Raw genomic sequence first — 71,688 nt, 5'->3', positions numbered from 1 at the left:
TAGCATGATGATGATGATACCATGATGATGATCAAGTGCTTGGACTTGGAAAGAAGAAAGAGAAAAATAAAAAGCTCAAGGCAAAGGTATAAACCATAGGAGCTATTTTGTTTTGGTGATCAAGACACTTAGAGAGTGTGATCACATTTAGGATTGATAGCCATACTATTAAGAGGGGTGAAACTCATATCGGAATGCGGATATCAAAGTGCCACTAGATGCTCTAACTCATTGCATATGCATTTAGGATCTAGTGGAGTGCTAACACCCTTGAAAATGTTTGTGAAAATACGCTAACACATGTGCACAAGGTGATACACTTGGTGGTTGGCACATTTGAGCAATGGTGAAGAAGATAGAGCTGAAAGGGAGTTAATCACGCTGGTTACAGAGTGACCGGACGCGTCCGGTATGGTGACCGGACATGTCCGGTATTTGGCGATGAACTCTGCGACCGGACACGTTTGGTCGCCACACCGGACGCGTCCGGTATAAATCAGAAAACATAGAGTTCGGTAGAGTAGTCGATCGGACGCTGGCAGCATCCGGTCTGGTGTGATCGGACGCGTCCGATCAAGCATGGATACTTATTGTACTCCACCGAATGCTGCGGCTCAACGTCCAGTCATTTGTGATTCAGCGTCCGATTTGAGCATCTGGTCGTCGGCAGATTGGGTAGCAACGACTATGTTGGTTTGAACTAGACACGTGGTAGTCTAGGGGCAACCGGACACATCCGGTATGCCGACCGAACGCGTCTGATATTCATGACCGGAGCGTTCGGTGCTGCGTCCGGTCAGTTAGACTGCAGCGTCTGGTCAGCCCACGTTATGCCCAGTGAAGGGGTATAATGACTCTATTTCATGGGGGCGTCTATTTAAGCCCCATGGCTGGTTGAAGCTCACACCTTTGGCTATTTTCCATTGACATAGCAACTTTGTGAGCTTAGCCAAAGCCCTCTCACTCATCTCCATCATTGATTCATCATCTTTGTGAGATTGGGAGTGAATCCAAGTGCATTGCTTGAGTGTTTGCATCTAGAGGCACTTGGTGTTCGTGTTTCGCTACGGATTTCGCTTGTTACTCTTGGTGGTTGCCGCCACCTAGACGGCTTGGAGTAGCGAGGATCATTGAGCGGGTGGTGATTGTCTCTAGCTCCGATCGTGGTGATTGTGAGGGGTTCTTGACCTTTCCCCGGCGGAGAGCCAAAAGGTACTCTAGTGGATTGCTCGTGGCTTGTGTGATCCTCATCTTGTATTGGTTATGCGGCACCCTATTGAGGGTTTGGCGTGTGAACCTCCAAGTGAGTAAATTACCACAACAAGGACTAGCTTGCCAGCAAGCAAGTGAACCTCGGTAAAAAATCATTGTGTTCATCATTGATTCCGAGGTGATTGGTCTTTATTGTTATTCATCCTTGTGATTGATTGATTTTTTCATCTACACGGTGGTATAACCTTCTTGATCACTCTCTTTACTTTACCGCAAACTAGTTGACAAGCTCTTTAGTGTAGCTAGTTGTGAGAGCTTGCTCGCTTTGTTGGTGTGGCTCTTTAGTTAACCTTTGAGAGCACACTAACATAGGGTAGTGTCATAGCTCTTGTGTGAATCGACACTATCTAAACTAGAATTATGGTAGGTGGCTTGCATTTTGAGTAGGCTAGCGCAATACTTGCTTCGCCTCATAATTGTCTAACTATTTTATTAAGTGTTGTTGCAAAAATTTTATTAGGCTATTCACCCCCCCCCCTCTAGCCATTAGGACCTTTCAAGTAGTATCAGAGCCGAGGTAACCGTTATTTGAGGCTTAACAACCTTTGGTGTTAAAATGGCTCAAATCAACAACACCAAGAAGCCACCTTAATTTGATGGCATAAATTATCCATATTGAAAGTCAAAGATAACCACACATATTAAGTCAATCAATAGAAGAGTGTGGAAGGTGGTAGAAACCAAAATTGAGATTGAAGATCTAGAGAATCCCACCATGGTCGAAGAAGTGCTTCTCCAAAACAATAATATTGCTCTAAGTGCCATTCATGATGCAATTGATGAAAGAACATTTGAGCACATCAAGAACATTGAGATGGCACATGAAGCTTGAAAGAAGTTGAAAGAATCATTTGAGGGCACTCAAGCTGTAAATGGTGCTAAGGCTTACATCGTCAAAGAAAAGTTTGCAAGCTTCAAGATGAAGGAGGATGAGAGTGTGCCGAAGATGTTCCATAGGCTTCAAGTCTTATCAATGATCTCAAAGCACTTAGAGAAGAGGTGAAGGACAAGGACTTCTCCCACAAGTTCTTAAAGTGCTTATCTTCAAGATTTGGTACATTGGTCATCATTCTAGTGACTAGCGGTTTGGATACCATGACACCAAACCAAGTATTGGGGGATATAATGACCGATGATACTTATAGAGATGATGATGAGAAGGAAGAAAAGAAGGAGAAGAAAGATGACAAGAAGAAGAGCATGGCATTCAAAGCCACATCATCCAAGGGCAAAGCTAAGCAAGAAACATCAAGTGAAGAAGATGAATCTTGGGATAATGATGATGATGAGAAGATGGCTCTATTTGTCAAGAGATTTGGCAAGTTCATGGTGAAGAAGGGCTACCATGCTAGAAGAAAAAATTCTTCATCCAAGAACAAAGAAGAGTCAAGAAGGTGCTTCAAGTGTGGAAGCAAAGATCATCTTATTGCTCAATGCCCATACAATAGCGATAATGATGATGACAACAAGAAGAACAAGGAGAAGAACACGAAGGAAAAGAAAGAGAAGAAGGACAAGATGACATTCAAGAAGAAGGGTGGTTCATATGTAGTCACTTGGGATAGTGATGCTTCCTCAAGTGATGATGATGATGATGATAGTGATGATAACAAGACCACCAAGAAGAAGGTTCTTGCAAGCATTGCTATCAATGAGAAGCCTTCTCTCTTCGAATCTTCATCATGCTTTATGGCTAAGGCTACTAAGGTATAATCTTATGATGATGAAAGTGATGAAGAACATGTTGATGATAATGAATATGAAAATGATAGTGATAGTAATGATGATGAATCTACTAAGGATGAATTATTTGACATGCTAGAAGATGCTAAAGAATACTTTGACATTAAGAGAAGGGAATGCAAGAGCTTGAATACGGAGGTAAAAGCCCTTAAGCAAGCCCTTGATGAGCTCAAAGAAACTCATGAGAAGATAGAGGAAGCCCATGAGAAGCTTGGCAAAGCTCACAAAAAGCTTGAAAAAGCTCATTCTTCTTCGCTTAATGAGCAAAATAAAAAGAAGCATATGGAAACTTGCAATGTAGGTTTAACTTGTGATATAATTGATGAATCACTATCTATGCCTATCATAGTTGCTCCTACTAACTCTTCTTGTAGTACTTCCACCTCCACCTCATCTAGTAGTGATGGTCTCACTTGTGATGCCTCACTAGTGGTTGAGAATGAGAACCTCAAGAAGGAGGTCAATAAGCTCACTCACACCTTAGCTAAGGCATATGGTGGTGAGGACCTGATGAGGACATGACCTCTATATATGACCATGCTTGGAGAACCATATGGAGACCAAGGAGATCAACAAGGGTGTCCTAAGTAAGGAGGAGGTCCGAGGCTAATTTGGTTTGAGTCCCCGAGGTGGAGGCCCAAAGCAACTCAAGTTCAAGTCTATCTTGGGTTCCAGGACCAGTCTGCCTTAAACTGGTCACCCAAGACATATCCAGACTCTGTTTTTTATGATCCACATATGGATGGAAAGCTAATTGGATAAGGAAGCCAACCCAATTGGTTTCACATCAAAAGACCTTCATAATCAATAGGAATCATCGAAACAAGTCAGCATCTAGAATCTGTCAGGGTGCTGCAACACCGTCTTTTGGTTCATTGGACCATGTATCGTGTTTGGGCCCATTAGGGGACGCGTACAGGGGGGTGACGCCCAAGACTCTATAAATAGTAGCCGTTGCTCTCCTTAGGGTTTGGGTTTTATTTAGTTCTTGATTTCCTCGTAAAACAGACATCGTTTTGCTGTAACTATCGCCGTAAGGCCGCTTGCTGTGAACCAGTGCCCTAGTTCTTGATCTTGTTCGCCTGTGGCGATTAGTCCTTTCGAATAAAGACTTGAACTCTATACATATGACCATGCTTGGAGAACCATATGGAGACCAAGGAGATCAGCGAGGGTGTCCTAAGCAAGAAGGAGGTCCGAGGCTAATTGGGTTCGAGTCCCCGAGGTGGAGGCCCAAAGCAACTCAAGTTCGAGTCTGTCTCGGGTTCCAGGACCAGTCTGCCTTAAACTGGTCATCCAGGACGCATTCGAACTCTGTTTTCGATGATCTACATATGGATGGAAAGATAATTAGATAAGGAAGCCAACCCAATTGGTTTTACATCAAAAGACCTTCGAAATCAACGGGAATCATCGAAACAAGTCAGCATCCAGAATCTATCAGGGTGCTGCGACACCGTCTTTTGGTCCGTTGGACCGTGTATCGTGTTTGGGCCCATTAGGGGGCGCGTCCAGGGGGGTGATGCCCAAGACTCTATAAATAGTAGCCGTTGCTCTCCTTAGGGTTTGGATTTTGTTTAGTTCTTGATTTCCTCATGAAACAGACGTCGTTTTGCTGCAACTGTCGCCGCCAAGGCCGCTTGCTGTGAACTAGGGCCCTAGTTCTTGATCTTGTTCGCCTGTGGCGATTAGTCCTTTCGAATAAAGACTTGAACTCTTTCTTAATTTCATAAGCCTCATATTTATTTGTAATTTCATATTGTGTTCATCCCATTCTTGCTTATGTTCTCGATTCGCTTGTAGGAAAGCCTTCTCGGCGAGGTCAATCGCGTTCACGTGGTTGATAACCAACGGAGCAGTGGTGTAACGGTTGTGGGGGTCCAAATCAATCTTGGTTCGAAGCCTAGATCATGAATGTCGAGTCTCCACCAATCGACACTATCATACCTTTCGGAAGATCAGGTCTAGTCTACATCAAGTGGTATCAGAGACCTTGTTGTCCGTTAGGTATAACTTTGTTTTTCCCTTTAGATTGTTACTATTTTTGCATTGCCTATAGTCCACAAAAAGCCAAAAAAAATATACATCATCACATATTCTCTAGTCCTATAGCCCCACTATGCCTTTGCAATTTTTTTAATTTTAGTTTGCTTTATTGAACTGTCGTCCCTCGCCGCGTCTTAGTGTTCGTTGTGTTCTAATATTGTTCTTGGTCTAGTGTCAAGTCTTGTTTCCTAGTGTGGCTTGCATCAAATTGATCTCTAGTTTTTCTTTGGATCTAAAATAGTCACGGAGTGGGTTGCGTGATTGAGTTTATTTTGTCTAGCAATTTCTTCTACGGCTTCCTCGGTTAAGTATTTTTCTTCCACGGTGGAAATATCTAAAGTCTAATCTCTTATGTGCGGCACTTTTGTGAGATAAAAAAACATAAAACAAAGAAAAAGGCAAAGAGGTGCAAAAACCAAAAGAAGGAAAAAACTGCACCTAAAAAGAGAGAAAAAATAAAGAAGGAAAGAAAAAGAAAGTGAAAAAAAATTCAGAAGTGCTTGCATCCTTTTGAGTCCTTGTGCTGAGTTGTATAGTATTGCTTGCTTGAACTAGGTTCAAGATGAGTTTAGGCCAGCGACATAGACTAGCTTGGGACTACTTTTCAATCTTACAATTTCTAAATTAAATTATTGCTATTCCTTGCTACTATATTGTGCCTGTCCAAGCTCCACTTTCTTCTAAACAAGTACATGTTCGCCTTGCAACTGTTACACTCAAGCTATAACGGTATCACAGTCACCGACCGATTGCACCGCCTGTTGCTTTGGTAAGAACACTTGTAAGACCATGGTAAGACGCTTGAGAGTTGAGTGCCTTGTTTTTTTCTTGTCCACAACCTAAGTAGTTGATAGGGATAATACTTTTATATTGTCTTTTGCTGTCTTCTAACAATGACAGATTGTTCGTATCCACCGACTTATAATGGTATAGGTGCTGATGAGTACATGGAGTGGGAAATTGCCATCGATAACATATTTGCTACTCGCTTTATGTATCCAAGGAGGAAGGTAAAAAATACAGTTAGTATTTTGTGACATTCTGCTTTATCTTGGTGGGAGTCTTTAGATCCTTCTAATAAGCCTCAAACTTGGAATGATATGAAACTTCTTATACGAGAAACCTTTGTTAATCCACCTCCTGTTTTGACTTCATATGATGAGGTGCACCATTTAGAGGAAGAGTCTGTTGTTATTCCTCCTGTTATGCCTAACCTTTTGCAGGACAATGTAGAAAAGAGCGAGGATGACGTGACAGAAAATGAGAAGCTCACAGCCTCATGTGAAAATTTAGAACCATCAACTTTTACCCCTGTTGAACATGAGAGCAAAGGTAATGCCCATGATGCTAAACTCACAGCAGGTGAGAGTTCTCTTGATGTGCTGAATTTTTCCACCAATCATGCTATGATAGAGCAAATTTTAGTGGAGCATTTGTTTGATTTACCTTTGTCACAAGATGATTTGCTTGATGTTTCTTGTGATGAAGATGACTTGCATGATGATATTTATGTTATACCCATGCAATCATTGAAGAATGATCACGCTATATGTGTACTGAAAATGAGCACTTATGCTAAAAATAGACTTGTTATTCATAATGCTAGTGAAGTTGATGAGCTAAAATTGTTGTCTTCTTTAAATACTTTGGGTTACATTGAATTTGATGTTCCGTGTAATCTTAGTTCTTTAGAGGAGAAACTTTATGCATATGCTGATTTGCCATGGTTCTCTAGACATACATATCATGTTTTTGGTAAATATAACAACCAAGGAAAATATTTGATACAACGAGTTTACATTTGTACAAATCCAAATTCTCCTTTAGTTGTGCAAATTAATGATCAACTAGAGGACAGTAAAATCAACATTGTTGTTATACCATATTCCTCTAGTTTTGCTTTTCGAACACAAGTGGAATTCAAAGAAAGGGAGCATATATTTTTTGTTAGTACTAATCTTTTGCAGGATAGTATTGGCAAAGATCATGTGTATTTCAATCGAGCAGACTACATATCTATAGGACAAGACATGCTACAAACCTGGACATGTGGTCATATTCTTTCTCACAACATTGTCCATTCCCATTATTTTGGAAACCTCGTTTGTCCTTATGTTGTGCAGGATAGACTTCAAACAAAATCGACGCCGAGGATGGCTTTTCATCAAGAAAGGGAGGATGATGAGGATATGACCTCTATACATATGACCATGCTTGGAGAACCATATGGAGACCAAAGAGATCAGCAAGGGTGTCCTAAGCAAGAAGGAGGTCCGAGGCTAATTCGGTTCGAGTCCCCGAGGTGGAGGCCCAAAGCAACTCAAGTTCGAGTCTGTCTCGGGTTTCAGGACCAGTCTACCTTAAACTGGTCACCCAAGATGCATCCGGACTCCGTTTTTGATGATCCACATATTGATGGAAAGCTAATTAGATAAGGAAGCCAACCCAATTGGTTTTACATCAAAAGACCTTAGGAATCAATAGAAATCATCGAAACAAGTTAGCATCTAGAATCTATCAGGGTGCTGCGACACCGTCTTTTGGTCTATTGGACCGTGTATCGTGTTTGGGCCCATTAGGGGGCGCGTCCAGGGGGTGACGCCCAAGACTCTATAAATAGCAGCCGTTGCTCTCCTTAGGGTTTAGGTTTTATTTAGTTCTTGATTTCCTTGTGAAACAGACATCGTTTTGCTGCAATTGTCGCCGTCAAGGCCACTTGATGTGAACTAGGGCCCCAGTTCTTGATCTTGTTCGCCTATGGTGATTAGTCCTTTTGAATAAAGACTTGAACTCTTTCTTGATTTCATAAGCCTCATATTTATTTGCAATTTCAGATTGCGTTCATCCCGTTCTTGCTTGTGTTCTTGATTCGCTTGCAGGAAAGCCTTTTCGGCGAGGCCAATCGCGTTCGCGTGGTTGATAACCAATGGAGAAGTGGTGTAATTGTTGTGGGGGTCCGAATCAATCTTGGTTCGAAGCCTAGATCATGAACGTCGAGTCTCCACCAATCGATGCTATCATACCTTTCAGAAGATCGGGCCTAGTCTACATCAGGACCGCTTGCTTATGTGCTTAGGTAGTCAAAGAGCTTCTCTCTATAAAGAGGGATTGGGCTATACCCCCAAGAAAGGCAAGGCGGCATTTGCTCCTCACAAGACTAGTTTTGTGAAGAACAATGGTCGATTTTGCACTAGTTGCAAGCAAGTGGGTTACAAAGAGCAAGAATGCAAAAACAAGAGCAAAAATGCTAATGTATCCTCCATTAAGATTGATTCATGCTATATACTTACTAAGGATACAAATGGTGTGAAGGCTAAGTTCATTGGTAAAGCATGGATGGGCTCAAACAAGAAAGCCATTTGGATTCCAAAGAGCTTAGTGACTAACCTTTAAGGACCCAAGCAAGTTTGGGTACCTAAAAAGAATTGATCTTCTTTTGTAGGTCAATTACAAAGCCAGAGGAACGCATTAGGTTCTTGATAGTGGGTGCACATGACCGGTGATGCAAGAATGTTCAACTCAATCAACACCAATGGCAATGATGGTTATGATAATATCACATTTGGTGACAATGGCAAAGGCAAGGTCAAAGGGCTTGGTAAGATTATAATATCCAATGACATGAGCATATCAAATGTGTTGCTATTAGAAAGCTTGAACTTCAATTTGCTATCCGTGGCTTAATTGTGTGATCTTGGATTCAAATGCATATTTGGGGTAGATGATGTAGAGATCATAAGTGTAGATGGCTCTAACTTGATCTTCAAAGGCTTTAGATATGAGAATCTATACTTGGTTGATTTCAATGCTAGTGAAGCTAGATTATCTACATGCTTGTTTACTAAGTCTAGCATGGGTTGGTTATGGCATAGAAGACTTAGTCATGTTGGAATAAAACAATTGAATAGATTGATTAAGCATGACTTGGTTAGAGGCTTGAAAGATGTTGTGTTTGAAAAGGATAAGCTTTATAGCTCTTGTCAAGCTGGCAAGTAAGTTGGAAACACCCATCCTAAGAAAAGCATGATGAGCACTAGTAAAGCATTTGAGTTATTGCACATGGATTTGTTCGGGCCAACACAATACACTAGTATCAGTGGAAACAAATATGGCTTTATGATAGTGGATGACTACACTAGATACACATGGGTATTCTTTCTAGTGGACAAAAGTGATGTATTTGCAACATTTAAATCATTTGTCAAAGGCATTCACAATGAGTTTGAAACAACCATCAAGAGAGTTAGAAGTGACAATGGTAGTGAGTTCAAGAACACAAGAATTGATGAGTTGTGTGATGAATTTGGAATTAGACATCAATTCTCGGCCAAGTACACACCCCAATCAAATGGCCTTGTTGAGAGAAAGAATAGAACACTCATTGATATGGCAAGGTCTATGCTTAGTGAGTACAATGTGAGTCAATCTTTTTGGGCTAAAGCTATCAACACGGCTTGCTATTGAGCAACCGCCTCTATTGTCACCCATTAAAAGAGAAGACACCATATGAGCTCTTGAATGGTAGAAGTCCAACATTGCATATTTTTGGGTCTTTGGTTGCAAATGCTATATCTTAAAGAAAGGCACTAGATTGGGCAAGTTTGACAAGAAATGTGATGAAGAATTTCTACTTGGTTATTCCACTATAAGCAAAGCATATAGAGTTTGGAATTTAGATAGTGGTACTCTTGAGGAAGTTCATGATATTGAATTTAATGAAACCAAGGGTTCACAAGTAGAGAATGAGAACTTGGAAGATATTAGAGGCATTCAACTTTCAAATGCCATGAAGAACATGGATATTGGTGAATTGAGGCCTAGATAAGTGAATAATAATGAAGATGATCAAGTGTAAGTGCTCTCCAACTCAAATATGCAAGATGATACAAATCAAATTAGTACAAGTGGATCTCATGACAATGAACAAGATCAAGTGGCTAGTACATCATCTCAACCCAATGATCAAGCAAGTGTAAGCAATCAAGTACCAATCCTCCAACCAACCAATGTTGCAAGAGATCATCCATTGGACACTATCATTGGTGATATTTCTAGAGGTGTACAAACAAGATCAAGATTGGCATTATTTTGTGAGCACTTCTCATTTGTATCATCCATTGAACCAAAGAAGATAGAAGAAGCATTGAAGGATGTTGATTGGGTAAATGCTATGTATGAAGAGTTGAATAACTTCACAAAAAATCAAGTATGGGAGATGGTGGAAAGACCAAAGGGATACAATGTGATTGGAACTAAATGGGTCTTTAGAAACAAGCAAGATCAAGATGGGATAGTAGTAAGGAACAAAGCAAGATTGGTAGCATAAGGCTATACTCAAGTTGAAGGTCTTGACTTTGGAGAAGCATATGCCCCAGTTGCTAGATTGGAAGCAATTAGAATCTTGCTAGCCTATGCTTGTGCCCACAACATTAAGCTCTATCAAATGGATGTTAAGAGTGTATTTCTCAATGGCTACATCAATAAAGAAGTATATGTTGAGCAACCTCCCGGTTTTGAAGATGATAAGAAGCCCAACCATATGTACAAGTTGAAAAAGGTATTGTATGGCTTGAAGCAAGCACCTAGAGCACGGTATGAGAGATTGAGGAATTTCCTACTCTCTAAAGGATTCATAATGGGCAAAGTTGACACCACTCTTTTCATCAAGAAGATTGGAAAAGATCTATTCGTATTGCAAATCTATGTTGATGACATCATATTTGGATCAACAAATCAAGAATTTTGTGATGAGTTTTGAAAGATGATGGCTAATGAGTTTGAGATGTCCATGATTGGAGAATTGAGTTACTTCCTTGGTCTTCAAATCAAGCAATTAAAGAATGGTACATTTATGTGTCAAGGCAAGTACATCAAGGACATGATCAAGAAGTTTGGCATGATTGATTGCAAAGTCATTAGCACACCAATGGGAAAAAATGGCAACTTGGATAGTGATGCAAGTGACAATATGGTGGATCAAAAATTATATCGGTCTATGATTGGAAGCCTACTCTATGTGACCGCATCAAGGCCGGATGTCATGTTTAGTGTATGCATGTGTGCAAGATTTTAAGCCTCACCAAGAGAAAGTCATTTGAAGGCTACAAAGAGGATATTGAGGTACTTGAAGCATACACCAAATGTTAGTTTGTGGTATCCCAAAGGAGCAAAGTTTGAGCTAGTTGGTTACTCCGACTCGGATTATGCGGGATGCAAGGTTGAAAGGAAGAGCACCTCGGGCACATGTCAATTGTTGGGAAGATCACTTGTTTCATGGTCATCAAAGAAGCAAAATAGTGTTGCATTATCAACCACCGAAGCCGAATACATATCCGCCGGTAGTTGTTGTGCACAAATACTTTGGATAAAGGCCACTTTGAGTGACTTTGGAATCAAGTTCAAGAAAGTGCCATTGCTATGTGACAATGAGAGTGCAATCAAGTTAACCAATAATCCGGTTCAACATGCAAGAACAAAGCACATTGATGTCCGCCACCATTTCATAAGAGATCACCAACAAAAACGGGACATTTGCATTGAGAGTGTAGGCACCGAAGATCAACTTGCCGACATATTCATCAAGCCATTGGATGAGAAAAGGTTTTGCAAGCTAAGGAATGAGTTGAACATATTGGATTTCTCAAATATGTGTTGATGCACGCCCACTCATATGACATGCCTCTCCTTCGAGTAATCTAAGGTAAAAGTTGATTGGCATGACATACATCTTTGCTAAGGACACGATTAGTGCATCTAGTCACATTTTCAATTTTATTAGGACCTTTCAAGTGGTTCTATTTTATTAGGCTCATTCATGAAAATCCAATGAATTTGATGTTTATATGATATCATTATTGCTTCTATGCTTGATTTGATCTAGTGATAGCATATGACATGTTTGTGGGCTTGTAAACCTAGTGTTTAATCTAGAAAATGAACTCTAAGTGTTTAACTCAACATGGTACAAGATAACCCTCATTTGGAGGTGTGAAGAAGCTTGTCCTTGGATCAAACCGAGTTAAATATCTTTGGCATATATTCTAGTTTGAACCAAATTCGGAACTTTGATCCTCATCCCATTGATTGACATTGATAATCTCGACCCTACAAGTAATACTATCTATATTTTGAACCTTTGTGGTCATTGATGATAAAGGGGGAGAGAAACAAAGATAGGTAGTAAAGATAATGAAAAAGGGGGAGAAATATCATAAAGGGATAGATATGACAAAGGAAAGGGATCAACTAAAATTTTGAGCACACAAGTAGGGGGAGCAAGCTCATGAACTTGTTTGGTGCATTTGAATGTGCATTTCATATGTTTGCTTGCATGGGACAAGTTTTAAAATTTAATATCTATGCTTATGTGGTGTATGTTAGTTGTCGGTTTGAATGATGAAATGAAAACTAGCATGCATAGGATATCTAGTGATTTCACTTCCAAATATTTCTAAAGTGGTATTAAGCTAACCATGGTGCTAAGGATGGTATATTGGTGCACTCCGATTGGTATCACGCTTCAAAGGTCCATTTTTTATACCTTAGCATCATATGGTAGACATTGACTCCTATATTTCCTATCTAAGCATATGTGTAAGTTACAATCCAAACTCTTAGCACATATGTAGGGGGAGCAATTGCTACCATTTGGGGTTCATAAAACTTGTCCATATCCTTTTACACATGGTAAATATGCTTGGGCAAGCAACATGGATTAAATCGAATTTCAATTCATATCTTTGTATAAGGGTTGTCATCAATTACCAAAAAGGGGGAAATTGAAAGCTCTAGTTTGGTTTTGGTGAATTAATGAAACCCTAAGTGCTAACCTAGTTTATCAAGTGATCATGAGATAGGTAGCACACTCCAAGTTGCGAAGCAAACAAAGATCATAGCATGATGATGATCAAGTGCTTGGACTTGAAAAGAACAAAGAGAAAAACAAAAAGCTCAAGGCAAATGTATAAACCATAGGAGCTATTTTGTTTTGGTGATCAAGACACTTAGAGAGTGTGATCACATTTAGGATTGATAGTCGTACTATTAAGAGGGGTGAAACTCGTATCGGAATTCAGTTATCAAAGTGCCACTAGATGCTCTAACTCATTGCATATGCATTTAGGATCTAGTGGAGTGCTAACACCCTTGAAAATGTTTGTGAAAATACGCTAACACATGTGCACAAGGTGATACACTTGGTGGTTGGCACATTTGAGCAAGGGTAAAGAAGATAGAGCTAAAAGGGAGTTAATCGCGCTGGTTACAGTGACCGGACGCGTCTGGTATGGTGACCGGACACGTCCGGTATTTGGCGATGAACTCTGCGACCGAACGTGTCCGGTCGCCACACCGGAGAATCAGAAAACACAGAGTTTGGTAGAGCAGTTGATCGGACGCTGGCAGCGTCCGGTCCGGTGTGACCGGACGCGTCCGGTCGAGCGTGGATGCTTACTGTACTCCACCGGATGCTGCGGCTCAGTGTCTGGTCATTTGTGATTCAGCGTCTAGTTTGAGCGTCCGGTCGTCGGCAGATTGGGTAGCAATGACTATGTTGGTTTGAACTAGACATGTGGCAGTCTGGGGGCTATCGGACATGTCCGGTATGCTGACTGGACGTGTTGGGTATTCACGACCGGAGCGTCCGGTGCTGCGTCCGGTCAGTTGGACTGTAGCGTTCGGTCAGCCCGCATTATGCCCAGTGAAGGGGTATAACGGCTCTATTTCGTGGGGGCGTCTATTTAAACCCCATGGCCGGTTGAAGCTCACACCTTTGGCCATTTTCATTGACATAGCAACCTTGTGAGCTTAGCCAAAGCCCTCCCACTCATCTCCATCATTGATTCATCATCTTTGTGAGATTGGGAGTGAATCCAAGTGCATTGCTTGAGTGTTTGCATCTAGAGGCACTTGGTGTTCATGTTTCGCTGCGGATTTTGCTTGTTACTCTTGGTGGTTGCCGCCACCTAGACGGCTTGGAGCAGCGAGGATCGTTGAGCGGAGGGTGGTGATTGTCTCCGGCTCCGATCGTGGTGATTGTGAGGGGTTCTTGACCTTTCACTGGCGGAGAGCCAAAAGGTACTCTAGTGGATTGCTTGTAGCTTGTGTGATCCTCATCTTATATTGGTTGTGTGGCACCCTATTGAGGGTTTGGCGTGTGAAGACAATTAGTGCGTGAACCTCCAAGTGAGTGAATCACCACAACGAGGACTAGCTTGTCGGCAAACAAGTGAACCTCGGTAAAAAATCATTGTGTTCATCATTGATTCCGAGGTGATTGGTCTTCATTGTTATTCATCCTTGTGATTGATTGGTTCTTTCATCTATATGACGGTATAACATTCTTGATCACTCTCTTTACTTTACCACAAACTAGTTGACAAGCTCTTTAGTGTAGCTAGTTGTGAGAGCTTGCTTGGTTGGTTGGTGTGGCTCTTTAGTTAACCTTTGAGAGCACACTAACATAGGGTAGTGTCATAGCTCTTGTGTGAATCGACACTATCTAAACTAGAATTGTAGTAGGTGGCTTGCATTTTGAGTAGGCTAGCGCAACACTTGCTTTGCCTCATAATTGTCTAACTATTTTATTAAGTGTTGTTGTAGAAATTTTATTAGGCTATTCACCCCTCCCTCTAGCCATTAGGACCTTTCACCATTGCAGTGGGAAGAGCTTATGACGCGTGCCACAGAAGCTGGGTTGGATAAAAAAGGGGTATCTCGATGGATGTTTCAACCAGGTGGAATTCTGCCTACCTAGTGCTGAGAGATGCCTTGTACTATAAGGATGCATTTATTAGGCTGAAGTCTTCAAATCGCCGTAGGTATGCCAAGATTTCTCCATCTTCTACTGAATGGGACAATGCATTGACAATTTTTGGTTGCTTGAAGAAATTTTATTATCTCACTGAAATTCTATCTAGCACTTCATATCCTACTGCAAACTTATTTTATAGAGGTTTCTGTGATATAAAGCTCTTGCTTGACGACTGGGGCTATGGTGGAGATGCTACAATTAGAGATATGGCAATTGCCATGAATGACAAATTTGACAAATATTGGCAGCAGTCCAACATTGCTCTAGCTGTAGCCTGTTTTCTTGATCCTAGGTATAAGAAAATGCTAATAGAGTACTACATGAAGTTCTATGGTGATCATTATCAAGTTGAACTTGATGAGTTTGTTACTGCGGTAAAGAAACTATACAACTTTTATGTTAATTCTGCTCCTGCATCATCAAAGAAAAATAGTAAAGGGGTTGCACCTGGACCTAGTAACACAACTGATATATTAATGGGAAATGTAGACCATGACCTAGAAGAATTCTTATATGATGCAAGTGAACCTGCTATGGTTGAGTCAAATGAGTTGGAGAGGTATATTGCAGAACCACTTCTGAAAATTGTTGGTGAGTTTGACATCTTAGCATGGTGGAAAAACAAGAGAGAACAATATCCTATCCTTTCACAAATTGTTCGGGATGTAATGGCCATACAGGTATCAACAGTAGCATCCGAGTCTGCTTTTAGTGCTGCTGGTCGTGTTGTTGATCCCTATCGTAGTCGTCTTGATCCTGAGATGATACATTCATTAATTTGCACAAAGGATTGGATTACTGTAGCAAGAAAAGGTGCTCATTTTATCTGTTTTTTTAGTTATACACACTTATAATTGCAGTAGAATAATGCATTGGTTATTTTCCTTTCTCATTTTTTGTTCAGATTCTAAAATGGTTGGATCAATTGTGAGTGATCTTGAGGTTGAGGCTTTGGCTAATGTTGTGGCTAAACTGAAAATTGAGGTATGTTTATTGACTGCTTGCTCTGAAATATGCGTTGCTACATCTAATTTGAATTCACTTTGCAAACTTGTATGAAAAGGACAAGGAGGGGGATGAGGACAATGAGGAAGCAAAAGACATGGAAAGTGATCTTGACCTCATGGATGATGCTGATGAGCTGTAGATGTTTTGTTATCTGTTAGTGTTAATTGCTTGTTCTAGACTTGTATTTGTGTGTCAAGCTGTCAGCTATTGTGTTAATACTTAAGACCAAGGATCATGCACTTGTTAATTATTATATGCGCTTGAACTTGATCATGCACTTGGTAATTGTTATGTGCTTGGGTCATGCACTTGTTAATTGTTATGGACTCTACGGTATTCCGTATTAAATTTTCGTATACCCACCGTGTTCGACATAATTATGCTCGAATTGGTTTGTTTTCGATATTCCATAAGTTTATGTTCGTTTTCGTGTCCGACTTTACCGTTTTCGCTTTCGTTTTCGTATTCAAATGTAAATGTAGAAAACGGTTGAGGGGTTTTTCGGCCGTTTTCGACCGTTTTCATCCCTAGTCCCACCATGGTGTGCAGTGGGCTACAATAATGTTTCTGTGTATGTAACTACAGCAAGCATTTTTCTTTTCTTTTGACAATGGCAGACCTACAGGCAATTGATAGGATGATTTAGTATATTTTGATGGAACAGTAAAAATCAAAATATGGGAATTAATCTTGGATTCGATTTGGTACCCTATATACTGAAATATATATGTATTATTGATCCAAACAATGACGAATGGAAAATGAACATGATGTATCATACCCCTGAGGACTTGAATAGTTGAATGCCTCTGCTGGGCCTGCCGGCCTGGGCAGCTGGGTGTAAGGAACCACGGGCCCGGCGCCACGGCCGCCGGCTGGCGTGGTGACGCAGCGAGCATGGAGTAGCGCTGTTGCCGACAGGAAGATGACAGAGAGATCCACATCTGCTCGGGCGCTCGGCCACCCGCCGGAGCAGGTTCGTGCTTCGTGGCAGCGAACAGCGAGCGCAGGGGGAGGAGCAGCCGCAACATGTACACGTGCACGAAACACGCGCGCGAGGCCATGGCCGAGACCCCGATGAACCGACCGACGCAGCACGGAGAGAAGGGAGAAGGTGGTGTCATTGTTGCAGACGAAGATCCATCACACTTCGATGCCATGTTTCCATCTGCTCAACGAAGCGACGATATAAATACTATCAGTGACACCTCGGTTCCTTGGCAGTTCATGATGATCTGCATCAATTGCCGAGTAAAAATTTACTTGGTGGGAGTTTTTCGTTCTCTCTTTATTTCTTGAAGACCTTTAGTAGTACGTAGCAATTTAGTGACTTGATGCGGCTTACGGGATGACGTGGCTTCATGAAATTGTAGAAAAATATGATAGTGGGGTTCTCCTATACAGTAGATGGGCTACAATATCATCATTTTAATATGCTGGAAGTTGTGGAAAGAAACTCAAAGGATTTTCGAGCACAAAATGACTCTAAATCATCAAATCTTACATAAGATCAAAGAGGAGGCAGCACTTTGAAGATTGACAGGAGCAAAACATTTATCTACGCTCATACATAGCTCTTAACCCATCTACGCTCGGCCTCTCTTCTTTCATGACATCATATACAGTTTCTTAAATCTTGTACGGCGCCTATTTAGGCTTACTTTTTTTAATACGACTGATTTCGTTTCGAAAAAAGACATTAATCTGTTTGATAGAAGAGCTAATTATTAGCTAGTTAAAAATTAGCTAATATTAAACCTAGTGCATCCAAATAGAAAGATTAATAGGCGAACTAATATTTCAGCCAGTTTATAAAATAGCGCGCTATGATCTTTAGCGACTAGTTTTTCTAGAGGCTACAAAAGCTACGGTGAGCTAAACCCATTTAGCATATGAGAAAAAACATGTTAAACATTAGAGAATTTTACATATATATATAAACTTAAAAGATGAACTAGATATTATAAATACCAACTAATAATTAATAACTTATAGTCTCACGAATACATCAGTTCATACACAATACATATATATCACAAACACGTCAGTTCATACACGTTTATCTTTAATCAATTGGTTCAGTAACCTTGTTTTTTTCTTAGGAGATGTTTGGTTTCACGGACTAAATTTTAGTCCATGTCATATCGGACGTTCGGAAGCTAATTAGGAGGACTAAACATGAGTTAATTATAAAACTAATTACACAGATGGAGACTAATTTACGAGACGAATTTATTAAGTCTAATTAATCCATCATTAGCACATATTTACTGTAACACCACATTGTCAAACCATGGACTAATTAGGCTTAAAAGATTCGTCTCGCAAATTAGTCTCAATCTATGCAGTTAGTTTCGTAATTAGTCTATATTTAATACTCCATGCATGTGTCCAAACATCCGATGGAATAGAGACTAAAATTTAGTCCGTGGAACTAAACACCCCCTTAAACAAACCAGGCAGGAAGCTATCGATTATATTAAAAAGGAGATGAGCCCAGCCTGAGTTAAAACAACCGAAATACAATAGAGCGATGAGACAAAAAAAAAAGGTCACAACAATAAAAAAAACTAAACTAACTAATAATAATTAAAAGCAACAAAGCCAACATCAGTTGGTTAGATTGACACATCAGTACGAGCTGCACAACAAAACCACACCATACCCTACAACAAAGAAGGCACTGAAACTCTAAAAGCAACGTCACTTCACAAAACCCAACACCACACACTACGGCCATGTTTAGATTGCAAAAAATTGCAACCCGATGAATAGTAGCGATTTCGTCTTATTTAATAAATATTGTCCAATCGTGGATCAACTAAGCTCAAAAGATTCATCTCGTGATTTCCAACTAAACTGTGCAATTAGTTATTTTTTTTACCTACATTTAATGCTCCATGCAAGCGGTAAAAAATTGATGTGATGGAGAGAGAGTGAAAAAACTTGAAATTTGGAGGTGATCTAAACAAGGCCTACCATCAAACTACCAAGCCCATGTTTAGTTCCAAAAAGATTTCCCAAAAAGTGCTACAATATCCATCACATCGAATCTTGCGATACGTGCATGAAGCATTAAATATAGACGGAAAAAAAACTAATTGCACAGTTTGGTGGGAAATTACGAGACGAACGTTTTGAGCCTAATTAATTCATGATTGAACACTAAGTGCCAAATAAAAACGAAAGTGCTACAGTAGCCAAATTTCCAAACTTGCCAAGTTGTATCTTCGTCACTGTTTGCGCCACCAATAAAGTCTCACCATTCTGCAGCCTTGTTTGGTTCCTCCGTCTAATTAGTGGGCCAAATGGGGTGCTATTTAGCGGATTCATCGCTCTAAATCCAGCTAATAGTGGCAAAAAGTGTTTAGCTCTAAAAGTGGAATAGCTTAGCCCCTAGACTTTCCGGAGGCTATAGGAGAGGCTACAACATGATATTTAAAATATTAATTTTAGCTAAGTATTCAAGCAGTTGTTAGTCAACTATCTAGACAATCTTAGTTCTTCGCAAAAAAAAGTAGACAACCTCAGTTAATTTAAATTAATTTTTAGCTTAATTAATAACTAGCTCTAGCTTATATAAACAGACCCGGACACAAAATGCACATTTTGTATATGAACTCGGAAGTCCTCGTTACAAGGATCCACGGTTTTCCAACCTCCACAGTGCAGAGAAGATGCAGACATGCAAAAATGTGCCAACATGGAATTTGGGCTACACCATCAAGTTCCTAGTATTGAGAGCATATTGGGGAATATTTGGTCAAAAAAATTCGAAGCGCAAAGCAAAAGGGAGGAAGGAGACGGCGGCTAGCCCTGCCCAAACCAGCCTGGCCGGTTTCACTGCCCAAAACTGGCTAGGTTGATTCTCAAACCGGCCAGCCCGGTTTTGCTGTTTGCCCTGGCCGGCCATAGCGCCTAGGCTCAAGGAAACTAGACAGGCTGGTTTTCCTGACTATTCCGAGCCGAGTTGGTTTTCAATTCAGTTTTGGATCTATTTTCAACGTAGGAAACTTGGAGATTTGGACTTGTTTTCTACTGGGGTAAGACTACCCCTCTATATAAACGAGAGGGTCGCGGTCGATTGAGTACTCCAACTTCCAATTGGAAAAACACAACCCATACCCCTTTTACCCTACTTTTTTTTGTACCTTGTTGTTCGTCACATCTCCCTGTGAGATTTGGCGGCATTTTAGGTGGCTTTGCTGATCCTAGGACAACCTCCACGTGTTCCTTCCCGACGAGTCTTCTCGGAGGCATTTGAGAGTCTACCAAGTGAAACATGAGCTCAACATTGGCCTAACCAACCCCTCAGTTGGTTTCATCGATCCTCTGCGTTCTTTGCTGCGATCAAGATTGTTTGCAACTGCAGACGTGCTAGTCCTTACTCATGTGTGATCCAAATTAGCGTCAACAGAAGTGATAAGTCAATTAACTCACACCAATTAAGTAACAAACTATAAAGCCATTCGACGTTACAAATATATATATTCGTGTCCTAAATTATAGGTTATTTTGGTTCTTCTAGGTACATAGTTTTTGCTCTCCACTTAGATGTACTGAGTGCTGAAACCTGGCCAGCATTTCGCACTGGATGAACTGTGCTTGACTGAAAAATTTGACCCAAACAACGCTAGACATAGGAAGATCAAGGCTGAAATTGAGCTGGGCAGTGGCCTGCCTGACGTCCGCAGCACTCGCCAGCGCATCCAAGCTATGAAAGATGCTGGATTTGAGGTGCTGTACTAAAACCCTCAGGCCATGTGGTTTAATTTCACAGAGATAAATCTAGGTGAAACTATTTGGGGATGGAAAACAATGACTGGGTTCTTCTGTTTAATTATAGATTGTCTTCGCCAAGGATCTTGCTGAGGATTCTCCATGCCTATGGTACAAGGAAATAGATCCCGGCCATTTCTCATGGGCAAACTTCAGTAACTCCAGTGTCAGAAAATTCATCACTCACGCAATTGTAATAAAAACTTTAGTTTAAGACATGTTTCTATTCTAGGTAGTCGTATAATCTGCAGAATTTGGTCTCTCTTCAGATGTCTTACTAATCTACTCTTTTTTTTTTTGGCAGGTTGCCACACTGGAGTTCCTCCGTATTGCCCCGAAAGGCTGCAATAGGCTGTTCAGCATCATCCAGACTGCCACCCACGGTTGGAGACAGGCAGCCGGTAAGTCTCGACTGGAAAGAAAATTAGAATCTAGTAGTTGGAATCATACAATTGAGCAACCAAATTCAAATTAGGTGGAACTAACTGATGATGTATGATCTCAGGGAAGAGATACTTACGGTGACCTTCTTTGTGCTTGGCCGGAAACCTCTGAAGGAGAGTGAATTTTAAAGCAATCTACAATGGCATATATGCAGTATGGGCTTGCATCCTAATTACGAGCTAAGAAAAGAAAACTGCCTAAAATCATTGTTCAGCAGCGAAGTATTGAAACAAATGTAATCTTTTGCTTGTTATGTGTTATGTACTGGAGTGCTTGATACGATTACCACCTGGAACAAACATGTGCTTGGAGTATTGTCTCTTACGTCGTTTCAACAAAAGTATAATGCTGGTTGACGTCGTGGAGAACTTGCCGGGAATTGAAATTTCTCTAGTCACCAGTCGCATTTGATGAATGATTACCGCACCTGTCAGCTGCTAATAAAGTAATAATGATATTACTACGTAACCACTGGCTGGCTCTACAACTACAAGCAAAGCACTGCCTCAGTGATCGACCACCAACTCCAGCACCACATCCATCCAATAAATCCTACTAGAAATTACAACCTACTTAACCTTCCTAATACCTTATGATGACATGAAGCAGCAGCGTGAATTGACATGGATAGATCCAAGAAGCCCAAATCATCAAACTTAGCATCACACAGGCGATTCCAGCTACTGGACTTGAACAAGTCGTCGTCCTCGCTGAACATGTCGACGTCCTCTCTGAGGAGCATCGGCGAGGAGGCAAGGAAGGGCGGCGGAGCTGTTGCTGTGCAAGCAAGCAGGAGGGCGACCACGGTGAGATTTGCTCCTCCTCCGCTGTCGTCGGCGACAAAGGCGAGCTCGGGTCTGGTTTCCCACTCTCAGTCTCAGCAGGCATTGGTAATGGCAAGGCCTGCGACTGCAAGTGGAGCGCGCCCGGGCTCTGCCTCATCAGGGACGAGGTGCAGGACGCCTGCAGGGAGGTTGCCGGAGCCGGCTGGTCCCAAGGCAATGAGGAGGAGCTGGGGGTGGACAGCTGCTGAATTGGATGCCAAGGAGGCGGCAGCGAGCGGAAATCCTGTGGTCTCGAAGGTCATGGCAAAGACGCACTCCAGAAGTAGCTCGGTGAGTCGTTCAGAAACCAGTGTGTTTATTGGCCTGTGTTTCTGAATATGTATGGAGAAGCTTTGTCTCCGATCCTTTGCATGATGAAGTCTTTCATGAGTGTTTCTTTGTTTCCGTTTTGAACATAACTGGATGACTGCTCACATTTACTGTGGAATTTACATTAGCAAGCAATTGTTTCCCACAATTTGTGCACGAATATAATGTTCTGTGATGTTCGGAACTCATGTGTACGTTGTTGGTCCATTTGAGTCTAGTGTTAACTGTCAACTTAGGTTGATAACACATTTCACAGATCCATACCTCACTGGCATTTTGAGTCTAGTGAATAATGATGAGGCCAAGCACTTACATAAGTAGACATGACAAGACATCCTAATTAGCATCTTGCTCTAACAGTGTTTGCACAAGAAAGAACTTCTACGAAAAGCTATGTTCATAAATTTTCATTCTCTCTCTCTCTAAGGGTGAACATGACAGACGTTCTGGTTTCTATGTTCAGTTTTGTCATTGAGAAATTACGTTAACAACATGCAATATAGTAGTGCTTTACGTCTATTGGCATCTTTGCGGCCACACTACTGTAGTGCTACTATTAGCTCTTTAACGTCAACCATTTTGTTTGTCGTTAGCATGCATTGCCACATTTGTAGTGCTGACGGATGTAACTTTTATATGAGAAGGACATCTGAACAGATTTTCCAACCAGGGTAATAAAAAAAGGATTTCAATAGTGATTTCTAATTATTAGTGTAGCAATCCCCTTTATTTGTTTTGGGTTATTCCCTTTGAGTGAAACGTAAAAGGCATTAGGTGTACCTAATAAGATTTCATGGTTCTGTGTCAAATCTCTGCCTTTTGTCACCGACTGGATTAAGGCCCCGTTTGGCATGGCTTTCGCCGGCTCCGGCTTATCCGACACCAACACCGTAGCGTTACTGTAGCACGAAGCCGGTTTTCTATCTCTTCCTCTCCCCATCTCATTGACACTCGCACTGTTCATCGGAGCCGGAGAAGCCGTTTTCCTGGCTTTCCCCGCATGCTACCGTCGATCACTACAGTGACACAGAAAAAGGCGGAGAGGGAAAACTGGCTTCGTGTTACAGTATGCTACAGTGTTAGAGTCAGACGGGCCTAAGCCACACCAGTGATGAACTTCACTGAGGTCACTGTCAAACCGTACGGAACTAGAAGATCCATTTCGATCACTTCAAAAATCTCAGCTGCCACGATAAATGAATATAATGACTTAATGAGATGATATTTGAGTCTGCTGATTTGTTCAACAATCCACTCAGGCCCCAAGAAGATTGCCAGCAGAGGAGAAACAGAAACCATTGCCAAAGAGAGGCAGTAAGATCATGACCACCTCCACCTCTAGGACGAAGACAAACCTAGGCACGACTCCAAAAACAGAGACGCAGGGAAGCAGAAGCCCCCCTGGCGTTGCAGCTGCAAGGACGAATATGAAGGCTCCCAACAGTGTGTCACTGAAGAACATGGACACAGTCTCCCCTCCTCCCAGAAAAACATCCGTCGCGACCATCGGCGCCTGCTGGGAGTCTCTACCATCAGATCTTCAGAACCTGGGGCTGGTAAACACTTTGTCCGGACTCTTGGTTCTGCTTTCGCCCACAACATTGGTGCCTCTCAATATGTAGCTGAACATTCTAGCTTGTTGCAAAATATGGTCGTGTGTGCATGTAGGAGGTCATGAGGTACAGGGATGACGCGGAGGCTGCTGCTGTAGAGGCCCTGCATCAGTCCTCTGCCGCAGAGACTTTGCTACGATGTCTCAGGTGCATGCATCCTACCTTATCACCGCTTGAAATGATTTGATCGAATTTTAGACTTTATTTTATCCCCATTTGAAATAATTTGATCAAAACTTACTGAACTCAACTTGTTTCTACAGTGCCTTTGCAGACTTGACCTCCGCCGTGGCCGAGCTATCGCCGCAGCAGACCGTCGACGAGTTCCTCGCCCTCCACGGGGCGCTCGGGGCCGCAGTTCCCCGCGACGACAAGGGAGATGGTCACGCCGCCGCCGGGGCCTGGCTGCGTGCCGCAGTCACCACTGACCTCGCACACTTCTCTCTACTATACTCCGCGGCGTCTCGCAGCAAGTCCAGCGGCGCGGCGTCGCCTACCGTGTCCCCGGCGTCGCCGCCACCACCGGCACAACGGGCGGCGCCATCTGGAGAAGCCGGCGCGGAGGAGGAGTCGTGGATGGAGGCGGCGCGGAGGGCGCTAGGAGAGCAGATGCGGGCGTGGTTTCTTGGCCACGTGGAGCGGCTGCTCGACGGCGACGTGGCCGGGACGCTGGGGCAGCTCAAGAGGGTGAACGACTGGCTGGACGCCGCCGTCGGGCTGGGGCCGGAGTCGGACGCCGTCGAGCGGGTCAGGAAGAAGATCTACGGTTACCTGCTGGACCACGTCGAGTCGGCGGTGGTTGCGCTGAACGGCGGCGTTGCAGCTGCCCGCCGAAAATAATATATATATATATATATATATATATATATATATATATATATATATATATATATATATATATATATATAATAGAATTACTATCTCCTGCAGAATAACTTATTCTATAGCTACTCTGAGTTACGATAATTATTAATTTATGAGATTATAGTAACTTCTTACTAAGTGGTTTAATATAACGTTATAGTAAATATCCGCATGTGTTACAGTAACCCAACTATCGTAAATATGTATTGATATTATTATAAATTAGTATATAAAATTATAGTAAATAGAGGTGGCTATATAATAACTTATTTTATAGCCGGTTATTGAATAGCCTCTCCATATATATATATATATATATATATATATATATATATAAAAGTGTACAAATACCGACATGTATAGCATGCACGTGGCGCCATATATATATATATATATATATATATATATATATATATATATATATAAAAGTGTACAAATACCGACATGTATAGCATGCACGTGGCGCCTGAACTAGAGGACTCCTTCGCCTAAAAAATCTCAAATAAAGCTCTCTTTTTTTCCCGTCTATAATGAAAATTGCAAGCGGATAGACTTGGTGCCAGACTGCCCACAGTGTATTAAATATCGATGCTGAAATAAGGAGAGAGAATGTTGAAACGAAGAGAGAAGAATTTAGCATAGATGCAACATATTGCATGGGGCGGTGCTAGAGTCAGAAAACTCAGGCATCGAGGCATGTAGAAGCATCGATGATGAATAAAAAACTATTTTATAAGGGCAGTCTCAATGAAAGAAATCAGTAGTTTCTATAACATAGGATACCTCACAAAAAAGTACTGCTTTCCAACCCATGGTTTCTATGAGTAATAATTATTTTCTTTTTCTCTCTTCTAACTCTATCTTCTTCCTCTAATGAGAGTGCGACACGAGTTTCCTAGAAACTAGTGGTTTCTCCCCAATGGTAATTTCATGGTTTCTTGGTGCATTGAGTCAAGAGTAGACCTGATTTCTTCACGAAGAAACCATTTTTATGATGTTTGCTCTTTTTCTTCATTAATTATATTGCCATGTCAACGTTTTACCTACGTGACAAGTCATTTAATGAGAATAAAAACCATCGTCAATGCACCGTTCGACTGCCTTGAGCTATTTCAGCATCGCTCACGTTATGAACAGTCTTATTTTACTACGGTGGGCCCCACGGCAGCTCCCAATACAACGTGCTTAGGTACGGTCGGACCGTCTGCCTCCTCTCCATTCCGCCACCGCAACACTTCCCTACCCTACTCCCCCGAATCTCCCGCCGCATCGGAGGGCTCCGCCACGCCAATGGCGTCCCCGCCGCCGCCAGAGCCCGCACCGGCCGAGGCGGGGGTGGAGAGCATGGAGGGCCTCGTCCTCGACACGGTCATCTCAAGGGCCGGCGCGCGCCCCGCAGCGGCGCTCGCCTGCGCCAGCACGCGCCTCCGCACCGCCGTCGCCGACGACTCCCTCTGGCGCGGATTCTGCGCTGAGGACCTGGGGCTCGACGCGCCCGTCGATCCGGAGGGCCAGCCTCTCCCCTCTTTCCAGGTTCGCGATGCTAGACCCCGGTCTTTCGTTTTTTTCTTCTTCTGTTTTGCCCCTTTGTCCCGATTGGAGCAACAGAGGAGCGAGCGGCCCATCTCCGGGAGTCGGTTGTTGATTCTTCATTTGCTTCTGTTCGCTGTGCTTGGAGTATAGGATGATTCGATTTTTTTTTATCTTGTATTGTTGCCACTGACTTCGACTTTAGGATTTATGATAACGTCTGACTCTTGAATTATACACCATGATTTTTTCGGAGCTATAACCAAGAAAATGGGAAAAAAATAAAACTCAGAACAAGGAATCTGTTGACAGTTCGAGAAAAAAAAGAGGTACGGGTGTGGATGAGGGTGGTCACGCTTTAGAGCTAGTCAATTGCTCGTTTCAGTGTTTCCTTAGATGGAAGTAGTGCTTAGCTCTTGTTTGGCTACTTTGTCATTTTGTACACCTATAATTTAGCTTCCGGTTGTAATATTTTGCGTACAAGAATGCAATAGGGTCCTTTTACAGTGTGGGCTTGATAGATGATTTTTCTTTAAATTTTGGGCCATATTGACCCAAAGCAGGGGCAAATAATTGCGCTTATAAGTCATCCAAACAACTTTTCCAGTACATAGAAGTAACAAAACATGCCTGTATCGTACACCAGTTTTTGGGTGAAGTCAGCATCCCAAACATGCCTTAGAATAGGAAAAAAGGTAATGTCAAAAGTAGAGCAATTATGGCCCAGTTTCGCACAGCTTCAGTTCCAAGAAATTTGTGGAATTCTTGGAGCTGGGTATTTATAGCTGAATTCTTAAATTTGGAGCTCTAGGTATGTTCAGAGCATTTCGGTGAAGCATTTTGTTTATATAGTTTAGATTAATTTCAAAAATTTAAACCACCTTAATTTCAGTATTCAAACTCATCCAACCTGGATTTCGGAGCTAGAGCTTTGCAAATTAGGCACTTTATTCTATCCCTCCTGTTGGCCTTGTAAAGAATTATTTTATTTACAATAATACGCATCTATATGTAGAAAAGAATATTCTGTTTTGTGCAAATAAAGGAAATTGGTTATTTCCTCTTGCTTGTGTATGTGAACAGTTATGTATTTAAAAGCACAGTTGTTTCTATTGCAACAAAAAGAATCTAATTTCATGCGAGATTCCATTGGGGTTCAATGATTGAATACTAAAAGTTGTTTACTCAAATGATTGGCATAACTCAGTTCTTGATTGTCCTTAAACCAAAGTTTTACTAGATGCAATAACATTTAGGATGGCACATGCCCTATTTGTATTACAGCAAGGAGAAGTTTCCCACTAGCATTCCTAATCCTACTACTTGGCTGACTCCTAATTTTATTTGTAGTACTAGTGCCTCACTTTGGTGTGGGACATTTTCGGGGCTCTATAATTGCAATATTGTGAAGGCGTAACAACCAAACCCAAGGCAAAGTAATGCAAAGCAAACAAAAACAAAAGGAAGGAACTTGTTATTATTTAGTGGTAGATTATTATATAACAACATGAGGAATGAATTCAAGGGGCCTTAAAATATTTGAGGCTTTTAGAGGGACAATACTTTATACTTTTTTGAGGTTGTGCTTCACCTGATTTTTTTTTGGTCTTGTGTGCTTACTATTAGGATATGTATATATCAGGATCAATTAGGCTCAATTAGAGAGATTCCTAGATTGGCTATTTCTATATATAGCCTAGGATAGCTTCCTTGTGCAGGTAATAGCTTACCATGTTTGTACTCTCCATGTATGCCTATTGGCTATATATATGAAAGGCTCCCCACCCACATAGGGTGTGTGGTGATTCTCTACATGGTATCAGAGACCTAGGTCCTCTTTCCTCCCTCCCTCCCACGACCAGACCTCTCTCTCCTCCTAGGTCGTCATGCCGACCTCCCCTGCCACCAGCCCCAGCCAATCTTCTGGCACCTTGGCCCCCACAGGCACCTCCGCTGCCCCGGCCATCCTCGTCGCCCCCTACGCGACGATCTCTGTCAAAAACCACATCCCGGTGACCCTGGAACTGGCCAAGCCCAACTTCAATCAGTGGGAGCCATTCTTCTCCCTCTGCGGGAAATTTGGTCTTCTCTCGCACGTGGATGGCACGGCGGAGGCCAATCCCACTGACCCTGCTTGGGCCATCGCGGACTCCTGCGTTCGCGGCTGGCTCCTTGGCTCCGCTGGGCCGGACGTCCTCGGCCTTGCTCCGGCGCCGAACCAGACTGCGCGCGAGCTCTGGGTCGCCATCAAGCGCCTCTTCGAGGCCAACAAGGCTTCGCGCGCCATCTTCCTGGGTCACGAGTTCCACTCCATGACCCAGGGCGATTCGTCCATCAACGACTACGCCCAGCGGATGAAGGCCACCGCCGATGCGCTCCGCGATGTCGGCCGCACCATCACCGACTCGGAGCTCGTCCTCAACTTCCTGCGCGGCCTCAATCCCCGCTTCGCTGGTACCGCCGACAACATCGCTGATTCGCACCCCCTGCCGAACTTCGCCACCGCTCGCGAGAAGCTCGTGCTGAAGGAGCTCCGCCTCGCCAACGAGGGCACCGTTGCTGCCCAGACCGTGTTCCACGCCTCGTGCGGCACAGCCTGCCGCACCATCTCCAGTACCACCAGCGGTGGTTCCATCGCCGGTCGCCATGGCGGCAACAGCGGCGGTTCCAGCAGCGGTGGCGGTCAGGGCGGTGGCGGCGGTCGCTGGAAGAAGAAGGGCAGGGGCGGCTCCCAATCCGGGGGCGGGCACAGGCCCCCTGCACTGCCTGCGGCCCCCTGGTACTGCTACCCTCCCTGGACAGCCGGGGTGCATCAGCAGCCTTGGCGTCCACCAGCGTGGGGCGGCCCAGGGGTCCTCGGCGCCTTCCCTTCAGCCCAGGCCCACACCGCGCTCGCCCCCGCCCAGTTCTCCGGCACTGTGACCTCCGCTCCACCTCCTCAGCAGCAGGGCGGCTGGGATCAGGCCGGCCTCATCCCCGCTCTGAACCAGATGTCTCTCCAGGGGTCCTCCCCTTGGGTCCTCGACACCGGTGCCACAACTCACATGTCGTCCTCGGATGGTATACTTCTGTCCCGTCTTCCCCCTCCTCCTTCAGGTATCACGGTTGGCAATGGCACCATCATCCCCATCACCAGCCGTGGCACATCCATCCTATCTTCCCCTACCTCTGTTTTTCATCTTAACAATGTTCTGGTTGCTCCCAATTTAGTGCGCAACCTCCTTTCTGTCCGTCAATTCACCCGTGACAATAACTGCTCTATTGAATTTGACGCTTGTGGTTTTTCTGTCAAGGACCAACAGACGGGGCGCGTGACTCTTCGCTGCAATAGTGGTGGCGACCTCTACACCTTCCCCTCCACGCCAGCACACCACTTCAACCTCGCCACCACTTCGTCCCTATGGCACCAGCGCCTCGGCCACCCCGTTCCATCCAGCCTTGCCACTCTACAGAGCATGTTGGTCATCTCCTACAATAAGAGCTCGCCATGTCTTTGCCATGCTTGTCAACTTGGCAAGCATGTGTGGCTCCCTTTTAGTCATTCCACCTCTGTAACCCATGCTCCGTTTGACTTAGTTCATTGTGACGTGTGGACATCTCCCGTACTCAGCAATTCTGGATTTAAATACTATCTTGTTTTACTGGATGATTTTTCTCATTACTGCTGGTCTTCTCCTCTTCGACAAAAATCTGAGGTGCACCGCCACATTGTTGAGTTTATTGCCTACACTCAGACACAATTTGGCACCACACCTAAATCCTTTCAAGCTGACAATGGGACTGAGTTCGTTAATCACACTACTACTACCTTCCTCATCAGCCTTGGCATTACACTCCGCCTCTCATGCCCCTATACCCCCCCACAAAACGGCAAGGCTGAACGCATGCTTCGTACCACAAATAACACCATCCGCACAATGCTTCTTCATGCGTCCATGCCACCTCCGTACTGGGCTGAGGCCCTAACCACAGCCACCTTCCTCCTCAATAGACGTCCCTCCTCCATTCACAACCAAATACCCCACCAACTCCTTCACGGCACCCTCCCAGACTACTCTTCACTTCGAGTTTTTGGATGCCTCTGTTATCCAAACCTCACAGCCACCTCCCCACACAAACTTGCCCCTCGATCCGCCCCCTGTGTTTTCCTAGGCTACCCATCCTCTCACAAGGGCTACCGCTTCCTCGACATGGCCACTCGTCGCATTATCATCTCTCTCCATGTTATTTTTGATGAGTCCATGTTCCCATTCTCGGCAGCACCATCGGCGGCTTCCATGCCGTCTTCACTTGATTTTCTGATGCAGGGACTCTTCCGCGACGGCACCAGCGAGCACCATTACACCGCCTGCTGATGCCACCTCCAGCCAGGATGCGTCGCCGGAGCCCCTGGACTCGGCCATCCTCCAGCTGGCCCCCCTGGTTACCCCTGCGGGTGGGCACCCTTCTGCTGCTCCCCCTGCGGGCGGGCCCTAGCTGGGCGCCCAGCGGTTCGGCGTTGTCTACACTCGCCACGCCCAGTCTGCAGTGCCGACCACAGAGGCAGTGGCCCCTGAGGCTGCTTCCGTGGCCCCTGTTGTACCTCCAGCCGCACCGGCACCCCCACCAGCACCACCTGCTGCGTCTCCATCAGCTCCAGTGGCCCGGCCTGTGACACGTTCACAGACCGGCAGCCTCCGCACCGTCCAGCGCTACGGTTTCTCTGCCTCCGTCGCCTCGCCCATCCCGGCGAACTATCGCAGTGCCCTCGCCGATCCCAATTGGCGCGCTGCGATGGCTGAAGAGTACAAGGCGCTGATCGACAACGGCACTTGGCGCCTCGTCCCTCGGCCACCTGGTGCAAACATTGTCACTGGCAAGTGGCTGTTCAAGCACAAGCTTCACTCCGACGGCTCCCTCGCCCGGCACAAGGCGCGCTGGGTCGTCCGCGGCTTCTCACAGGAGGCCGGCGTCGACTACGACGAGACCTTCAGTCCGGTCGTCAAGCTGGCCACGATCCGCACCGTCCTCAGCATCGCTGCATCCCGAGATTGGCCCATACGCCAGCTCGACGTGAAGAATGCCTTCCTTCACGGCAACCTTGAGGAGACGGTCTACTGCGAGCAGCCGAAAGGCTTCGTCGACCCTGCTGCCCCTAACTCTGTATGCTTGCTGCAGAAGTCCCTGTATGGACTTAAGCAGGCACCGCGAGCTTGGAACCAGCGGTTCTCCACCTACATCTGCAGCATCGGCTTCACCACATCCAAGTCCGATGCCTCCTTGTTCATCTACAAGGACGGCGACAACATGGTCTACCTCCTCTACGTCGACGACATCATCGTCACCGCGTCGTCCACGGCACTTCTCCAGCATGTCACCTCCCGGCTTCACTCAGAATTTGCCATGACGGACCTTGGCGACCTCCACCACTTCCTCGGCATCTCGGTGACCCGGGACAGCAGTGGGCTGTTCCTCTCACAGCGGCAGTATGCTGTGGATCTCCTCTAGCGTGCTGGCATGTCTGAATGCCACTCGACTGCAACACCTGTGGATGTCCGGACCAAGCTGTCCGCCTCAGAGGGCTCCCAGGTCGCCAACCCCTCAGAGTACAGGAGCATTGCTGGTGCCCTCCAGTACCTCACGTTGACAAGACCAGACCTGGCGTATGCTGTCCAGCAGGTCTGTCTCTTCATGCACGACCCTCGTGAGCCGCACTTTGCGCTGATCAAGCGCATCTTGCGATACGTCAAGGGCTCCCTGTCAGCGGGTCTGCAATTGGGCACCGGTGCCGCTGATCAGCTCACCGCCTACTCCGACGCTGACTGGGCTGGCTGCCCAGACACGCGCCGCTCCACCTCCGGATTCTGCGTCTACCTCGGTGACAACCTGGTGTCTTGGTCCTCCAAGCGTCAGACGACGGTGTCTCGCTCCAGTGCCGAAGCAGAGTACCGTGCAGTGGCACATGTTGTGGCCGAGTGCTGCTGGCTGCGTCAGTTGCTCTAGGAGCTCCACATCCACATCCCGCTTGCGACGGTTGTCTACTGTGACAATGTGAGCGCCGTCTATATGACTGCCAACCCTGTCCACCACCGCCGTACAAAGCACATCGAGATCGACATCCACTTCGTCCGCGAAAAGGTTGCTCTGGGACAGTTCTGGGTGCTTCGTGTCCCATCCGCACATCAGTTCGCCGACATCATGACCAAGGCTCTACCCGTTCGGCTCTTCACTGATTTTCGGGCCAGTCTATGCGTTAGTGATTCTTCCGCTACGACTGCGGGCGGGTATTAGGATATGTATATATCAGGATCAATTAGGCTCAATTAGAGAGATTCCTAGATTGGCTATTTCTATATATAGCCTAGGATAGCTTCCTTGTACAGGTAATAGCTTACCATGTTTGTACTCTCCATGTATGCCTATTGGCTATATATATGAAAGGCTCCCCACCCACATAGGGTGTGTGGTGATTCTCTACACTTACTTTGGCGCCCTTCCTTCTTAGTTCTCTCCATGGTTTTCATTTGCGTAATTCATGTGAGTATACATTCTTGTGCTGTATCTCATGATGTTATATCTGATTCCAGGGGCTATTGTGCGTAAGGGGTACTATAATGTCACAATTCATCTTCTGTTCCGTGTCATGACTTGAAATTATTTCTTCTTCTCAACCTTTAATCTCATTATGTATATACAACAAGAACGAAGCCTTTTAGGGCGCGTTTTGATCCTTAGCTCCACCTCCCTTTGTTTTGCTAGGCAAATTAGCCTTGCCTGATAAAGTTATATCCAACAACGTGGCTGTTTGGTTCTTTTGCCTGGCTGGGCAAAATTACAGAGCTAGCTGTTTGGTTTCATAGCTAAAAACTTGCTTGTGCTGAAGGTTTTTGGTTTTATTTTTTTGGTACTCTTGCTAATTGTGATACACTCACCATTTTGCCTTGTTGGTAAGATTTCCTACATCCATCTATGGACACGACCTGTATGAAAGTTAACAATACATGTACCATATCAAGGCATAAATACATGTTTTAGCAGTATGCCGCATATAACATATTAGGCAAAAATATTACCTTCCATTCTATCTTGATGTTGTGGTACTTGTAGACTTGTTTTTGCTGTGTAGTTAGAGCCATGTTTTTCGTTAATTCTTTGAGCATAATACTCGTCGTTGAAGTTTAAGTGAATCGCCCACCTCTCCCCAACAGCTTAAGCTTTTGGGTTGAACTCGTCGGTGCTGCAACTCAATATGGTATCAGAGTGAGGTTTCGAGTTCGAATCCTAGTTAGCGCTATTAAATAAAATAATTGTTGCTCGCTCCTATTCCACGTCCTAGGGGAGCCTCGACGTGAGGGGGACTCCCTATCAGCTTAAGCTTTTGGATTGAACTAATCAGTGCATGCAACTCAATACTTGTTTTGGGTATGTGGTGTTTTGTAAGGGTCCCTCTATTTTCTTCTTAATAAAATGATATGCAGTTCTCTTGCATGTTTGAGAAAAAAAAAACTCAATGCTCTTCACCTTCCTCAGAACCAACCGAGGCCTTCCTGCATTCCTGTATTTTCTCTTTGAAATAGAGGAGATCTTCCGCTTCCTGGGGCTGAGCTCATATTTAAAACTTTATTTTTCAAAGAATGCATAATTCAAAGTTAAGTGAATAAAAGAGACACATTAGTCTAAAAGCAGGTACAACTCAAAATAACCTCACAATTATAGTCTACACGTGGTACATGAATATAAGTATAAGAGCATCTCCAAGAGCACCCAAAAAATAGTTCCGAAAATCATTGAGTTTTCCAAGTTGCCAAAAAAATTTGGGAGCACTAAACAAGGGCTTCTCCAACAGTTTCCAAAAAATCATCCCTAAAATATCAAACATTTGGTCCCACCGGCCTTCACCGCCGCCGGCGAGATCTTGCTCAGCGTGAATTCGATGCTCATGTTCTGGCTAGTCACATTGGTGTGCATGATGAGAACTACTAGTTGTCGCCTGTTAGGGTTCTTGGGGAGGTGAGCATCGGTGTGCATGATGAGCATAGGATGACGTCGAACGTGGACCGCCGTGTCAGCGTGTCCCCTCACGGTTGGAGGCAGAAGCTCGAGCTCTTGAAGACGACGCGCATGACCCCCCCCCCCCCCCCCCCCCCCCCCCACCCAGTGGAAAAGTCTGTAGGGGTTCGACGTGCTCCACTGCTGGATGATCTCCGCACGGACGGTTTCGGAGTTCCGGCAAAAATCGCTACGTGAATCCTTTTGCGCGACGGAGCAGAAGCACGGGGAACCGATCCGCGAGCAGGAGCAGTTTTTTTCAATCTTGCCAAAAATTCTGGATTGGGAGTGTTTTGGATACTCTTGAGATGCTCTAAGCAGGTACAACATGAATAATAGTGCAACCCCACAAGAGAAACATTAAGAACTCTCTCTAATAATTAAGTGTCTATATTCAAACATTCTATTTGCATTAACATCCCTAAGCTGAGTCATCTGCCTTTGTTCTGCAATAGTGTCTTGATGGAAACGTTTTGGGTGATGATAGCTGCCTCCATAATTCCTCAGAGTACACAAACAGATCAGCTCTCCCATTTTGCAAAATTCAATTGTGAAGTATGCAACATTTTATGCAAACCTTCTAAAACACGGAGGCCATTTGGATGGTCAAGAGAGTGTATCAAGACAGTAGAATCATGATCAGAACACATAAGTGAACATCAAATCAAAATCAATAGCTACTAGCACATTTTGCGTTGCGAAGGGCTTTCGGCCACAACAACGATCTTCCATTCTTGCAGGAACTTTGCAGGGTATATGGGTTCCTCACCAATACAATCCTAGAAAAAATAAATGAGACTTGTAAATTTGTTTACTAATATCAGTTAGCATATTAGCTTCTGAATGGGTGAAGCATACCTCAAAATATGGGAAAAACCTTCGCTGCATTCTTACTCTTGGAGTAGCAGAATTCTTACTCTCATTGAGAGAGGATGACACTAGGAGTTGGGGCAATTTTCTGGTTTATTTCTCACACAAATGCCATACCAACCTGAGGGGTTGGGGATACATATTTATAAGCTGCTAACTAGCCAAGCATATGTCAAGATGCTAGTCTAAGATGCTGTCCTAGATGCTAGTCCTAGATGCTAAGATGCTGTCCTCCAGTCAAGGATGCTGTCCTAGATAGGCAGCATGACCACCATGCTGCTGCAGCCCCACAAAGACCTACACAGAGACTTATCCATCATTCTTCCCCTAAGTCTTGTGCGTCGTCTTGTGGGAAAGTTGAACCATCCCGATTCTGGAGCAGAGCTCAAGGAACTTAATCCTCCCAAGAGGCTTGGTAAGCAGGTCCGCAAGCTGGTCCTTGGTGTTGATGTAGCTTGCCTTGATGCTCCCTTCCTCCTGAAAGGTCCTTGTTGGTTTTGGTAATTGAGTGACAACCTAGGTGGACTAATTGTGTTTATGTGAGATACACAGGTGATTAGTCCACAGGTACATGTGTGTGAGCAACATATGCCATGAAGGTGAAAATGGCTTGGAGATGTTGCAAAGCTCACACATGTGATGATGAAGGAGCTTAAATGCACATGAGACATGACATTGAGTCATGTGATCAAGGTGGAGAAGATCAAGACAAGACTTGGCTTGATGGACCGGTTGCAAGCGTGAAGGGCAAGTTGAAGGCTTTGGAGTGATGGACCGCGTGGCGGTGAAGCTTGAGCAAGACTTGGCGCCGATGGACGATGGCAACGGTGAAGAGCAAGTAGAGTCAAGATCGATGAACCAATATGATCATGTGATGATATGAAGTGGATCATATCATTGTTGATCGTGTTGGTGCATGTGTTGCATCGACATTGAAGGAGATGGAATGGAATGCGCAAGGCAAAGGTATAACCTAGGGCATTTCATTTCACCGGTCATAGGTGTGTAGAGAAGTTTATGACCGGGTTTAGGATAGATGGCCGTACTATCAAGAGGGGCAAACTTGTTTGCATATCGGTCATCTAGTGCCACTCGAGTGATCTAACTTTGCATTGTCGCTAGGATCGAGTGGCGTGGCAAGTTGAGTGGCTAACATCCTTTGGGAAATGATTGTGAAAATGCTAACACACTTACACATGGTGGTGTACACTTGGTGGTGTTGGCATATTTACAAAGGCGGTGGTGTTTGTAGGGTTGAGATGTCTATTTTCTATTGTGCCGGATGCAAATTCTTGTGGTTAGCACACTTGAGCAAGGGTGAAGAGAATGGAGAAGATGCTGGCGTCGGTCAACTGACCGGACGCTGGATCTGCATGCACCGGACGCTGGCAGGCTGCGTCTGGTCGCGCTGACGTGGAGTGTAGCAGTAGCTGGAGAGTGACCGGACGCTGGCTGCGTCCGATCGCGTTCGACCGGACACGTCCGGTCATGCTCGGGAGCTTACTGGAAACGACCGGACGCTGGGGGTTCAGCGTCCGGTCAGTTGAAGCTGGAGCGTCCGGTCAGGTCAAGTGACCGTTGGAACCGGGACACGTGGTCGTCTGTGGGCGACCGGACGCTGAGGTCTAGCGTCCGGTCAACACGACCGGAGCGTCCGGTCGTCCCGACCGTTGCCCAGTGAAGGGGTAACGGCTAGTTTAGCCCTTGGGGCTATAAATAGAAGTGGCCTTCGGCCATGGCTGGTGTGGAGCACCTCAAGGGACTTAGTGTCCATGCTTGTGAGTGTTTGGGAGCCCTCCATCACACACATACTTGATAGTGATCATTCGATTGTGTGAGTGAGCGATTCTAGTGCGATTGCATCGTGAGGTTGCATCGAGTGGCACTAGGTGATCGAGTTGCAAGCCGGTGGTGCTTGTTACTCTTGGAGGTTGCCACCTCCTAGACGGCTTGGTGGTGGTCTCCGTCGAAGCGCGCAAGAAGCTTGTGCGACGCTCCGGAGAAGTGCTTGTGAGGGGCATTGTGCTCGCCCCGCGGGAGCCGCGAAGAGCAACTCTAGTAAAGCGTGTCATTGAGCTACCCTCACTCAAGGGGTAGGTTCTTGCGGCGCCCGACGTGCGGGCTTAGCGGGTGATGCTAATTAGCCGCCGAACCACCAAGTGAGCGGTCGACACAACCGGGACTAGCGTGTTGGCAAACACGTGAACCTCGGGAGAAAAATCATCGTGTCAACCTTATTCTTCCCGTTGGTTTGCATCCCCGTTACACAAGCTTGCAATTACTTTTATACATATTAAGCTTGTGTAGTTGCTCTTGTAATTAGATAGCTTGTGTAGCTTGCTAATTACCTTCTTGCTTGTGTAGCATAGAAGTAGCTCCCTTGCGTGGCTAATTTGGTTTTAGTAACCTTGTTAGTCACATTGCTTAGTTTGTGTAGCTAAGTATTTGAGCTCTCTAATTAGGCATTGGTTGCCTTGTTATTGAGCATCGTTAGCTTTGTGCTTTTGCTTACTAGCATGTGTAGGAGCTTCCTTGTTGCTTAAAGTACTAGTGGCATAGGTTTGTGTAACCTTGCTCCTAGAATTGTTTAGGAGAGCTCTAACTAGCCCGGCACCTTTGTTGCATAATTGTTATCTTTGCAAGGTGCTAGTGAATATATATAGTGGGGTATAGTCTTGGCTAGACCGATAGTTTTAATTCCGCATTTGTATCGGTTAGCCGACGCGATTAATTTTAGAAAAGACTATTCACCCCCCCTCTAGTCGCCATCTCGACCCTTCACCTCCAAACAGCCTCGGATGAAGTGGTACCTCACCCGGATGTGCTTACTCCGTTCATGGAAAACGGGGTTCTTTGCCAGGGCCAGAGCGGACTTGCTGTCTATCCTGAGCTCCACCGCTCTAGTGTCTCTGCCGAGGAGATCACCAAACAGTCGAGCGAGCCAGAGCGCCTGAGTGGAAGCGGTGGAGGCCGCTATGTACTCGGCCTCGCAGCTGGACAGGGCCACCACCTGCTGCTTGACCGACTGCCAGCTAACGAGGCACTTGCCGAGAAGGAAGAGGATCCCGCTCGTGCTCTTGCTGGTGTCGATGTCGCCGGCGTGGTCGCTGTCGCTGTACCCGACGAAGTGTGCGCCCTTGGGCACCTAGGGTAGTAGAGGCCGTGGTCGAGAGTCCCCGCAACGTAGCGGATGATCCTCTTCACAGCCTGCTAGTGCTCCGTCGTCGGTCGCTGCATGAACCGACTAACGTAGCCGACGGAGAATGCCAAGTCCGGCCGTGTGTGGGCGAGGTAGCGAAGGCTCCCCACAAGATGCCGGTACTGCGTAGCGTCCACCTCCTCCGTCGTGCTGTCGCGGCTCAGCTTCAGCCTCTCCTCCATCGGAGTGAGGGCTGGGTTGCAGTCGGTGAGCCCAGCTAGCTCAACGACGCGCTTGGCGTAGGCGGTCTATCGAAGCGTGATCTCGGAGTCATCCTGGTGCACCTCGATTCCTAGGTAGGAGAGAGGCCTCAGGTCACTCATCTTGAAGGTGGCCTTCATCTCTTCCTTGAATGCCGCCACCTCCGCATCCTTGGTGCCGGTGATCACCAAGTCGTAGACGTAGACACCCACCAGCAGAGCATTTCCTCCACTGCCCCGTCGGTAGATGGCCGCCTCGTGCGGGCTTTGCTCGAAGCCCATCCCCTTTAGCGTGGAATCCAACTTGGCATTCCATGCCCTCGGTGCCTGCCGCAAGCCATAGAGGGCCTTGCGCAGGCGGAGCACCTTGCCCTCCTTGCCGGGGATCGCAAATCCCGGCGGCTGGTGCACGTAGACCTCCTCCTTCAAGTCGCTGTTAAGGAACGCCGACTTGATATCCATGTGATGAACACGCCAGCCCTCCTGGGCAGCTAGCGCAAGGAGGAGTCGCACGGACTCCATCCGTGCCACGGGAGCTAAGGCGTTGTCGAAGTCGACCCGCTCCTGCTGCACGAAACCTTGTGCCACCAAGCGAGCCTTGTGCTTGACGATGGCGCCGGCTTCATCCCTCTTCAGCTTGTACACCCACTTAAGGGTGATCGCGCGGTGACCTCGAGGAAGGTTAGCAAGGTCCTAGGTGCGGTTCTTCTCAACCGCATCCATCTCCAATTGCATCGCGGCGCGCCATGCCGCGTGTCTCTCGGCCTCTGCAAACGACCGAGGCTTGCCGTCGTCACACGCAAGGTGCAACTGCTCCTCCAGGTCGTGAGTCACCAGTCCCGGCACCGGCTGGTCGCCGAGAAGGTTCTCCATCGTACGGTACCGCAACGCTCGCCGTCGTGGTACGTGTCGATGCGCTCCTCGTCGTGAGAGAGCGGAGTAGCGAGCTCAACCGGGCTGTGCTCGACACGAGCTGGTGTTGGAGTAGACGTGCCCGGAGTGGTGCCTGTCGGTGCTGGAGTGCGTGGCGGTGCCGGATGTGGTGGAGCCGGCGAAGAACTCATCGCAATCGAGGTCCTAGCTGGAGAGTGTGGTGCTGTCGGAGTAGCAGGCGCCGGGGTCGGTGGAGGCTCGGGGACTGGGGTAGACGCGCTCGTCGAAGAAGAGCTGCCTACTCCCCCAGCTCCCTCGAAGTGGACGTACTCGATAGTGGAGTCGTCGTATGTCAGAGCCGAGCCGTCGTCCACCGCCTTGTCCCACGCCCATTCTCGCCCTTCGTTGAACACAACGTCGCGTGCCGTGCGCACGCTGTGTCTTCGGGTCGAGGATGCGGTAGGCCTTCGAGCCCTCCGCGTAGCCGATGCTGTCCTAGATGCTAAGATACTGTCCTCTAGTCAAGGATGCTGTCCTAGATAGGCAGCAAGACCACCATGCTGCTACAGCCCCACAAAGACCTACACAGAGACTTATTCATCATTCTCCCCCTAAGTCTTGTATGTCATTTGTGTGAGAAATAAACCAGAAAATTGCCTCAACTCCTAGTGTCATCCTCTCTTGATGAGAGTAAGAATTCTGCTACTACCAAGAGTAAGAATTCAGCGACTAACAAAACCTTCGGCTGTTTCTGTTTATAGAAAGTACATCCATTGTCTATGTTTAAGCATCTCAGGTCCAAGTTGTCCAATTGCATATAAAACTTCATTGAAATATCCACTCACAGTTTCAGCCGACCTTGTAAAATGAAACTTTATGTCCCAATTATGTTTCTTGTGGCCTACAGTTTGAAGACACATAGCAACTTATTCCTCAACCGAGCAATGCCAAGTGTCCCGGAGTGCATTCATGGAACGAAACTTGGTGCATATATTGAAGAATACATCTTTATTCATTCTAAGAAGATTAACACAGTCTGAATTCTGGCCATAATATATTTTCTCTAGGTATTTTATCCTCTATTCCTCTCCAAAATAGACCTTACAGGACTACTTCTGTTATTCATATAACTGATTACTGCCCAATGTGCCACCATAAATGTAGTCATAAAAGTCAATTTTCTTTTGAACTCTGAAGCATTGTCCATCTAAATGAATAAGAAACTGTCAAGCCAAAAGTACCAGAGTACTAGTAGCTGATGCTGAAGCAATTAAAAACATTATTTTCTATTCTCTTAGAACTCTGAACATTTTTACTACTCAAGAGTATGTTGTTTGCCCTCCTAAGTGGAACAAGACAGTACAAACATGCAGTAATCCATCGATAAAAGAGTGTCAAACTTGCAAGGAACTGCACTAATCTCTCCGATCATAAATTGGTTGCAGTAAGAAACAAATCTTAGCATGAAATCCACAGAATACTGGAAAGGTAAAATAGAACTTGACATTACCTTGAACAGGGCTGCGAGAGCACAGATCAGGACCAAGGATTAGGAGACGATCATAAATTGGCTGCAGGAAAAAACAAATCTTAGTATCAAATCCACAGAATACTGCAAAGGTAAAAGAGAACCTGAGATTACCTCGAACAGGGCTGCTAGAGCACATATCAGCACCAGGGATTAAGAGATTGAGTGGAATCAGAGAGAGTGAAGAATTGGAGGCATTGGAATTGGAGAGGATAATAAAGGGGAACCTGGCAACCTGCTAATAGATGTGGAAGATGAGAGTACATACTTGCAACTTGAAGGACGGGATACCTGCAATTGGAACCTAGCAAGTAGTACAGGAAGGTTAGTTTGGATGACTAGCTAGAGCACCTCAGGACCTGTGCGGGCAAGGTTTGCCTTGCCTTTGTGAGAAAGCCAAATTGGCTCTCCTGGGTGGGTAAGCTCCGCGAGCAGGCAAGCTCCTTGTTGCTCGCGCCAGGGAGGCGAGGCAAGGCAAGGCTAGTCACCTAGGAACCAAGTAGGCCCTTAGTTCCAAGCAAGTTGGGGGAGGCTAGAAACACAGCCACCAATAAAAAGTAAAAACCTTGTAGTAAATGCAAAAAGGCCATTGATAATAGTAATATCACTAGGGAATCTAAAGCCTAAATCATTATGTATCAGAGTCTTCTGCATTATTTTGATGAAGTTATAGTATTCGATTGGCTGACCATTCTGCACATTTCTTGACAGATCGGATCTTATTCTGTTCTTGCTGTTCATGCATGGACTTATATGTTGTTATGTGCGATGCTGGGTAAATGCATGTTTCAGTTGCATCTTCTTAAGCACTTGAACCTAGGTGCTGTTTGGTTCATTTTAGGGAACAGTAATGTGAATGTAAATGAATCATGCTGCTATCGTTTACAGTTTAACTGAAAACATATTTTGTTTGGTTAGCTCCGTTAACGCTTAACATCTGACGCGACGACTCCTGTCGCTCGTATGTTCCCTGTTCACCCATCGATCTTCTTTCTCTTCCTCCGTCGCATCGGCATCGCCAGCGCCGGCCGGCCATGGCGATCGAAGCCGTGGCGGCCGAACCAGAACCTGAACAAGCCAACAAGGTGGCAGTGGAGGATCTGCTTCCTGAATTCACCATGGCCGATGAGGCACCTGAGCGCTCCTTAGCGGTGGGCATGGGCCAATACGAGTTTGTTGGGAGGAAGGCGTTGGTCGTCGAGGGTGGTCCTCAGCGGTGAGGCTCTTCTTGCGGCGGGGCTAGCGTGCAATGATGCTCCTTGGCGGCGGTGCTCTTTAGCGGTGGGTGAGCGGAATCGCGAGTTCACGAGGAAGAAGGGTCGGGTGACGGGATCGGATAACACGTGCAGAGGAGAGGCAACCGGATTGTATGGGCCTGTATCTGATAGCACTGTGATCAGTTACAGGCTGGACCAACCAAACATGTATAGCAACGGAACCCATTAGCGCTGTGTCCAAAAAGGCTGAACCAAACATGTTCCTCTTTCTCAGTGTTGTTTGATGTGTCTTCCCATATATGTGAAATTCTCAGAAGCAAGATAGTTGAGCCAAGCATCAAAAGGCAATTCAGCTACCCAAATGAGCAACTAAGCATGTTGGACAAGCAGTACTGCAGTAGTCACTTGCGAATATTTCATGCATGATCTTTTAGGAGCATCCAGACTGTTTTTTAGGGCAGCAATTATTTGTAGTCCGTTGCAAATGCTTGGTTTTGTTTCACCCCATATATTTGCTGTATATCATAGTAATTTCAAAAGGAACAAGTGAAGGGAAATCATATGGTGTACAATTCTAAATTCCTTGTAACTGTTGGTTCATTATATCAAAATTCATTCTGTTTTCAGGTTGCATATAAGGTTTGGTTGGAGTCTTTTGGCATGTACCCTCTACCTATGGTAAAGAGAGTGAAACAATTCTGGACTTCAATGAAAACTTGGTTGTCTGAAAACTTTCCCGAGGCATACAGAACGTTGTGCAAAGGTGTTTCTGAAGCTCAATTAAAGTCGGCAGAGGATGATCTTGGTTTCAAGCTCCCTATGCCCACAAAGCTGTTGTATCGCTTTTGCAATGCTCAACTGCCTTTTAGTGAAGACCATGACGCAAATAAAAGCATTTCCACTCATGGATTGATTGGGGGCTATGCGTTTTATGATCATTGGGTGAATGTGCATTTGTCACCGCTTGAGCAAATAGTTGAAGAGACAAAGGACTTCTATCGGGAGTTCCATGATGTCTTTCATGGGCGCAAATTCATTGTAGTGGCGACTTCATGGTTTCGTCCGAAAACGTTTCTTCTAGATTGCTCAAATGGTGAACTTTATGTTGGTACATACAACTTAACTATAGGAGGAATGCTTCCCTGTGTGCCTAAAGCATTGATAAAGCCAGCAGAGAATGATCTAGCCCAAGATGGACTACTTCTGTGGTTAGAAGAGCATCTTAGGCGTTTACAGAATGGCATGATCAAGACCCGTATGCTGATGACATCGAGATATATCAGCTTATATCCAGAAGCACCTCCATCATGCAGTTCAGTTGTTACAAATGGCATTAAGGTTGTAATTCTTCACTTCCTACACAGTTATCTAGTCATTTAATTGCATGTCATAACTTTCTTGCACTCATGCTTATATTTCAGTAGTATCACATTTGGTTTTTTTACTACCCAGATTGTGTAAGTAACTACTGTGTGGACTGCTCAGATTTTCTCTATATTTAGCTAATTTTGTCATTGCTACAGCTGCAGACCATTCTCATGGATGATTTCTTGAGCTTTGGTCTGACATATTTGATATCAATAGGTACGCTCGTCTGCTGTCTTTGTGCCAGAACATCCTGGGGGGCCTGGGGAAAAATTTATGTTCACTTACTCAATTCGCATGTCAGTTCCAGAGGCATGCATGCTAGGTGGTGTGTACTATTCTTCCTGCCAGCTTTGCTCCCGCCACTGGACCATCAGATCGTGTGACAGGGTTGTTTCTGATGTGAGCGGAGGAGGTGTTATCGGACAGGTATGCTGGGCTTGGAAAACATAACTACTTTTTTGTTATTGACTGCAGTTACCTTTGAAGGGTGCTTAGTTAATGTGCCTAATCAACATGTCTTGTGCAGTATCCTGTACTGTTACCTGGTGAGGATGAGTTTGTCTACGAGAGTTGCACGCCACTGCCCAAAGTACCTGGATCTGTGGAGGGCTCTTTTTCATTTGTGCCTGGCAAGTATGTTCTGATTATCTAGATAAGTTATGTTTAATATGATCCTGTTTATGGATTTAGCACCTTCATTCTGTTAATATACTGATTAGAGATGCTATAGTTTTTCGTAGGCCACACTGTTTATCATTTGTTCTACTTTTCTTTGTAAGGTTGATCCGGCCTGAAGGGAAGCCGTTCGAAGTCATGGTGGCACCGTTCCCTCTTCAGGTTCCAGAATACATCTTCTGATGGTCACAGCAAGATATAAATATATGTTTGGTTGTTGCTTCCCTGAAGTTCTTGCTTGGTGAAGGCAAAGTTTAGATGCTTGGCAAATCTTGTTGGAGTAATGTAAAATATGGAACCGTTTGCTCTCACTCGATATACGTTGCAAACAATCAGCACAGAACAACAGCATGTGCTTTCACTTGATGTAGCAATCAATGAGCACTGGAACAACAGCCAGCCCAGTAACCATCAAGGGCGTGATTGGTAGCCTGCTTCCGTTCGGTCCTAGCCTGTTACATGCAGCTCCGTGGTCATTAGTTGCCAGGACACGCACCGGGGCCTGGCAGCACGCCCCGCCGAGCCTGGCTCTAAGGGAATCGTTTCCGTTTCTTCCGGGCAAGCAAAGAATGAATAAATGTACCTTTGTGTGAAAACTTATGTACATTCTAAGTTACAAATTTCATGCCCACTTGGACCTAACATTTTCAAATTAGAGAAACACCACATTGAGGTTTGCAGAAGAGTCGTTAGACCCCCACTTTGTGACCCTTCCGCACTACTAAACCAGTCATGTTAGGAGCATGACTTCCAAATAATCAAACCGTTGTTGCAACTGTAAGAGAACATAGTCTCCGGTAATTCACTGTCCAACTATTAAAAGCTTGCAGATTAGAACACAGGTAAACAATTTATGTAGCCAATGCTTAGCGCATAAAAATATAGCAGTGACAACACATGTCCACAGACGAAAATTGCGAAGCGACATTGGCCTCATCATAGTTATGAATTACAGTAAACTGCATGTAACCAATTACATCATGTGACCATTTAGATCATTCATGCAATTCAGGAAAACTAGGAAACCAAATTTTGTACTCCCTCCGACTCAGGATACTAGGCGCAACTCAAAAAATGCAAAGACCAAGAAAGACATTAATCACCGCTCGTTCCTAGAAAAACCGTTCGGTTCCGCCTCGTAATAACTCGACGCTACGCATTCTCTGTCACGTGCCGTTAACTGAGCGCGCGCCGCGGCGCTACGGCTTCTCCCATGCATGCATGCACCCTGCAGCCGCACGCTTCTTTTTTCATGGCCCGCGGAATCCTTCCGGGTTCCATGCATGTAACCGCACCAATTTTTCTTCCGGCCTACACGCATGCATGCAGATGCAAATCTCACCCGTGCACGCATGCATGCAGACGCAAATCGCACCAATTTTTCCTGGCCCGCTAATTTTTTTCGGCATGCATCTACGCCCGCGCTATTTTTTTCAGCTGCTGGCGCCTAACTAATTTGGCGCGCATGAAAAATATTTTGGCAAGTGGCGCCACTAATGGCTCATTTGTGCTCCTATAAATAGGCAATGCTTATGCACGACTGACAACACATTCCTTTCTGTAATCTTCCTTCTTCGTTTGAACACCATGCCTGGTTTAGATTTGAACGAGCCTATCAACTGGGATGAGATTGAGGAATTTGAGGGAGACGTTGTACGAGTTGTGTACTTAATGGCAATGATACAGCTGACGACGACGACGAAGGTGAAGATGGCCAAGATGAAGGTGACCACAACACAGTTGATGGCGACGATGAAGCAGTCTATGGAGACGTCGTGGTTGAACCTGAAGCGGGCAGCGGTGCACACATCTTGCAGCAAGTTGAAGGGGAATCCGTGCAGCAAGTTGAAGAAGCAGATGTCGTGCCTCAAGCAGACACCGGAGATGAAGCTGATGTTGTGGCATTCGACTCAGGTACTCCATCGCATGCAAACCATGTTCTATTTTTCAAATGAGCTGAAGCTTTCTGCATGCAAACCTTGAATGAACCGTCCATGCAAACCATGCTTTTTTCTTCTTTATGTAGGCACTCCTGCCAATATCAAGAGGAGGCGGTACTACTCTCCTGATATAAAAAGAATCCTGTATGCGATGTGCTTAGAAAGATCAGCCCCAGGCATGATGAAGGAGGGAGTGACGAAATCTGTTGCTAGTGATATGGGGGTGCCGTTGAGAGTTGTCCAGCGTGTATGGCTAGATGGAAAAACTGGTGGTGGAATTTCAGCTTTTGATTCCAATAAGAAAAAAAATTGTGGTGGTAAAAAACTTCCATTTAACCCAGATATCATCAAAGATGTGTGAAAGGTCCTAATATGGCTAGAGGGGGTGAATAGCCTATTTAAAAATCTATAAATCAACTAGAGCAATTTGATTAGTATAACAAATAGCGAAATGCAAACTTGCTCTAGCACTACAAGAGTTGCAAGCCACCTATCCAACAATTCTAGTTGTTATGATCACTAGACACACAATTTGCTATTTCACTACTCACTAAAAGCTCTCACACTTGCTACACTAAAGAGCTCCACTAGATGAACTTAAAATACAAAGCAAGCTCTCAATTCTAGTTACACTAAAGAGCTTGCTACAACTAGTTTACAAGAATATAAATGAGTGAGTAGGGTGATTATACCGTCATGTAGAGGAGTGAATCAATCACAAGATGAATACTAAATCAATCACCGTGAGAATACCAAAGGGCAAGAGACAACCAATTTTTCTCCCGAGGTTCATGTGCTTGTCGGCACGCTAGTCCCCGTTGTGTCGACCAACACTTGGTGGTTCGGCGGCTAAGAGATGTTGCATGAACCTCGTCCACACAATTGGACACTGCAAGAACCTTCCCACAAGTGAGGTAACTCAATGACACGAGCAATCCACTAGAGTTACCTTTCGGCGCTCCGCCGGGGAAGGCACAAGACCCCTCACAATCACCACGATCGGAGCCGGAGACAATCACCAACCTCCGCTCCACGATCCTCGCTGCTTCAAGCCGTCTAGGTGGCGGCAACCACCAAGAGAAACAAGTGAATCCCGCAGCGAAACATAAATACCAAGTGCCTCTAGATGCAATCATTCAAGCAATGCACTTGGATTCTCTCCCAATCTCACAATGATGATGGATCAATGATGGAGATGAGTGGGAGGGCTTTGGCGAAGCTCACAAGGTTGCTATGTCAATGCAAGTGGCTAAGAGAGTGAGCTTGAGCCAGCCATGGGGCTTAAATAGAAGCCCCCACGAAATAGAGCCGTTGTACCCCTTCACTGTGCACAACACGGGGTGACCGGACAGTCCGATCATATCAATCGGACGCACCCTGCCAGCGTCCGATCAATGGATGGCTGCTACGTCATCCCTCTCTTCAAATAATGAGCGCTCGATCCCAACGGTCAAGTGATGACCGGACGCAGCACAGTGCCATGACCGGATGCAGGACCCCAGCGCTCGGTCACTTCCAGTAAGGTTCCAGCTACGACCAGATGCGTCAGTTGGATCAAGACCAAACGCAGGATCCCAGCGTCCGGTCACTTCCAGTAAGGTTCCTCTTGCGACCGGACGCGTCCGATCAAGTCCGACCGGACTCACCCAGCGTCCGGTCACTCACTGCCTCCTCTGTGTGCTGCCACATCAGCAGGACCGGACGCACCCCATCAGCGTCCGGTCACAAAGTGACCCAGCGTCCATTCGAAGACCGACGCCAGCGTCTTCACACTACTACTGACCGGACGCACCGGTCCTACCGAGACCAGCGTCTGGTCACTTACAGTGACCTCCGTCTTTTTTGTATAGGGCACTGTGAAAGGTCCTAATATGGCTAGAGGGGGGGGGTGAATAGCCTATTTAAAAATCTACAAATCAACTAGAGCAATTTGATTAGTATGACAAAAAGCGTAATGCAAACTTGCTCTAGCTCTACAAGGGTTGCAAGCCACCTATCCAACAATTCTAGTTGCAATGATTACTTAGGCACACAAACTTGCTATGTAATTACTCACTAAGAGCTCTCAACCTTGCTACTCTAAAGAGCTCAACTAGATGAATATAAATAATAAAGCAAGCTCTCAATTCTAATTACACTAAAGAGCTTGTGTCAACTAGTTTGCAAGAATGTAAATAAGTGAGTAGAGTGATTATACCGACGTGTAGGGGATGAACCAATCACAAGATGAATATATAGCCAATCACCGGGAGAATGCCAAAGACAAGAGACAATCGATTTTCTCCCGAGGTTCACGTGCTTGCCAACACGCTACGTCCCCGTTGTGTCGACCAACACTTGGTGGTTCGGCGGCTAAGAGGTGTTTCACAAACCTCGTCCACACGATTGGACACCGCAAGAACCGACCCACAAGTGAGGTAACTCAATGACACGAGCAATTTACTAGAGTTACCTTTCGGCGCTCCGCCGGGGAAGGTACAACTCCCCTCACAATCACCGAAGGTGGCCACGAACAATCACCAACTCATGCCGATCCTTCACCGCTGCTCCAACCGTCTAGGTGGTGGCAACCACCAAGAGAAACAAGCGAAATCCGCAGCGCGACACGAATACCAAGTGCCACTAGATTCAATCACTCAAGCAATGCACTTGGATTCTCTCCCAATCTCACAATGATGATGGATCAATGATGGAGATGAGTGGGAGGGCTTTGGCTAAGCTCACAAGGATGCTATGTCAATGAAAATGTGCAAGAGTTATCCTTTGAGCCGGCCATGGGGCTATAAATAGAGCCCCCATCAAATAGAGCCGTTATACCCCTTCACTGGGCAAAACGCACTCTGACCGGACGCTCCGGTCATACTGACCGAACGCTGGCCCTCAGCGTCCGGTCGCCCGATGGACGCCACGCGTCACCGGCTTCAAACGCTGTTCGTCAGATTTCAACGGCTACGAAGCTGACCGGACGCTCCTATAAAACTGACCGGACGCTGAAGCCCCAGTGTCCGGTCGTTTCCAGTAAGCTCCCCGAGGCATATTTTTCCGACCGGACGCGTCCGGTCCACCTTGACCGGACGTAGCCAGCGTCCGGTGCTCAACCCTTAGCCACTGTGCAGACCCGTCAGTTTGACCGGACGCAGAAACCAGCGTCCGGTGCATCTCAGGTCCAGCGTCTAGTGCAACACCAAAACTGGCGACCTCTCTGCCAGCTCGACCGGACGCAGCCTTTCAGCGTCCGGTCGCTGAGTGACCCAGCGTCCGGTCAGTAGACCGACGCCAGCATCATTTCGACCAACTCCATTTCAACTCTAACTTCTTCACCCTTTCTCAAGTGTGCCAACCACCAAGAATTTTGCATCCGGCGCAATAGAGTTAGAGCATCTAGTGGCACTTTGATAACCGCATTCCGATACGAGTTTCACCCCTCTTAATAGTATGGCTATCAATCCTAAATGTGATCACACTCACTAAGTGTCTTGATCACTAAAATAAAATGGCTCCTACATTTTATACGTTTGCCTTGAGCCTTTTGTTTTTCTCTTTCTTCTTTTCCAAGTTTAAGCATTTGACCATCAACATGCCATCACCATTGTCATGATCTTCATCATTGCTTCATCACTTGGAGTAGTGCTACCTATCTCATAATCATCTTGATAAACTAGGTTAGCACTTAGGGTTTCATCAATTAACCAAAACCAAACTAGAGCTTTCACACTGGTGACACCGTTGGACTGTCCGCACTCTACGGGCAGACACTCCGCCGGTGAAGTTTCTTACCCTTGCTCAAATGTGCCAACTGCCAAGTGTATCAGCTTGTGCACATGTGTGTTAGCATATTTTCACAAATATTTTTAAGGGTGTTAGCACTCCACTAGATCCTAAATGCATATGCAATGAGTTAGAGCATCTAGTGGCACTTTGATAACCGTATTTCAATACGAGTTTCACCCCTCTTAATAGTACGGCTATCGATCCTAAATGTGATCACACTCACTAAGTGTCTTGATCACTAAAACAAAGTGGCTCCTACTATTTATACCTGTGACTTGAGCCTTTTGTTTTTCTCTTTCTTCTTTTCCAAGTTTAAGCATTTGATCATCACCATGCCATCACCATCATCATGATCTTCACCATTGCTTCATCACTTTGAGTAGTGCTACCTATCTCATAATCATTTTGATAAACTAGGTTAGCACTTAGGGTTTTATCAATTAACCAAAACCAAACTAGAGCTTTCAATCTCCCCCTTTTTGGTAATTGATGACAACCCTTACACAAAGATATGAATTGAGATTTAATTGAATCCATGTTGCTTGCCCAAGCATATTTACCATGTGTAAAAGGATATGGACAAGTTTCATGAATCCCATTTGGTAGCAATTGCTCCCCCTACATATGTGCTAAGAGTTTGGATTGAAGCTTGCACATATGCTTAGATAGGAAACATAGGAGACAATGTCTACCAAATGATGCTAAGGTATAAGAGATGGACATTTGAAGCGTGATACCAATCGGAGTGCACCAATATACCATCTTTAGCACCATTAGTAACTAGACATACACAAAAACTAGAGTACCTCATGAGATCAACATTACAAGCAAGGGTCTAGTTTCCATAAAATGAACATAAGTCTAGTTACTTAACCTATGCATGCTAGTTTTTCATTTCGTCATTCAAACATATAACTAGCATACACCACACAAGCATGGATATTGAAATTTAAGACTTGTGCTATGCAATCAAATATATGAAATGCACAATCAAAATGCAACATACAAGTTTATGAGCTTGCTCCCTCTACTTGTGTGCATTTTTTATTGATCTCCTTACAATGTATCCCCTTACAATGTCATTTTATTTGTTTACACCTCCTATCTTACTATCTTTGTGAATTTCTCTCCCCTTTGTCAACAATTAGCACAAAAGGCAGGCTCAAATTATAGAAAGGTTGGGGTGAAACCATGTGAAATGAGGAGCATTTTCCCAATTTGGTCCAATCTAGATCACTTACAAAAGATATTTAACTCGGTTTGATCCAAGGACAAGCTTCTTCACACTTCCAAATAAGGGTTATCTTGTACCATGTTGAGTTAAACACTTATAGCTTATTTTCTAGATCAAACACTAGGTTTACAAGCCCACAAACATGTCATATGCTACCACTAGATCATTTCAAACATACAAGCAATAGTGGTACCATACAAGCATCAAATTCATTTGATTTTCATGAATGAGCCTAGGACATGATAGGAATGACTAGATGCACTAAACAAGTCCTTTGTAATGGATGGATGACATGTCAATCAACTTTACCTTGCTTTGCTCGAAGGAGAGGCATGTCATATAATGGGGGGTGCATCAACACATATTTGAGAAGTTAAGTATGTTCAATTCATTCCTTAGCTTGCAAAACCTCTTCTCATCAAGTGGCTTGGTGAAGATATCAGCAAGTTAATCTTCGGTGCCTACACTCTCAATGCAAATGTCCCCTTTTTGTTGGTGATCTCTTATGAAATGATAGCGGACATCTATGTGCTTTGTTCTTGCATGTTGAACTGGATTGTTGGTTAACTTGATTGCACTTTCATTGTCACATAGCAATGGTACTTGCTTGAATTTGATTCCCAAATCACTCAAAGTAGCCTTCATCCAAAGTAATTAAGCACAACAACTACTGGCCGAAATATACTCTGCTTTGGTGGTTGAAAGTGCTATACTATTTTGCTTCTTTGATGACCAAGACACAAGTGATCTTCCCAATAGTTGACATGTGCCTGATGTGCTCTTTCTCTCAACTTCGCATCCCGCATAATCGAAGTCCGAATATCCAATCAACTCAAATCTTGCTCTTTTGGGATACCACAATCCAACATTTTGTGTATGCTTCAAGTACCTCAATATTCTCTTTATTGCCTTCAAATGACTTTCTCTTGGTAAGGCTTGAAATCTAGCACACATACATACACTAAACATCACATCCAGTCTTGATGCGGTCACATAGAGTAGGCTTCCAATCATAGACCGATACATCTTTTGATCCACCATGTTGCCACTAACATCACTATCCAAGCTTCCACTTGTTCCCATTGGTGTACTAATAGCTTTAGCATCATCTATTCCAAACTTCTTGAGCATGTCCTGATATACTTGCCTTGACTCACAAATGTGTCATTCTTCATTTGCTTGATTTGAAGACCAAGGAAGTAACTAAGCTCTCCAATCATGGACATCTCAAACTCACTTGCCATCATCTTGCCAAACTCTTCACAAAAATCTTGATTAGTTGACCCAAATATGATATCATCAACATAGATTTGCATTACAAACAAGTCATTTCCAAGCTTCTTGGTGAAGAGAGTGGTGTCAACCATTCCCATCTTGAATCCCTTAGAGAGTAGGAAATCCCTCAATCTCTCATAACATGCTCTAGCTGCTTGTTTCAATCTCCATACAAAACCTTTCTCAACTTATAAACATGGTTGGGTTTCTTTTCATCTTCAAAACCGGGAGGTTGTTCAACATACACAAGCTCATTGATGTACCCATTGAGAAATGCACTCTTCATCCATTTGGTACAACTTGATGTTGTGGGCACAAGTATAGGCTAACAAGATCCTAATTGCTTCCAATCTTGCAACCGGGGCATATGTTTCTCCAAAGTCAAGACCTTCAACTTGAGTGTAACCTTGAGCCACTTATCTTGCTTTGTTCCTTATTACTATCCTATCTTGATCTTGCTTGTTCCGAAAGACCCACTTGGTTCCAATCACATTATGATCCTTAGGCCTCTCAACTAACTCCCATACTTGGTTTCTTGTGAGAAATGCTCACAAAATAAAGCCAATCTTGATCTAGTTTGAACACCTTTTGAAATATCACCAATGATAGTGTCCAATGGATGATCTCTTGCAACATTTGTTAGTTGAAGCACTTGCACTTGATTGCTTGCATTTGATTGATCACTCGGTTGAGATGATGAACTAGCCACTTGTTGATCTTGCACTTTGTCGTCACTAGTACTTGCTTGAACTTGATTATGAGAACCACTAGCTTGCACATTTGAGTTAGAGAGCACTTGATTCTTGTCATCTTCAACATCAATCACCTCTCTAGGCCTTATATCACCAATGTCCATGTTCTTCATTGCATTGACCAATTGAGTGCCTCTTATATCATCTAGCTTCTCATCTTCCTCTTGGGAACCATTTGTTTCATCAAATTCCACATCATGAACCTCCTCAAGAGTACCACTAGCCAAATTCCAAACTCTATATGCCTTGCTAGTAGTGGAGTAACCAAGCAAGAAACCTTCATCACATTTCTTTTCAAACTTGCTCAATCTAGTGCCTTTCTTCATTATGTAGCATTTACAACCAAAGACCCGAAAGTATGCTATGTTGGGCTTTCTTCCATTCAATAGTTCATAAGGTGTCTTTTCCATCATAGGGTGACAATAGGGTCGGTTGCTATAGTAGCAAGCCGTGTTGATTGCTTCGGCCCAAAATAAATGACTCACATTGTACTCACTCAACATTGATCTTGCCATATCAATCAAAGTTCTATTCTTTCTCTCAACAAGACCATTTGATTGTGGAGTGTACTTGGCCGAGAATTGATGTCTAATTCTAAATTCATCACACAACCCATCAATTCTAGTGTTCTTGAATTCACTACCATTGTCACTTCTAACTTTCTTGATAGTTGTTTCAAACTCATTGTGAATGCCCTTGACAAAAGATTTGAATGTTGCAAACACATCACTCTTATCAACAAGAAAGAATACCCATGTGTATCTAGTGAAATCATCCATAATCATAAATCCATATTTGTTTCTACCAATGCTAATGTATGTGGTTGGTCCAAACAAGTTCATGTGCATCAACTCAAATGCCTTAGATGTGCTCATCATGCTCTTCTTAGGATGTGTGTTACCAACTTGCTTTCCAACTTGACATGCACTACATAGCTTATCTTTCTCAAAAGTGACATCTTTCAAGCCTCTAACTAAGTCATGCTTGATCAACTTGCTTAATTGTTTCATTCCAATATGACCAAGCCTTCTATGCCATAACCAACCCATGCTAGACTTAGTGATCAAACATGTTGACAATTGAGCCTCTCTAGCATTAAAATCAACCAAGTATAGATTCTCATATCTAAATCCTTTGAATATCAAGTTAGAGCCATCTACACTTATGATCTCTACATCATCCACACCAAATATGCACTTGAAACCAAGATCACATAATTGAGCTACCGACAATAAGTTGAAGTTCAAGCTCTCTACTAGTAGCACATTGGAAATGCTCAAGTCATTGGATATTGCAATCTTACTAAGCCCTTTGACCTTGCCTTTGCCATTGTCACCAAATGTGATACTATTAATCCCACTGCTCTTATTTTTATTGATTGAATTGAACATTCTTGGATCATCGATCATGTGTTGTGTGCACTCACTATCAAGCACCCAATGCCTTCCTCTAGTTTTATAATTGACCTACAAAAGAAGATCAATTCATTTTAGGTACCCAAACTTGCTTGGGTCCTTGAAGGTTAGTTACCAAGGTCTTTGGTACCCAAATGGCCTTCTTCTTTGGGCCCACAATTGGTGTACCAATGAACTTAGCCTTCACACCATTGGCATCCTTAAAAAGCATGTAATAAGAATTAAATTTAATTGAGGATACATTAGGTAGCTTGTTCTTGTTAATCTTGCAATATTGCTCTACATGCCCAACTTGCTTGCATCTATTGCAAAACCGACCATTGCCCTTCACAAAGCTAACTTTGGGAGTGACAAAGGCCACCTTGCCTTTCTTGGGGATATAGCCTAATTCCTCTTTATTGAGAGAAAACTTTTGGCTACCCAAGCACTTTAACAAGCGGGCATCTCCACCATAGGCATTGCCTAAGGCACGAGTGAGCTCATTCACCTCCTTCTTGAGGGTCTTATTTTCCACCATTAGTGAGGCATCACAAGTGAGACCATCACTCAAAGGTGAAGTAGAAGTAGTAGTGCTACAAGAAGTGTTAGTGGGAGCAACTACAATAGGCTTATAAAAGATTCATCAATAAGATCACATGTTAGTCCCACATCGCAAGACACGATCACTTGCTCCTTCTTGACTTGCTCGATGAGAGAGGAGTGAGCTTTTTCAAGCTTAGAGTGAGATTTGCCAAGCTTCTCATGGGCTTCCATTAGCCTCTTATGAGTGGCATTGAGCTCATCAAGAGATTGCTCAAGAAGTTTGACTTTCTTGTTCAATTCTTTGCACTCCTTTCTCTTCATCTCAAAGCAAGTGTGCACTTGCTCACACATGTCCATGAGCTCTTCCTTGGAGTATTCCTCATCATCATCTTCACTCCTACAAGCATCACTTTCACATTCATCATCATCACTTACATTATATTTTACCTTGGTAGGCTTTGCCATGAGGCATGTCGATGGAGTGTCGAAGATGGAGGGCTTGTTGTTGATGGCGATGCTTGCTAGTGCTTTCTTGATAGATTTCTTGTCATCATCACTAGAGCTATCACTATCCGAAGAGCCATCACTATCCCATGTGACCAAATAGCCTCCACCTTTCTTCTTCTTTTGGAAGGTCATTCTCTTCTCCTTCTTCTCCTTCTTTTCTTTCTTGTCTTCTTGTGCTTCTTCTTTTCATCCTCATCATTGTCACTATTGTAGGGACAATTAACTACAACGTGATCGGGGCTCTTGCAATTGTAGCATCTTCTCACATATTCTTTGCTTTTGGTGTGATCTCTTCTCTTTCTTGCACCATAGCCCTTCTTCTTCATGAATTTTCCTATCTTGCGTACAAAGAGGGCCATAGCCTCATCATCAATATCACTAAGATCATCATCATCACTTGATTCTTTCTAGGACTTTCCCTTGTTCTTGGATGATGACGAGTTAGCCTTGAATGCTATACTCTTCTTCTTCTTCTTCTTCTTTCTTGTCTTCTTCTTCCTTCTTGTCATCCCCCCTCCCTTTCCACACGGTATGTCTCTTGTGTCATGACATCACCTAGTACTTGGTTAGGGGTAATCTTCTTCAATCCTCCTCTTATGATAAGCAATCTCAACATCTCAAATCTTGGAGGTAGGCACATTAAGAACAAATGAGAGACATCATCATCCTTGATCTTCTCTCCCAAAGCCTTCAAGTCATTGATAATTACTTGCAACCGATGGAACATCTCCGAAATGCTCTTATCATCCTTCATCTTGAAGCTTGTCAACTTATCCTTAAGGATGTATAACTTGGCACTCTTCACCGCTAGTGTGCCCTCATATGTTTCCTCTAATCTCCTCCACACCTCATTAGCTCTTTCACAATCATTGATTTGCTCAAATACCTTGGAATCAATGGCATTGTATATGGTATTGAGAGCCATTGTATTGCATTGCTTGTTGGTCTTGTCTAGGTTGGTGGGATTGTCGGGATCAATGATAGCATAGTCATTTTCGGTTACATCCCATACTTGATCATTGATGGAACCAAGATACATCCTCATCTTCCTCTTCCAATAATCATAGCATGTGCCATCAAAAAACGATGGTTTGCCCCCCACATGGTTGAACACAACTTGAGCCATAATTTGACACCGATGTTGTTAAGCCTTCAATCAAACGGTGACCATGGCTCCGATACCACTTGAAAGGTCCTAATATGGCTAGAGGGGGGGGTGAATATCCTATTTAAAAATCTACAAATCAACTAGAGCAATTTAATTAGTATAACAAATAGTGAAATGCAAACTTGCTCTAGCACTACAAGGGTTGCAAGCCACCTATCCAACAATTCTAGTTGTTATGATAACTAAACACACAATTTGCTATTTCACTACTCACTAAGAACTCTCACACTTGCTACACTAAAGAGCTCCACTAGATGAACTTAAAATACAAAGCATGCTCTCAATTCTAGTTACACTAAAGAGCTTGCTACAACTAGTTTGCAAGAATATAAATGAATGAGTAGGATGATTATACCGTCGTGTAGAGGAGTGAACCAATCACAAGATGAATACTAAATCAATCACCAGGAGAATACCAAAGGGCAAGAGACAACCAATTTTTCTCCCGAGGTTCACGTGCTTGCCGACACGCTAGTCCCCGTTGTGTCGACCAACACTTGGTGGTTGGGCGGCTAAGAGGTGTTGCACGAACCTTGTCCACACAATTGGACACCGCAAGAACCTTCCCACAAGTGAGGTAACTCAATGACACAAGCAATCCACTAGAGTTAAATTTTTGGCGCTCTGCCGAGTAAGGCACAAGACCCCTCACAATCACCACGATCGGAGCCGGAGACAATCATCAACCTCTGCTCGATGATCCTCGCTGCTTCAAGCTGTCTAGGTGGCAGCAACCACCAAGAGAAACAAGTGAATCCCGCAGTGAAACACAAATACCAAGTGCCTCTAGATGCAATCACTCAAGCAATGCACTTGGATTCTCTCCCAATCTCACAATGATGATGGATCAATGATGGAGATGAGTGGGAGGGCTTTGGCTAAGCTCACAAGGTTGCTATGTCAATGCAAGTGGCCAAGCGAGTGAGCTTGAGCCAGCCATGGGGCTTAAATAGAAGCCCCCATGAAATAGAGTCGTTGTACCGCTTCACTGTGCACAACACGGGGTGACCGGATGCTCCGGTCATATCGACTGGACGCACCCTGGCAGCGTCCGGTCAATAGATGGCTGCCACGTCATCCCTCTCTACAAATACTGAGCGTCCGGTCCCAACAGTCAAGTGATGACCGGACACAACACAGTGCCACGACCAGACGTAGGACCCCAATGTCCGATCACTTCTAGTAAGGTTCTAGCTACGGCCGGACACGTCAGTTGGATCATGACCGGACACAGGACCCCTGCGTCCGGTCACTTCCAGTAAGGTTCCACTCGTGACCGGACGTGTCCGATCAAGTCCGACCATACTCACCTAGCGTTCGGTCACTCACTGCCTCCTCTGTGTGCTGCCACGTCTGCAGGACCGGACGCACCCCATCAGTGTTCGGTCACATAGTGACCCAGCGTTCGGTCGAAGACCGACGCCAGTGTCTTCACACTACCACTGACTGAATGCACCGGTCCTACCAAGACCAGCATCCGGTCACTTACAGTGACCTTCGTCTTTTCTGTATAGGGCACTAGTGACACCATCGGACTGTCCGCACTCTACGGGCGGACACTCTGCCAGTGAAGTTTCTTACCCTTGCTCAAATGTGCCAACTGCCAAGTGTATCACCTTGTGCACATGTGTATTAGCATATTTTCACAAATATTTTCAAGGGTGTTAGCACTCCACTAGATTCTAAATGCATATGCAATGAGTTAGAGCATCTAGTGGCACTTTGATAACCGCATTTCAATACGAGTTTCACCTCTCTTAATAGTACGGCTATCGATCCTAAATGTGATCACACCCACTAAGTGTCTCGATCACTAAAACAAAGTGGCTCCTACTATTTATACCTTTGACTTGAGCCTTTTATTTTTCTCTTTCTTCTTTTCCAAGTTCAAGCATTTGATCATCACCATGCCATCACCATCATCATGATCTTTACCATTGCTTCATCACTTAGAGTAGTGCTACCTATCTCATAATCACTTTGATAAACTAGGTTAGCACTTAGGGTTTTATCAATTAACCAAAACCAAACTAGAGCTTTCAATGTGCCACTTAGACAGCGTCATACTATCCGTGACCTAGCCAGTGCCTTGCATATGTCAAGGAGTACATTGCATAGGAGTCTAAAAGAAGGAAAGTTTAGGCGCCATACAAATGCCATAAAGTTCACCTTAACTAAACAAAACATGAAGGAACGTGTGCGATTTTGCACACAAATGCTTGACAGCCATAGTTTACCAGATGACCCAACATTCAAATCTTTGTACAATGTCATTTACATAGATGAGAAATGGTTTTATAGGGCAAAGAAAAACCCAATTTATTACTTGGCGCCGGGCGAACAGATCCCTCGAAGAGCCGTGAAGAGCAAAAATTTCATTGAGAAGGTGATGTTTCTAGGTGTGACAGCCCTCCCGAGGTTTGAGAATGGTGTATGCACATTTGATGGTAAAATAGGATTTTTTTCCTTCACTAAATTGGAGCCGGCCAAGAGAAGAAGTCCCAATAGGCCGAGAGGTATGAAATTTAATTTTGTTTACTTAGGAGCAACTACCGGTACATATAGCAACTCTACTTATGTTAGTTACTCTACTTGCATAGTTGAATATAGGAACCTTGGAGCTCAAGGCCATGACATCGGTCACGAGGGAAACTATCCATAAGTTTCTGATCGAAAAGGTCTTGCCTGCCATCAAAGAAAAATGGCCTGCTGAAGAACGAGGGTGTCCAATATTCATTCAACAAGACAACGCGAAGACGCATATTGCAGTTGATGACCCGGATTTTTGCCGTGTTGCACAAGAAGATGGGTGGGATATAAGGTTGATGTGTCAGCCACCTAATTCTCCGGATCTTATTATTTTGGATCTAGGTTTTTTTGCAGCCTTGCAGGCATTGTTTGAAAAGTCATCTTCGTCAAACATCCAAGAAATTGAGGCTAATGTGATTAAAGCCTATCTAGAATACCCGGTGGACAGGTCAAATCGTGTGTTCCTTACACTACAAGCATGCATGAGGGAGATAATGCTTGCAAAAGGAGGGCAACATTATGCAATTCCGCATTTGAAGAAGGGAACACCGGAGAGAATTGGTCAACTTCCAGTAAGGCTGCAAGTAGATAAGGAAGATGCAGTGCATTTCATCACTGCATAGCTTACAGAATGTCTCTTTTTGTTTGATCTTTGACAAACTATTAATCACCGATCCCATTTCAGTCAAATCAGGGAGCACATCAGGTTCTTGTTCCAGCTCCAAGATTCTCTGTTTGCTTGAGCTTATCAGCCAGAATCAGTCGGTCAGAAAACAGTGTTTTTTCTCTCACAACAAATCAGCCATACAAATCAGCCGGAGCCAAAATAAGTTCTGTCGAACAGAGCCGAGACATCCTACCACTGTAGCACACATACGAAAAAAAAATTCACCCAAACAAACTTAAACACTGGAGTCGTCGCGCACTTGAATCATCATGACGTTGATGAATCCTACGGTGACGTCGTACTAGCCAAGGCAGCTATTGATGACTGTCACGCCATGGCCTGACGTGGCATCACAGGGGGACTAAATGTCATTCCCCTTCACTTCATGACGTGGCAGTAACAAGGGAGGCCAAATCTGATTGTTTTGAGGCAAAACAAGATCTAGTCAAGTCAAAAACATATAAAATAAATTAATAATGAGGTCTAGAATACAGGTAGTGGAGTCATCGTTACAAAAACATTAAGGTGTTGTTTGCTTGGCTTATTTTGTAGGGTGATCGGATTGTTTCAGGTGTGGTGTAATCGGATTCCTCAAAAATAGGTTTTTTAGATATTGGAATAAAGTTTCAGTCTCTACCATCCATGGTCCTCGAAAATAGATATGGCTGTTGCATACGTTGATTATGCTCGATTCTGGGCGGTAACCGCTTACGCTCGCATCAATGTCATAACAAACTTGCTTCCAATTGCCGCACCAGAACCAAATAAAACAAGTGAATTGTTGATTTCCTTCCCATTCTGCAGTGTAACCATTCCTTTTATGTTGACGCTGTTGGATTTTATTGGACATGGACTAATATTATTCAATGAAAATCAAATAAATTTTAAGGTCCGGATTAAATGCTAGGTGCAATAAAATGGTAGACTGAATGCAATTGGTGGCTAAACTTGTAACAGCCATAGTTATGGTTACCATGGGAGTTACTACTAACCCCATGTTTATGGCGGAGGTTACTGGTGATTGTGGACTCTTCATGACGCACATGACATCCAGGTTCATCCTCTTCACTTCACCTTCCACCCTCCGCGTCTATAAGAAAGGTGTGCTCTATCACAGAACCATCCAATTTATAAGAGCACAAGTACAATAGCAACCACCAAGGCAGTCAAACCATCACACTTGAGCCCATATAAATCCGGTAGTCTGTCGAGTATCATGAAGGATCTAGATTCAACCAACATACAAGCCAAGATCGTACATGATTCAACATAACCAGTCACATGTTACATCACAGTTCACAAATATCTCACATACATCGGAGTTCACATAGTTATTACAAATTTAGTTTAAATAGCGGAAGCAAAGTAGTTTAACATCAACATCACACGTCATAGCTAGTTTTCATAGTCATCTCCAACCAAAAACACAAGGGTGAGATGGTATACAGAATGACCATGCCCATGGTCCTATTCCTCATCCACTACAGGAGCAAAGTAGTTCTTGGAGTAGCCGTGGTACATAACATTATCTGCAACAATAAGAATAAAACTCTAAGTACAAGAAGGTACTCAGCTAGACTTACCCGGCATCAACTAAATTGCTAAGACACCAAGGAGTATGCAGGACTTTATAAGTAGAGCTGGTAGACATTATTTGCATAAAAAAACATTAGTTGTCCAATATCTCTTAAATTGTGAATCACCAGTTATTAATCCTATCTCATACTAGATTAGCAACTAATCTATACCAAACATGTTGGTACCATTAAGTCAACACAATAATAACCATATCCAGTTGATTTCTTTCATAATCTCATAACCAGCACTTCCATCAATTACTACGATGAAGTGTACTCCTGTCAAGTTCTCACTATCTAGGAGAGACAGTGATTCGAATCAATTCTTACCCAGCTGGGGAATTATTCCTAACACACACCCATACTTCCCCGTCAGGGTCGCATCAGGTCACCTTTGGTACAACTCAAGTACAATCGCGGGTAAGACCAACGCCGCACCCTCAAAGATACAATCAACATGTTAGGAGGCTCGGGACTCTGACCTGCCCTTGGGCTTACGTTAATGGCTCTTAGCATATCCTTACTGCCTTCAGGGTACGCACTTTAACTGCTCGTATCTCAAGCCTGAGTTGAGCTACTCGGCTTCGTGGTCGAAACAACTTATCCGGTCATCTATGTGAGAGGCATGCGTTCAACATGACCTCCAACGACCGGTCCTTAAACGATACAAACGTAATCACTATACTTACCACAACATAAGACTATGTCCGGTCTCCAATTAATCAACCACATCAGGTTATGTTCCACGATAGCACAATATAGCCAATCGTGATTAAGCTATCACCTATAGCTCGCAGGTAACAGGAAATCACCCGACTTGTACCAGTCTAAGCATAGCTAAGCATAATAAGCATTCCTGGACTTAAATAGGATTCATGGTAGATATTTCTGGACAAGGAAAGGTAATATGCAGCAAGTGTTTCCAAACTACTCCTATCACGTAATGCATCAATACGAGTAACTTAGGTGACATTAATAAAATAGGGAAACTTATAATGCTCTGGGGCTTGCCTTTCACGAACGTGGCAGGTTGATGATCCGGGCACTCAGGAAGATGGTCAGCTTTAGGCTCTCCTCCTGGAATCTCCTAGTGCTGCACCTCTTGGCTCTCCTCTTGTGGATCGGCGTCGAGTTCCACCAACGTGATCTCCTTGGCTGCACCTGTTGCATGCATATGCATAAGTAAGTTCCATGAATGCAAAAGAAGGATCATGGAGGATGTGATAGGGGAATGTACATGCTATGATAATGATGTTAAGTTACACAATGATAACAACGCTAACTCCTTGTTTACTGAGTAGGTGCATATCTCTTCTCTATCAACTTCCAATATTCATCACAAGACAATTTCAGAGCTACACATAGCAATTACAAGTTTACATCATAACTGTAGTTCTACTTATCCATATACTGTGATCTTAGACTTTCTGGAAAGCTTATAAAATTTTCTACAACTCTTATTTAATCACCAAAAGCTAATTCAAACTCTATCCTAACCAAAACAGGCAATTTTTTCAGTTATGTCCAGAAATTCTAGAGAACAAGTATTTCAGAAGCCTAACTTTAAACAGCTATAACTCCTAAACCATTTTGCCTATTGCCCTAAAATTGTAACACGAGATAGATGAAGAAGTTCCCTACAACTTTGTTATTAACCATTTTTACAGTAAACTTCATTTTGACTATGCAAAATACCCAACAACATAATCTGTCCAAAAACACCTCTAAAGTGAATTATAGAGCAATAGTATTTTTACTGCATACAAGCCTTCAAAATTGGACATCACCAAGTATACCAACAGTTAAATAATATCAAATACACTCAAGAAAACATAATGGTTAAGCCCAATTCATTTATTTAAATGCTTTTATTAATTTAATTAGATAATTAGGTGAAATAATAAACATATACTAAATGTACACAATAAATTCTCAGAACATTACAGTAGCTTCCAAATGCTCCCAAAAGACTACTGTAAAAATGTCATACTATTTGAACGTGTATAGCATCCTCTACAAAAATGACAATCTAGCAAGGTTTATTTTAGTAAAAATAGTTAACCCTATAAAAAAATGTCAAGCAACAGATTTTATATTTTTCTTAGCTTCATCCTAGTGCCATAATACTGTACAAAATTTTTCATGGCAATTTGTTACTTATTTTTATCCCTAAAATTTTCCTTAGAAATATCATTTATTAATAGATAAATAGAAATACCCTACTCCAATCAAGTTTACTGCAAGTTTATTATTTTTCCTAGCTAGAGCATGTCAACACAAGATCAGCAAAATTAGCACAATTTTATCACTTTCCAAGCTCCAATTTTGCATTTTACAAGATTGAAGACATTAAAAAAGCACTTATCTAGCTATATTTTATTCACCTTGAAAAATACTATAAACAATGCATTTCATATTTTTATAAAATACTACACTTCATGAGGAATCCAAAAAATTTTGGTTCACCAAAATTGGACATTCCTAGCTCTAGATATGATTTTCCAAAGTTAGTATAAAAATCTGGAAAAGAAATAACAAAACCCTAAACTGCAGCCACTGACGTGTGCGAACCGAAACAGGGCACGGTGGTTGACCAGCGCTAGCTCGCCGATGGCGAGGTTTCCGGTGAAACCAACCCCACCATCGTGCTCTCCTCACTCACCTGCGTCGACTGGTATAGGTAGTGGAGGCGCGGACGCACCGGAGCGGGCTCGTCGCCGGCCATGGCGGCACGACGGCGCTGCGTAGAGGTGCACCGACCGTTACTAGCCACGGCATGGCCCGGCGAGAAGCGCATGGGCTCTGCGATGACCACGCAAACCTACCGAGGCTACCTAGGTTAGTTGGGATGCGCTGTCGGGGTCCGTCCATGTGCGCGGTGGTGCGGCGGCTAGAGCGCGGCGGCGAGGCTACGATACGCCGTAATGGTCACACCTGAAGCTAGGCTACACCAGTATCTAGCGCTAACGTGACCAAGAAGGAAGGAGTAAGAGAGCCGAGCGACGGTGAGCTTGCCGTGAAGGCGGCCATGGAAACCAAGATTCCGGCGAGCGCAAGAACGGCGAATTCGCCCTCATCGTGGCTTGCCTGGCCCTGCTACTGCATCGAGGAGGTAGAGAGGAAGACGGCGAAGCTGCTGGCTAGCTTGAGGCGGCAATGGTGCGGTGGTGAAGGAGCTAGGCAATGGCGGAGCAGTGCGATGGCGCGGCGAGCTCCGTGGTTCTGCTGTGTGTGCGCGCGCGAGAGAGAGAGCGGCGGAGAGTGAGATAATGCAACTGAGGAAGTGAAACGAGCAGCACGGCTTCGTCTTAACCACACACCACCTTGCCGCGATGGGGGCCCGACGCCGGCCAGCGGCGACCACGCGGCGGCCAAGCTCTGCCCTCAGTCGGCCACGATGGCCAGGCCGAGTTGGCCATCAGAGCACCAAGCGTTCGTCTAACAACGCCAAATTAACCTCTCCAAACTCCTAAACCAAAGCGAGTTAGCAAAAACTCTATTAATAAAAGTTGTAGATCTACGTACCAGCTCCAATTTTGCTTAAGTGATCTAGGTCTAATTCGCAAAGGGTAGCAAGTTGCATTATCACAAAGTCAGGCACATCGAAACTGTAAAACCAATCTGACTTAGACAAATTTCTAAGTTCCAAAAATAGTACAATGTTGATTCTTGTGAGCTCTAAATGACCATGTTAGGCACCGAATTAGCTCATGACCCAAAAATAAAAGTTGTTGCTCAAATCAGGTACTAACACACACTTTGCTTAAGGGTGCACTGCCATGCAAACACTCTATGACATAGTTCAACTTAGGTCAAACATACAACTTGAAAATGATAAGTTACACTATAACTATGACTTAGAGACCAAACTAGCCTTAGTTATGAATACCAAAGTTGTTCCATGTGATATTCTAAACATGTTTAAGGTACTCCTAGGGTTCCACAATCATTTTATACATTAGTTACATGTAAACCCTAGCATATGTAAGGCATTTAAGTAACAACACATGCAATATAAGCCAACATAGAGATACTATTTGAGATGCTCATGCTCATAAAGGATCAATGATGCTTATGCTCATGCAATGCCAAGGCTAAATGCATGCTTAACACCTAGGGTGTTACATGCTCGCCATCAGCCGCGTGAACGAGATACAACACATCCAGCACCATCATTCTTCTGTTGAGTTGCTCCCGAGCTTCCCCATCCAAATCCTCTACGCACACGGAGAGTTGGGAGAGCAAGCCTCCAAAACCGCCGTCCGCATCTGTGACACCTGCTCAGGTGTGCGTGTGATTAGGTTTTTGGGGAGCGTCTCCACGACTGCTCGCTAACTTCCTCAGATCGTTTTCTTCCTGGTGGCTGCCGACGTCGTCTTCTTCTTCTTCCTCGGATTGTCTACTTCCTGGTGTTCGAGGGACTGCACTGCGAACATCTTCCTGCATCGACTGTGGTCCGCGACATTGAGCAACACACTATGTCGACTAGTGCGTGTGGAGCCGCCGGTGCCTTGAGCATGAGTCCCTCCGCTGGGTATAATTGTATTCTTGAATTTGTTAAATTCAATCTTTTTCCGCCATGATCTGCATGTCGTTCATGTTCATATCTGCTATTAGTGCAAGTAGTAATATCACACGTGCACATACATGTTGTTACCAATTTGCTATGGATTTTCTAGATTAAATCAAACATGAAAATGCCTAAATTCATAACAGACGTTGCCTTTGAAGAAACAAACAACACCTAAGTCCAGAGTCACCCTTCATAGCTTTGGAGATTACCAGGATCAAATGGAATGTGTACTTAAGAGAAACATATTGCAAATTACCACGTATGGAGTGCAAAAACAAAATAAAGAGTGTCACAAGGTTGAGTTCAGAATGTAAAACTTGTTTTACGCCGAAAAAAAAAGAATGTAGAACTTGTAGTTCTCATGGTCAAAATAAACTGTAAGCTGGCCATCATCTTTGCCATATAATGAGCTGCTCGTTCAAGTATGCATTTAGTGCTTTTTCAAAGCTTATAATCAGCATGGTCGACAATGGAAATACCCAAACACCTAAGATACTAGCAGGGTCGCGCGGCACAACAGAGCAAGATGAAAAAAAGGAAAGATCAACGGTTTAGTTGCAAGTTAGTACACTTCTGAATTGGTTGACAGTAATCTGTTTGGAATAACAGCAGTTTTGTCCATTCGAAATTTACAGGAGCGACATTGGTTGGTACAAAGAGGAATGGAATTTATAAGTTGGCAACAGGAAAACTTTTTCTGAAACCTGCAACCATTGGAAGCGGTGTCCTGAAAGCACATGTAGAGACCAAGGTTTTAATTAAACATAGCAATATCAGTCACAAAAAATATATAATTATTAGTGAAAGCGCAGATGAAAGCATTTTTCATTGCGTAAGGAAATTGTTGCCCGTATGGTGTATCCATGTATACTGTCTTCAACAGCAAGAGAATGGGAAGGACAGGACTGGTCATCTACACATGTGCGCATACGAAGCATTTAAACAAAAGGCAAGCAAAGATATCGCAAAATTATTTGAACAAAAGGCAATACGATTTTATCATTCCACAGAATATGATAGTAGCATTGAAAGCAAGAACTCATGATATAAGGTGAGGGTGATATGACTGGAGCATATTCTACCTAACAGCTGCAGAATCATAGGAATGTAGCATGAAACAATGTGACTATGCAGAAAATATAAAAATAAATTGCCAGGGAAAGAAGGGACAAATGCATGATAAGGAACGTACAGGCATGAATTGGTATACGAATAGCAATAACTTTTGAGGACACGGATTCGTTGAATTAAAATACCATCAGGTAAACATTCAAAAATGCTCCCAGGGTAGTGCAGTATTACACAAATTGGGATGGAGCACCATGTTGGAAAAGACGGCTTTAAGGAAGTACAACCAAAGCAATGTTTGAATGAAAAAGTGATTTGCTTACCTTTTGAAACGCGCACATGATGTTTGGGCTGTGCATATATGGATTAACCCCTGCAATGATAAATGGACCGACATTAGCTAAAGTTTCGAAAATGCCCCCAGGGCAGCGCAGTCCTATACAAATTGTGATGGAGCAGCACGTGGGAAAAGATTGGTTCAAGGTAGCAGAACCAAAGTAAATGTTTTGTCGTCCTAAAGTATGTTTGAATGAAAAGGTGATTTGGTTACCTTTTGAAATAGGTACATGATTGTTGGGCTGTGCATATGTAGACTAACCCCTGCTATGGTATTATAACAAAAAATTGTACTCAGTGTGCATAGACAGTATATGTCTAAGCTGGAAGATCTCAATCATGAGAAGTGACAGTAAAGCCCATTTATAAATTTAGGGAGGGTGGTTATTATATGCATGCGAGACAAATCCAATACATAGCTAAGAGCAAGCATAGAAAAAAAATGAGTGCAGGAATATAAATTGAGGAGGACCTTTAGCTTCTCTTCCTCTCAACTCTTACGGCATTGTCGTCCTGCCTAGACATTCAGTAGTTGCAAAAAGTTCAGTACAACATCATCAAAGAGTCTTACACGGTTACACCTCTTGTACCATACATTGGAAAGAATAGTGAAAATTTGGGTGCAAAATAATGCTAAAAGATTAAAATTCTTTGCAAATTAGTAATAGGGACAAGTTGTTTTGCTTAGCAGATTGCACCGGCATCAAAATGCTGCACTTAAACAAAGCTGGCCAAGAGTCCAAGCCCAAAACTCTTGTCCAAAAGGTGCTATCATGGCCGGTCTACGATATCTTGACCTGCAAGCGGCCCTCTATTGAGGTAACAATGACAAAGCAACACTCCTTATTTTGCAACTGCCAGAATGCTCCACGTCAAGGTTGTCATGCTGTTGTATGCAGGTGAAGGAAATCCTGAAGGAATTTCAAACTTGCAAGCACTATACAGAAGCATTTCGAAGTTCAATGCTAGAGAAAATCTTTCATCAAATCGAATCGGCCATGGTTACAATATCCAAAGGCATAGATGTGCATTATTATGGTAGGAACCTAGACTGTGATATGCCAAATAAATATAGTGTCAAGCTCTGTCTACCCAAGGGGAAGAATTCGCCAAGAACAAGTGATGCCATGTTATTATCAGCAAGGAATTTAGAGTCTAGGGATCAAATCTTCAAGGACAATTCCTTTTGCACAATCCTAGTAGTTACGTGGGTCAGTGAGGAAGTGTGTGAATTTGAGAAGTGTTTTACAGTGTGGATGGATGTCTTGCTATCAGAATCGCCGCATGAGGGCAGCCGGGATAAGTTTTACCAAGTCATGCATCTAGCTAATCTGAAAACTGATGAATGTATTTAGCAAGCGATAACGAATGGTTTCAAAGATACATCAGGAGTAATCAATCTCATATTGAGTAAAAGTAATAATGGCGTAAGTATAGACATCTCTCTCTTTCTCTCTCTATTCTGTACTTGGGATAACTATTGCTTGAAAGGTTGAGCTTTGGAATGTCATGCATGTATGCTCTTATGTTAAAATGATGAATCATGATTATGTTTCTTATGCAAGTTTTAATCTTTACTTTATCCCTCATTTGAATATGTGTTAATATGCTTTTCATGTGATCTATAACTAAGAATAAATAACTATGATAATAGTGGTTTGTGATCCATGTAATTAATTGTACCAGTATGGTCTTGCTAAAGAATGAAGTGAAGCACCACTTTGCTCATGTGCTGAAAATGGCTGCATGTACAATTTCTATGGTGGTGATATTTTCGGTAATCACTGATAGCGTTTTTTTAATATATGTTGTAGCCTAACGGAGAAAATAAATCAAGTAGTTCTGAGGCTGCCATTGTTCAGTTTGGACTTAATCAATCCAAGGGTAATGTAGTAGCAAGCTGTATTTCAGCAACTGAGCACTCTTCTAGTTCTGTACGGCTAGTTTGGGGTCCACCCGACACTGGTAAAACTAAGACAATCTCAGTAATCTTGTATTTCCTTCTGAAGATGGCTAAGAAACCTAGAGTTCTTGTATGTGCTCCAACGAACACAGCTCTAGGGCGATTGACTCGTCAACTTGTTTCTCTATTAGAGAACTCATCTGAAGCCGAATCAATTCAGGACATCATTCTGTTGGGTAATGAGGAGCGTCTGAAGGTGAAGGAAGATAAAGATCTGTCAAAAGTATATTTGAAAAATCGCGTTAAGCAGCAGAAGGACGAGTTCTAGAAGCTGGACAAGGAGTTTCAGAAGCTGAGTAGAGGGAGAGAGTTGAATGATAGAGAGATAGAGAAGGACTCTTGGAAGAAGCAAATTAACACATATTTAAATGAGGGATAAAGTAAAGATTAAAACTTGCATAACAAACATAATCATGATTCATCATTTTAACATAAGAGCACACATGCATGACATTCCAAAGTTCAACCCTTTCAAGCAATAGTTATCCCAAGTACAGAATAGAGAGAGAACGAGAGATATGTCAATACTTACGCCATTATTACTCTTACTCAATATGAGATTGATTACTCCTGATGTATCTTTGAAACCATTCGTTATCGCTTGCCAAATACATTCATCAGTTTTCAGATTAGCTAGATGCATGACTTGGTAAAACTTATCCCGGCTGCCCTAATGCGGCGATTCTGATAGCAAGACATCCATCCACACTGTAAAACACTTCTCAAATTCACAAACTTCCTCACTGACCCACGTAACTACTAGGATTGTGCAAAAGGAATTATCCTTGAAGATTTGATCCCTAGACTCTAAATTCCTTGCTGATAATAGCATCACATCACTTGTTCTTGGTGAATTCTTCCCCTTGTGTAGACAGAGCTTGACACTGTATTTATTTGGCATATCACAGTCTAGGTTCCTACCATAATAATGCACATCTATGCCTTTGGATATGGTAACCATGGCCGATTCGATTTGATGAAAGATTTTCTCTAGCATTGAACTTCGAAATGCTTCTGTATAGTGCTTGCAAGTTTAAAATTCCTTCGGATTTCCTTCACCTGCATACAACAGCATGACAACCTTGACGTGGAGCATTCTGGCAGTTGCAAAATAAGGAGTGTTGCTTTGTCATTGTTACCTCAATAGAGGGCCGCTTGCAGGTCAAGATATCATAGACCGGCCATGATAGCACCTTTTGGACAAGAGTTTCGGGCTTGGACTCTTGGCCAGCTTTGTTTGAGTGCAGCATTTTGATGCCGGTGCAATCTGCTAAGCAAAACAACTTGTCCATATTACTAATTTGCAAAGAATTTTAATCTTTTAGCATTATTTTGCACTCAAATTTTCACTATTCTTTTCAATGTATGGTACAAGAGGTGTAACCGTGTAAGACTCTTTGGTGATGTTGTACTGAACTTTTTGCAACTACTGAATGTCTAGGCAGGACGACAATGCCGTAAGAGTTGAGAGGAAGAGAAGCTAAAGAGTTGAGTCTTACCGGTCTTACAAACTAAGTTGGTAGTCGCTGAATTCTTACTCTTGTTAGTAGCAGAATTTTCTCTCATCGAGAGAGCATGACACTAGGAGTTGGGGCAATTTTCTGGTTTATTTCTCACACAAATGCCATGCCAACCTGAGGGGTTGGAGATATATATTTATAGGCTGCTAGCCAGCCAAGCATATGCCACGATGCTAGATGCTAACATGCTGTCCTAAAAACAGATGTTGTCCTAGATGCTAAGATGCTGTCCTAGCTAGTCAAGGATGCTGTCCTTGATGGGCAGTGAAAGCATCTAGGCCCCTAGTTGGATTTCGGTGATTAATGTCAATACAAGATTAGTATGACTAACGTGTGTTTTGCAGAGGCAATTAAGTTAGGTCATGGTAATGGAGATCGATTGGGCAATCGAGGTTGTCATGCCCCTACGATGGAAATCGTTTCGGTTTTTAAAGGATGGACGACAAGGTTAAGGATAACTAGTTCTAAGTGTCGATTGGAGTTGGAGAGACACTTAGAGTAGTTTAGGACTTTGTTTTTCCTTTGGCCGTACTATTAAGGGGGGTATGAACGGGTAGCTTGACCTAGTTGAGTCTAGTGATTTAGGTGTGGTGCACACTTGTTAAAACTAGCTCTAGGTAGCTCCTATGAATGCCTAAGATCCTTTGGA

At 43.9% G+C, this 71,688-nt stretch overlaps 4 protein-coding genes, 1 long non-coding RNA gene and 1 pseudogene across 6 annotated transcripts; 5 read left to right on the top strand and 1 right to left on the bottom strand.

Annotated features, from left to right (window-relative positions):
• The first annotated feature begins 20,434 nt into the window (after positions 1-20,434).
• On the top strand, positions 20,435-21,231 carry LOC136488926 (cycloartenol-C-24-methyltransferase 1-like; annotated as a pseudogene).
• Positions 21,232-21,705: 474 nt separating this feature from the next.
• On the top strand, positions 21,706-24,710 carry LOC136488925 (uncharacterized). The gene is made up of 4 exons (XM_066485697.1): positions 21,706-22,218; positions 23,517-23,813; positions 23,926-24,017; positions 24,134-24,710. The coding sequence occupies exons 1-4, from the start codon at positions 21,727-21,729 to the stop codon at positions 24,708-24,710; spliced, it is 1,458 nt and encodes a 485-aa protein (XP_066341794.1). The 5' UTR covers positions 21,706-21,726.
• Positions 24,711-25,937: 1,227 nt separating this feature from the next.
• Positions 25,938-44,873, top strand: LOC136486788 (F-box protein SKIP16-like). The gene is made up of 5 exons (XM_066483801.1): positions 25,938-26,267; positions 42,807-43,517; positions 43,764-43,973; positions 44,074-44,180; positions 44,327-44,873. Exons 1-5 carry the CDS (start codon positions 26,025-26,027, stop codon positions 44,403-44,405), a joined length of 1,350 nt encoding a protein of 449 aa, XP_066339898.1. The 5' UTR covers positions 25,938-26,024; the 3' UTR covers positions 44,406-44,873.
• On the top strand, positions 28,151-31,751 carry LOC136487217 (uncharacterized). Its single transcript, XM_066484337.1, has 3 exons — positions 28,151-29,721; positions 30,572-30,686; positions 30,741-31,751. Exons 1-3 carry the CDS (start codon positions 28,151-28,153, stop codon positions 31,749-31,751), a joined length of 2,697 nt encoding a protein of 898 aa, XP_066340434.1.
• A 1,036-nt stretch (positions 44,874-45,909) lies between the features above and the next one.
• LOC136488924 (uncharacterized) lies at positions 45,910-59,958 on the top strand. The gene is made up of 3 exons (XM_066485695.1): positions 45,910-46,519; positions 58,841-59,322; positions 59,417-59,958. Exons 1-3 carry the CDS (start codon positions 46,206-46,208, stop codon positions 59,956-59,958), a joined length of 1,338 nt encoding a protein of 445 aa, XP_066341792.1. The 5' UTR covers positions 45,910-46,205.
• A 6,664-nt stretch (positions 59,959-66,622) lies between these two features.
• Positions 66,623-68,566, bottom strand: LOC136484935 (uncharacterized). Of its 2 annotated transcripts, XR_010766269.1 has the most exons (4): positions 68,029-68,566; positions 67,771-67,820; positions 67,544-67,593; positions 66,623-66,879 (listed from the first exon to the last, which is right to left on the bottom strand). It is a non-coding gene; the product is annotated as an uncharacterized lncRNA (long non-coding RNA). The 2 variants fall into 2 exon arrangements; XR_010766270.1 differs by lacking the exon at positions 67,771-67,820.
• Between the last annotated feature and the right edge of the window lie 3,122 nt (positions 68,567-71,688).

The sequence above is a fragment of the Miscanthus floridulus genome, chromosome 10 (genome assembly GCF_019320115.1).
Source record: "Miscanthus floridulus cultivar M001 chromosome 10, ASM1932011v1, whole genome shotgun sequence".
Lineage (NCBI taxonomy): Eukaryota > Viridiplantae > Streptophyta > Magnoliopsida > Poales > Poaceae > Miscanthus > Miscanthus floridulus.
Note: the sequence above shows the minus strand (reverse complement) of the source record. Positions and strands in the feature narration are given on the sequence as shown.

Coding starts and splice junctions, on each gene's coding strand:
- LOC136488925 (XM_066485697.1), top strand. CDS start 21,727: ATGGATAGATCCAAGAAGCCCAAATCATCAAACTTAGCATCACACAGG. Junction 23,814..23,925: donor ATCTTCAGAACCTGGGGCTG/GTAAACACTTTG, acceptor GTGTGCATGTAG/GAGGTCATGAGGTACAGGGA. Junction 24,018..24,133: donor ACTTTGCTACGATGTCTCAG/GTGCATGCATCC, acceptor TTGTTTCTACAG/TGCCTTTGCAGACTTGACCT.
- LOC136487217 (XM_066484337.1), top strand. CDS start 28,151: ATGCCGACCTCCCCTGCCACCAGCCCCAGCCAATCTTCTGGCACCTTG. Junction 29,722..30,571: donor CTTGCCACTCTACAGAGCAT/GTTGGTCATCTC, acceptor TTTCTGATGCAG/GGACTCTTCCGCGACGGCAC. Junction 30,687..30,740: donor TCCTCCAGCTGGCCCCCCTG/GTTACCCCTGCG, acceptor GGCGGGCCCTAG/CTGGGCGCCCAGCGGTTCGG.
- LOC136488924 (XM_066485695.1), top strand. CDS start 46,206: ATGAACCGTCCATGCAAACCATGCTTTTTTCTTCTTTATGTAGGCACT. Junction 46,520..58,840: donor CCAGATATCATCAAAGATGT/GTGAAAGGTCCT, acceptor AAACCAAACTAG/AGCTTTCAATGTGCCACTTA. Junction 59,323..59,416: donor AAGTCCCAATAGGCCGAGAG/GTATGAAATTTA, acceptor AGTTGAATATAG/GAACCTTGGAGCTCAAGGCC.
- LOC136486788 (XM_066483801.1), top strand. CDS start 26,025: ATGGCGTCCCCGCCGCCGCCAGAGCCCGCACCGGCCGAGGCGGGGGTG. Junction 26,268..42,806: donor AGCCTCTCCCCTCTTTCCAG/GTTCGCGATGCT, acceptor TTCTGTTTTCAG/GTTGCATATAAGGTTTGGTT. Junction 43,974..44,073: donor GAGGAGGTGTTATCGGACAG/GTATGCTGGGCT, acceptor TGTCTTGTGCAG/TATCCTGTACTGTTACCTGG.